The sequence below is a fragment of the Citrus clementina genome, unplaced genomic scaffold (assembly GCF_000493195.1).
Source record: "Citrus clementina cultivar Clemenules unplaced genomic scaffold, Citrus_clementina_v1.0 scaffold_3, whole genome shotgun sequence".
Lineage (NCBI taxonomy): Eukaryota > Viridiplantae > Streptophyta > Magnoliopsida > Sapindales > Rutaceae > Citrus > Citrus x clementina.
In genome coordinates, this window is record NW_006262339.1 from 25,801,549 (window position 1) to 25,857,728 (window position 56,180).

Genomic DNA, 56,180 nt, shown 5'->3' on the forward strand with positions numbered 1-56,180 from the left:
GTTAGCTCCTTACTCTCTCTATCATTTACATTTTCACTCCAATATAATGACAAATTGCAGTTAGCTTGTTACTCTAACCTCTAAAAATTACCCTCCAAAGTTCAAAGCCATTTTACATCTAAAATTTTATATTCGTAAAGTATCCTCATATAATGAATACTTTATAGGTTCAAATAGTCTTATCCATTAATTATTAGTTTTCACCCATTAAAGTTATTTCATCATGTACAAAATATAATTCTCTAAAATAATAAAATCTAAAAAGATCTATTTTATGGGTCTAGCTATGGTGCAACTGTGGTACCATACCACAGTTGCTTTCAGCCATTGGATCCAACTATGGTAATAACTGTGACTGGATTCAATGGCTGGGTGCAACTGTGGTATGGTACCACAATTGCACCATAGTTTTGTCCCTATTTTATAATGGTGTTTGCGAAGTGAGAAAATGAATGAAAGTGGGGGAAATGAGAGCGAAAGGAGAGAGAGAAAAATAGGAGAAAAATAGAAAAAAAAAAGAGTAACGATTAACAATTTAAATTAATGGTAGTGAGTTATTTATTTTTAATCATGACAATAAAACTAGCGGTGATTGTACGATTTTTTTTTTTTACTTATAATGATTAGAACCAAAAGACGAAATACATTTTTGGAGCTGATTGTGATGGTGATTAATCTTTTTCTACTTTAATTTTAAATAAGGGTATAATTAAATTTTTATATGATCAAAGTGGTCAATGGTTAAATAAATAAAAAAACTAACGGATGAGGATGTACTAATCACTTTTCAAAATATTGAGAGCAGAGTAGCACATGTTAATTTATTTAGCGTGCAGTCAAAATTTTCCTATGTTAAATAGTGATTATTAAATAATATATAGATCTATTATATATTAACTTATTAATATATTTTAATGTAAATTTTAAAATAAATTATTAAAAAGGTCAAACTAGGCAATGGGCTTAAGTGTAAAAATTTAAAATGATCTAGAGCTATGTGTCAAAATGTTGAAACTTTATCATTTTTTAATATGCAAACAAATAATAGGGATTATAGAGTTAATAACCTATTAAATCCATGGTTAACATTAAACTATTTTTATGTTAAATATGATGGTTCATAATAGTTGATAAGAAAAGGACGGAAACTAGGGATATGCCGTCACAGGGACACCATATATAGCCGGACCCAAAAGTATGAACATATATTATTCTCTTTGAAGAATTAAATTTGGAAATTTCATATTGCACTGTTTCTTCAATATTATTGCCAGGCTAACATGTTCACATCAACAACTGTATAATATCAATTCTTTCATTCTCTTTTTTTTTAAAAATATTAATCAACAATTGTTCCCAAAATTGATAGCAATCATAGGAGTGGCCAATCCAATAAACAGACAGTATATAGCAATTCCTTCAGATCTTCCAACACACACAGACACAATTTATATTCGATCTTGATGGTTTGTGAATGCCACGTTCCCTCTTTTGGGGCTTCCTTGTTTCAAGCCGTCTTTTATTCAATTTTACTTTTATTTTTCAAATGTAGCATGTGATTGGTTGAGTTCTGGCCATAACAAAGATATATATTAATTAAATTTTCGAAACGATTTTCTTATATATTTATATGCAACACCATTAAGTCCCATGGACTTGTTCAGTTGTTTTCAAGCAAATTATTTTAACTAGCCACCTAGAAGGTCAGGGTACGAAATGTCACAATCATATATAAACCGACTTTTATGGTATCAGGCGTTCACTTGTACACATATCTTCTTTCAAGTCTCCTTGGTTCATTAAAAAATAAGAACGAATGTTTAACTTGTCGAGCTACAATCTTCAGAATATCATTTCAATGAATTCTCATATCTACCGTCAGTCAATCAAGTAAAAGATCCATTGGCCAATTTAAATTTTCATTGTCCTGATTTTACTTAGTTGTTGAGAAACCTCTCCATCAGTTTACATGACCTTTGATTCAAGGATAAGTGGGATTTTCCTAACTAAAAATATATTCTCCCTCTTTTTTTTCAGCATTACTCTCTACTGTGCTCATTTTTTCTTTTACTAATAAATCTGGCTTATGGAAGGCCTTATCATTTTAAGGAAAAAGATATGGCAAATATAGCTGAGTATATATGGCATGATATATATAGTAAGAGGTAGCACATATAAATTGGGACTCATATTGAGATTGAAATGTTAGGATCCTTATCATTACTCTATGTATTAATGTTTTTCTTATTAGTTCAAATTTTAGATCAAGAGAGAATTCTTAGTCTAAATTCATTATGCATTATTATTTTATTTTAAAAAGAGTGACTGTTCTCCCACAATTTTCATAATATGCGGTTAAGTTCTCATATCAAAACTCTAACGAAAAGAAACGACTAATTTATGACCGGAATGAATTTTTCATTTGAAAGTTTTGACATCAAAAGATTAATTACAAAATAACATTGCAAGGAGTATTTGGTAAAATTAAACTAAAAAAATGAAGCTAGAACTAGAATAAGTTATTCTGCTTTGATAAAATAAAAATATTGAAAAGCGAAGAAGCAATAAGCTCATACCAATTTTGAGCCAAAATTTGCGGTGATACGATCAATAAAAGTTACGGGTAGGCAAGCTAATTCCTTAAATAGCTAGTAATTAATCTAATTTAATTCCCTTTGTTAACAATCATGCATTAACCTTTTTCCATTAGGCAGTTGAAGAAATCTCCATGTGATGACTGAATTTGTGCTGAATAAAACAGTCAAATTTGGGATGGGTAATGTTTTTTAACAAGAAGCAATAGACAGCAATGAATCATTTGACTTTGTCTTGATGCCTGAGTTTTATCCTTTCGGTGCATAATTTGGCATGAACAGAGACGTAAGACAAGCTCGCTTGATAAACTAGTAAAATGCCTTGACTGTTTGCCTAATATGAATCATTGAAACAAGTGATCAATTAGAAGATTACTGTGCATTCTTTTAAAAAATTAATAAAGAAATTCCCAAAAAAGAATGAGTTGGCTTTCACTCAATCGTCTATATGCCTAGAAACTACAGCTAGGTAGTAGTTTTTTTTTTCCCAAAAGAAATAACAAATACTATTTTTTTAGTATAATAATCTCTAATAATGATCAATATTATTGTCTATTCTTTAGCCTAATGGTAATTTAGTCTCTTCCTCATTCATGTGACCATGTCCCAGACCTCTTGTTTTTAAGACAAGAGATTCTATCAACTCAATCAGATAAGACCGATTTATATTATGATTCTGATTATAATTACTATTATTACTACTGCTTGATGAAGCTTGGTGAGTGATGAAACTTTCTTTGAATGAAAAAGAGATAAACCACATCAACTTGGAGGGAATATAATAAATCTCACCTCCTCAAATCTGCAAAAAGTTAGAACAGAAAAAAAGAGAAATAACGTAATAATAATTAATTTTTTGAATTGATTTTTTTTTTCCAAATTCAACTATCTATCCATACGATTATATATAACAAAATGTCCAACATCTACAACATCTTTCATGGAAAATATTTTTTCTTCATCACATGGGTTCTGAAATTTTTATTAGAACAAGTGGTTGATGTTGATGGAATTGCACTGGATCCAGTTTCTGTAGAAGATGTGGAGTTCAAATTTGAATAATATTATGTGTCAAATTTAATATCTACAGGAAAGAAATGTCAACAAATATCACATGCTATTTAAATAAAAATTGCCTGAAACATTGAAGCCATGTAACAAGGAAAATCTCCATTCATGATTTTAACGTTCGCACACCTGAACATCATCTGTATTTTGAAGAAATGAGCAACTTAATTTGCTAGATAGATACCTATATATAGAGTAGGCGAATAAAAAATTTGAGTCAAACAATAGTTCAGTCACACAGTAACTGAAATTAGCTTATGATATCTCTGGCAATATTGCATCTTTAACTGTAGACATTTCCCTAATGTTTATCACATAACTTCAGTTCTCATTTTTTTTAATTATCAGTTATGTTTTTTTACACTAAAACTAAAATAAATAAATAAAACATAATTTTGAATTTTTATTATTGTTAACTTATTGTCAGTTTAATATGATGTATTTGTCAAAAAATATGAATAAATTTGTATGTTAAAATTCACATTTATCTTTTGACGGAAAAGTTCGAACATAAAAATAACAAAGTTATGAATGCAATTAACAAAAATAAAAGGCGCATAATGAAAAAAATTAGGAACCTAGTAAAAGGTCATTCTCCCTATAAAAAATCGTATGTGCCAATGGTCAGTCTTTAATTTAAAACCATTAGCTATGCGCATTCACACGGTATTGGGTTTATAAATTAAATTAATTAAGAATTATATTAAGCTAAAAGAATTTCGTCACATAACCTACGAATAATGCTAAACGGATTGAAGAAAATCATTGAACGTGCTAAATTGCTGCGGGCCCCTACTTTATTAATTACAAGTTGACATTGAAATTAAATTAATTTTCTACATTATCACGCAAATGATCATATTCATGAACTTGGCAAGATTCCAGTAAAAGTCACTTTTAAGAAAAATCATCTGTTCACACAACAATTAATTTCTTGAACACTATTGGATTGCTTTAGTGATAATATATTTATTAACTAGCTAGATACAATTTGTTATTACTACTATAATAATAAATCTTAGACCTTGGTTAACTATAGGCAGAAAAAATTATATAAGTACAGAGATTCCATTTTGTAAATTTTAGTAGACAAGCAAAATTTTGTAAATTTTAGTAGATAAGAGTTTCAGTGCGCATATTAATCAGTATTACTATACCTCAAATACTAAGATTGTATACTCACTGACATGGCAGCTGATGTGGCACTATCACATTAGTTGTCATGTCAGCCGTTTTTTAAATATTTTAATTTTAAAGAAAAATTAAAAATTAAAAACCTAATCAAACGTTAATGGCTCACCCCTTCTTTTTTGTCTGACAATTTTTTTTCTTTTCTTTTCTTCTGCTGCAACAACCAAGGAGCAAAGGAAAAATTAAAAAAAAAAAGCATGAAAGATGAACGTTTAATTAGATTGTTAATTGATAATTTATTTTAATATTAAAAAAAAGCGGGTGACGCGGCAGCTAATACGATAGTGCTGTGTCAACTGCCACGTCAGTGAGTATCTAAATTTAGTATCAGAAATAAGTACAGCATTAATCTATTTTGTAGGCAGAGGTCCATTATGTATAACAAGTATGGAAGTGATAGGAGCAAATGGTTATTACTTATTAGAGTTAATATTCTAACAGGCAGAGGTCCGTTATGTATAATAAGTATGAAAGGATAGAAGCCAATGGTTATTAGATGTAATATTCTATGGAAGATGCTGCGCTAATTAATTTGGACCACAAAGATAAATGTCTTAGCATTTATTGCGCTAGGAAAAAAAAAATAACAAAAAGAAGAAAAACGATCGATAATAACATGGGGTTATGTTTTAATAAAATAAAATTAAAAAACTCAACTGAGTATTCGCATGGATTACTCTATTTGATTAACTTTCTGGCCAAGTCCCCAGATCACGCCCTGGTGAAATGAAAGCAAGCAAACACGACCTAGAAAAATAATAACAAAAAATAAAAAAAATAAAAATTCAGGAAAGCCAGTTCTTAATTAAAACCAACCATATTCATCAAACAAGAGCCGCCGATTTCTTCTCCTTATTCTGCTCCACATGTCACGTTTGAGCCCACGTTGCGGAAAATGCTCTCCAACTTCATCATAGTTAGGTCCTTCATCACCTATAACATGTTAGGAAAAGGCTTATACAACCTCCCAGAGGAAAAGTCTTATACAATCTCCCAGGCTTGCCTTTGGTAGTGATGTGGAATTTTACGCTCTTCACTCTCTTAAGACCCTTTGTGCTCATTATTGTCAGTGAATCCGCACATTAGGTTGCAAGCGGGATCCAATGTACCATCAATATTTGCATGAGCATTTATTGGCTTATGCTACAACCTATTAAAGTTTATTGTTTCTACATTGTGGTCTCCGTCAAACTAAAGTACAGTTTAACCACTGCCCTCACGAACTTGCTTTTGAGATTCATGAGAGTGACCCTCATCCAAAATGCATCTACTCGTTAAAGAAACCCACAAAACTTATTAACACTCCTATGCTTGCCTTCACTTGTGATGTGGGATGAGATAAGCACACTCTTTTTACTAAATAGTGTATAAACTATGTATTGTTATAGTTGTAGTTGGATGATTGTCACATGGTAGCACATTGTTTATTCATTCATTATATTGAATTTTGTATTTTATAAAAAACAGAATACCTATTACCCAGCAATAAGTTACACATTGGATGTCATACATTTTAATAGAAATATAAATTATATACGCCATTTAAATAAGTATAATATCAATCATCTGAAAATTAAATTACAAAATGAATGGAAAGAACAACAAATTAGGAGGATGTGGTTAATTAGCATCATGTAGGACGAGCAAAGTCATAGTAGGGATATAAGTTTAAACTAATTGTTCAAGAAGACCCAAAGACAATTGATATGGTTTTGCCTAATTTATAGTAGAGACAAGAAAGTTATTCTTAAAGAAGATATGACAGCCAAGATAAAGTTAATTGGTGAGAACATTGAGCGAGGTTTGTCAAAAGACTTAACAGGCTTGGAAACTTTTCATGAATAATATGTCAATATTTTTTAAATTGAAATCTTTCCCTTTTTTTGTGAGATCTCTTGTTATTGAGTTTTAAAGAATGTTCGCTAGAATAAAATTTAGTATCGGTTCGACATTGCGTCAAAACAAATTAAAAGAAAAGGTTGAGAAAATAAGAGGAGGCGTTATTAAAAATAAGAGGAGGCGTTATTAATGTGAAAAAAGGGGGGAAAAAAGGCCAAACGAAGAGCGCAAACTCGAGCTAATTTACAATAAAGAAAAAACTTTTACGCTGTATGTGGTGGCTTGGTTTGGCTTTCCTTGTGGGTGAAGCCTTTCGCTTGATTTTCAATTTAATTTTAACAATTACTATCCTTTATGTGTAAGTAAATATAAGTAATATCTCCCCTACGCAAGAACCATGTACATGCATCTGTCCTTTATATCACTTTGAGTCCGCATTAAATATTAATAGGCTATATAGATAACAATTAATGGCCAAGGTTACCTAAAAAGTAAGTTAAATTATGACACATGAAAAATAAATGAAAACAATTTGACCAAGTGAATTTGATTTATGTAATAACAAAATTACTAAGGACAATTAATTGATTATGACATCATTGTCACACATGTAGCTCATAACACGTAAACTGTTGTATATTCGAATCAATTAATTTTCATAGAGAAACCAAAGATCAATCATAAATGGGAAGAACTATAATTTGTTGAATTTGGGAAGGAAAAAAAAGTTCCAAACAAGTAACGCCCATATAAAGCAACACGGGTATAATATATAGAAAGTAAATATTCTGTTTAATTAACGTTGGCGGACACAATGCAATGTCCAAAAACATTAATTACAAGTCATCCAAGAATCAAGCAAGGGTATTTCCGTAAACTAAACTTGGAAAAAAAATTAAAAAGCAAAAACTGCTCACAAAGTTCGGCGCAGCTTGCTTCTGAATTCTTCTGATGCATGCAGATCAAATCCAAATTCTTTTTTTAAAATCCTATAAATACCCTTCCATCTCAACCGTTTCACCACCACTCCCACTTCTTTCAACTTCTCAAATTTCTTGCTCAGAACAAAAAATGGATAACAAAATGTGTTACTTTCATTTCCTTATTTCAATTCTCTTGCTTTCCATTTTCAACACTTCGTCTTTAGCAGCCCCACCGAGCTACAATGTTGTAAGCTTCGGAGCCAAACCCGACGGCAGAACGGACTCAACAAAAGCATTTCTATCAGCATGGGCTAATGCCTGCGGCTCACCAAGAGCAGCCACCATTTACGTGCCGCCAGGAAGATTCTTTCTCCGAAACGTTGCGTTTCAAGGTCCATGCAAGAACAATCGTATTACTATCCGCATTGATGGTACCCTTGTTGCTCCATCTGATTATCGCGTGATTGGAAATGCCGGAAACTGGCTTTTCTTCCAGCATGTTGACGGAGTTACCCTCAACAGTGGCATTCTTGACGGCCAAGGGACTGCCTTGTGGGCTTGCAAAAACTCTGGGAAAAATTGTCCCAGCGGTGCCACGGTATGATGAAATGACCAATTTGTCCTTCAATCTAGCAATTAATGCTTGTGCTTAAAAGGGCGACTTGGATAGTCTTTTCACTGATTTTTAATCAATTTTTTACAAATATGCCTTTTCTGCAGTCGATGGGGTTTTCAAATTGCAACAACATTGCAATCAATGGACTAACTTCACTGAATAGCCAAATGTACCACGTTGTTTTTAATGGCTGCAACAATGTGAAATTGAAAGGCGTCAAGGTCTTGGCCTCAGGAAACAGCCCCAACACTGACGGCATCCATGTCCAATTATCAAGTGGTGTTACAATCTTGAACACTAGAATCTCTACAGGCGATGATTGCGTCTCTATTGGCCCTGGAACCTCTAATTTGTGGATAGAAAATGTTGCATGTGGCCCTGGCCATGGAATCAGGTAACATAAAATAAAATAAAGTTCCTTATTATCATTTCAATTTTGCAATTATTTTTTAACATATATTTTTTTATTCACAACTTTTTTGATGTTATTATGCAGCATCGGGAGTTTGGGGAAGGACCTAAATGAGGCTGGAGTCCAAAATGTTACAGTTAAAACTGTGACATTTACAGGCACTCAAAATGGACTGAGAATTAAATCTTGGGGAAGACCAAGCAACGGATTTGCAAGGAACATTCTTTTCCAAAATGCAATCATGAAGAATGTTCAAAACCCCATCATAATTGATCAAAATTACTGCCCTGATAACATAGGATGCCCCGGTCAGGTACGACATCGAAAGGGTATCAAAGGAAAATTCATTAATATATCGGTGCCATAACAATTCTTAAAATTTTGTTTTATTCCTTATGTAACAGGTTTCAGGGGTTAAAATTAGCGATGTAACGTATCAAGATGTTCATGGAACGTCAGCAACGGAAGTAGCAGTGAATTTTGATTGTAGTTCAAAGTACCCATGCTCAAGGATAAGATTGGAAGATGTAAAGCTTACTTATAAGAATCAACCTGCTGCAGCCTCTTGCAGCCATGCTGATGGATCTGCTTCTGGTTTAGTTCAGCCTAAAGGTTGCTTGTAGTAGTAAAAAGTCGTTTTCAGTTTGATTGTATAACAAATATTGATTAGTAGCTAGGTTGGTTTATTGCTCGAGCCTGTGGCGTTGCTCCTTCATTGGGATAGTTTGGAGCCTGGCCTTGCGATAAATATTATTGTAAAAAATTTCAATCACCATTTTGGGTGGTGTTGCTACAATCTGTAGCGACAAATGTGATTAATTTCTTGTGTTTCATTGTTTCAAAAAGTAAAATTGTTTTGGGGAGTGAAATAAGAAGTTCGGGATTCGAACCCAACTCATATAGAAAAATATATGTAATTTTCATGCTACATTTATAATCCTGTAGGTGTAAATTTGAACATCATAGATCTTTTGTGAAGTGAGTATTTTTAAGAGGAGAAATTTTAGAATATATCAAAAGTATCATGTCAACCATATATTAAGTAAATAATAATATAACATGTGTACATTAATTAGTTGTATTACCTTTTATTGTAAAATAAATTTTATCATATACCTTTAAAGTTATATTCTCTGATCAGTGCATAACCCGGCCCGCGCCCACAAGCGATTGACTATAAGGTTGGTATTCAAACAAAAATCTAATAGCAAAATATATATTATTACAGTACTATTACCTATTTAATTTGAATATTAGATATATGGGTGTGACTATTTAGCACGACGCTATATGTAATCCTATTAACGCTCAGAGGCCAACATATGAGGAGAAGGTGTACTGATCAACTGCATGTTCGGTCATTGGAAACTCAAATGACCAAAACACACTTCAAGATTAAAATCTCTTCTCTTTTTGGCTAGTTTTCGCTCATTTGAAATTTGGTTGGTGATATTTCCAACCCACAAATTCTTTTAATTCACCCCACGTTTAGAGAATAATTACAAAAAATTCTCATTATTTTTAAAAATTTCAAATAAAGAATAATTCAAAAGAATTAATCAATTAAATCTATCTTAATTTATTTTGTTATGACTTAGATTTTTTTATTATATTTGACTAATAAGATTGCTTAACCTAATTTTAAATTGATTATGTTACCCTTAAAAGGTAAAAATACCAATAATTTAATTTAACTTCAACAATTTTTTAATTTTATACAAAATTCATTGTTTTTAAATAGTTAATTCTACTTTATTAGTGTGATTATTAATTTTTAATTAAACTAACATAATGTCTTTATGAGAAAATACTCATTAAATTATTAGGCTGTCAAATTTATGTCATTTACATCTAAAATATTGAAAATTATTATATTTAATTTAAGAAGTTAGATTATATTATCAGTCATAAAATTAAGTATCTAAAGTATTCGATACAAGAACACATATTATTTCGGGCAAGTGGGTCATTTTATGTCATGAAGCAAAATAATTAAATAGAACTTATATTAAAGCTATTTTAATAAAAAAAAATAAGTAAGAAAAAAATGTAAGAATGATTTAATTATTACATAATTTTTTTGTTGATTTGTATTTATGAGAAAAAATATATATTTATTGTAAATAGTTTTTAGAAGTTGGGTGGGTTTACACAAATAATGGGGTGGAAATATCCCCAACTTTGAAATCTGCAAAACACACTTCAGTGAAATCAATCCAATTTTATGTGAAATTTATGTTTAAGCCCCCTTAGGACTTTAGGTCTATAGTATTTATATTTTATTGTCTAGAAGTCTTTCAATTCTTAATTTAACCCTATCGAACCATAATCATCGTTCTGACCTTAGCGCTCAAGTTAGTATTTGCTCAGAGACAAATAAAGAGAAAGTAGAAGACACTTCAACACTCAACAATACTTTATCAAAATCTCCTCTCTTTTGGCTACGAAAAATATAGAGAATATAGAACTAAAGCACCAAGGCATCCTGAAAGTACATATGTAGTTAATTTGGAAATCGGCAAGCATCCCGGCTAAGGACTTTGATAGCTGCAACAGGCGTAAGATGTTGCATTATAGAACATTGCGACCCCCAATTTGCAAGCAATCTTTAATGTTGTTTTTTCCTTTTTTTTTTTTTTTTGTGTTTTTCCCCCTCCCCTGAAATTTTGAGTGGGGTCCCCAAGGGAAAAATTAATTTCAGGAAAGATAAGGGGTTGAATTGAAAATTTACGAAATATTTATTTTTTGGGCCCTATATTTTAAACTTTTATGTTATAGTACATATAGATGTAGATTGTTTCATTATAGTACTCCTAAATGGCCCTCTAAATTATACTGATTTTAACGTTATTGTCCACTCAAGTTCTATTTGGTATTATAGCCCCTACCGAACTAAAATAGTGGTTCGGTATTTCCGTTAACGCATATGGGTGAAACTAAAATTCATGTAAACTAAAATTCGGTATTTCCGTTTAGCCAATGATTTTGAAGTTGGATTAAAGGATGCTATAGTCGGTAGAATTTTTTTGATGTGATAGCTCGGTGTCCTCAAAGACTTGATCTAGTGATGTTTCAACAATTTTCTTTAACTAATCTTCTAAATTTGAATCCTTTAGAAGATAAAAGAATTCAAAAGTCAATTTAAACTTTATTCACCCCCTTAAAAAAAAAAAAGTTAGGCTCCAAGCCTATATTGATTATTGGCTATAACATCAACTCAATAAATAAAAATAACGTGCGATATTTACAAAAATAAAAACAAACATTCTTCAAAACAGAAAACAAGGCAACCTTTATTCATAGATGTAGCTTTCACACGCCAAAGCACCGCTCAGTGCTCGGCGCAGCTTGTCCTTGTTAAGTGTGCTTGTCTTGTTAGTGTGGAGTAAATGCATGGGCTGAACGATAATATTTATGATGTCTCTTCATTTAATGGCTAATTCAAGCCAATTGTTTTTTATGGTTAAAGAAATCAATGTCTGGTGGAATTGCAGAAATAAATATTGTATGCAAAAAAACATGTGAGCAACATTGCACGAACCCTCTCCCATTTGCAATAATCAAAGGTGAGCACGCAACCATTGGAATTAAAATTAAACAAAAGGAATAAATTAAATTGCAACCAGGATCCCAAAAGATAACAGCTGCTATATAAACGTGTTGTCTCCAAAAAGAATTTTTTTTTCCCTTATCGTAAAATGACAAAATTTTCTAAGGTAATAATGTGACCACATATGCCATATGTCTCCAATCATTGCTTGTAATGTATATATTGTATTAGTGAATTTATTATTTATCATTAGTGTGATAATTATCTTATGCCACATATCAATGAATGATATGATAAATGCTGAATCATTTGTGATATAAATTTTGTATCTCAGAAAATTAAAAACGAGAAAAATGCATGGACTTAATTAGATGGGTTTTGAGCCTGAACGTTCAGCTTACACAACTTTCTGTTATTTATTTAATTGGCAGTCTGGAATCATGAGATACTATGACCTTAATTTGGGAGATTGTCACTTTCTCTATGTTGAAATCATATTTTAATTTTCTCTTATTTTCATAATACCTCAATATCCCTATGTATGTATGTGTGTGTGTGTATATATATAATTGGTTCAATAAGATAAAACCCACTGGGCTTAGTGCTAGTCTTGGAATCTGCTTAAGAGAATAATTTTTAAAAGAGTAGGACTATTGGTACCCCTCTAAATATCTCTTAACACCCGTTTTCTTAATTAAGTTCATTACAATATTTTAAAAAAATTATAAAAATTTTTTAACACCTCCGTCAATAACAAAAATACCCTTAAGTAAAATTTATTGTGTAAACCCCATTATTTAATTTTTATTATTAAAACTCATTTCAACAACCAGATTTCTTCCATTAAAAAAAAGTTTTCTTTCTTTCTATTGTAGCCATTGGTGGTAAGTTCCTCACCTGAAAATTAAAAAAAAACAACCTTTTTAATTTCTAAAATAAAAAATTATTTAACTTTTGAGTAGAATTTAATTAGAAATTGTCCTATTATGTAATTTTGATAATGGTTAAAATTGTAAAATAATTAAAGGGGTTTTAAGAGATATTTAGAGGGGTGTCAATAGTCCCACTCTTTTCAAAATCCCGCAATTTTTATAAGAATGAATTTATTGGCACCCCTTCATTATTCTTGTAAAGCCCTACTTTAAATAAAATTACATTTAAAAAAAATAAAATTAAACATACTTAAAAAAATTTCCAATAAATTACTTGCATTCATTATCAATCCCTTTTTTTTTACTTATTACTTCTATCTAACTGAAATCAATTGTAAAGATTTATAATAATTTATTATTTTTTTCATATTTCTTACTCATCAAGAATTTTATATATAAGGTTGCTTTCAAATTATAATTTAATATATGTGTAATTTAACTTAATGATTGATATTCAAATATTCATCACCTAGAATTTAGTTTATTTGAAGGGTAACAATAACATTGTAAAAGAAAAAAAAGTAGAATACTATTTTGAGTTTTAATTATAAAAAATTACATTAAGAAATAGAAAGTGTATTGACACGACTCAAAAGTGTATTACTCTCAAGTATAAGAATGTCTAGTTATAATATAACCCGGTGAGACCGGGGTCGAACCACAGAGAGTTTTACATCTAGTAAAACTAAGAAAATTAATTGTGGGGAAAAGAAATTATTTGAAATCAATTTAAAAATAAGCCAAGGTTTAGGATCTACTCTCTGTATTCAAACTATAATTTTAATATTATCTCATTTATATTTTGCCTCACTTTTACCAATTAATTATTATATCATTTAATTCTATGTGTATGGATAAATATAGAATAAAATACCTAATGTGCCACACTACATTAATGTGTCGACATTATGTCAAAATACCATAAAATCCAGTGAAATTTATAAATTAACATGATATAAAAATAATTAGAAAAGAATTAAATAAACTTAAAAACTCATTTGAGAAAATAATATTAATTAATAGTTTGAAACATTAAGCTTCACCCTTCACCTTAGCTTAATAAAATTAGCTACTCATATTGAAACAAAACACAACACTCTTTTTATTTGATAAACTTTTTGAAATATATTACAAAGAAAATTGATACAAACGGAAACAAGAAAAGAAAAGAAACAAAAAAAGAAAGAAACTCTTCAGCTAAACTCTCTCTCGGCTTTTAAAAAATCAGCTCAAGCTTCTCTCTCGCGTCCCCCTTTCTGGCTTGCATCCCCTTGCCTTTTATAGGCAAGGGAATCGTCTTCTTTTCTTTTATTTTATTAATATTAATATTTTATTTTATTTTTATATTATATATATATTGAATTGTGTGATGGTCAGGAGGCGTGACCATCACCAACATACTTTTGTTCTTTTATTATATTATATTTATTTTTTATTTTATTTATTTTATTTATTATTACATCTCTTCAATTATGTTCCAGTAGTTCTTCTTTGTTCCCGCTTTCAATTCTAATTTCATCTTTATTCCTGAAAAATATTTATAAGATAAAAATTAACAAATTACGAATTAATTTAACATAAAATATATTTAGAGAGTATTAAAATAATTTAGAAATAATGAATGCATTAATCGACACAATAAATAAAAAACTAATAAGTTTATCCTTATTAAATGTACACTTTTTAGTGTCAATCATGTATTTAAAAGAACAAAGGACATTTTGGAATTAAATAAAAATGATTGGATAAAGAGATTTTATGAGGAGATTAGAGGAATGGCAATAGTCCAACTTTTTTTATAATTATAGTTTTATCACTAAAAGATAAATATGAATTTAGACTATTTAGTTAAACTAAAGGGTGAGATTATTTAAACCCACTAAAGTACTCATCAAATCCAGGTTTTTAACAAACCTATCATCAATGTTTAAGAACTTATGTTTTATTTAATAAACTCATCTTAATACCTATTATACTATTATTAAACAAAATTATTATTTTTTCATGGCTTCTGTTTGGGGGTAATACTTCTACAAGGCCAACCATGATGAGCAGATGTCTGGTAGCAGGATTCTACGGACAGGAGTATTCCGCAGAAGTCTGGTAGTAAGTGACTAGGATCAGGAATACTCTGCTCGTTCACGAATGCACCCTCCACGGGGCCATAGCAGGACCTGGCCTCTTGCTGGGGGCATAAGGCCATTCATGCTAGAGGTTGAGGGGGAGAGAACCGGCCAATGACGGTTGGCAAGACGTGAATCGCTGCCCGAGAATCAAGGCACGGAGTCCACTCAGCCACAACTACGATAATAACACACCCACTTCCGAGTGTTGAGAGAGGTGATGGACGTGGATTGCAAGAAGGGCCGGATTCAAATGAAGGCTATAAAAAGGTAACCAACGAAGGAAAAATGGTTAGACTTTTTGAGATTAAGAATTAAGAAAAGAGTTTTCGATTGAGAGATCAAAAGAGAGCCATAATATTAGTGGCCATGTTTCCCTGAAAGGCAAAGCCTACGTTTCTGACTTGAGCGTCGGAGGGTTTACGCCGGGAAAACACCCGGTGAGTTCTGACCTGTCTTTGTGTACGCAGGAGTTTACGGAGAAGAGGTCTTACGAGGGGAGATCCTGGTCGTGGATGAGTTAGTTGAGGAGAGATCCTGGTCGTGGACGAGCAGAAAACTAGAATCTCGCATCAACATTTTGGCGCCGTCTGTGGGGAGATGAGCAAAAAGCTTCTGTTAATAGAGAGAAGAAGAGGAAAAGAAGTGAGGGAACAATTGATGTAGGAGGAGGCAGTGCACAAGGAGGTGACTTGAGGCTTAACGAGTCCGTGACGTTGAGAGAGATAGCCAACGAAGCACGAGAAAAAGCAATGTATGAGCGGATGAAACAGATGGAGACCCTGACAACCATCCTACACGAGCTGAGAAGTGAACGAAGGGGAGTTTAAGAGGAGGGGGTGAGAAGTGGCGAGTGACACTAGGGCAAGACAATATGGTGAGAGGTCGGACCATCAGAAGATTTGGTGGTGAGGAGGGTAACTCATCTCTACGGGGAGAAAGCTATAAAGGAGAAGATCAATCCCCGGGAAAGAAGATCTTTGATAACGATGACAGGGTGGCGAATGCAGAGGAAAGAGAACTCCGACAACACCTGCATGATGTTGAGCAGGAGCGAGATCAAGTTGCAGCACGTGACCCTGGTCGTGCCGTACAGTTGGAAGAAGAAGTGCGCAGATTAGCGCAGATAATAGATGACATGCAAGGACGGAGCAGAGCACATGGTTGGAGGATAATGCTAGACGGTGAATCCTTGCTCTCTGCAGAAATCATGAGGGCAGTCATTCCGAGGAATTTTCGCCTCCCAGACGTCAGATACTGGAGGCGAACCGATCCGTTGGTGCATATAGAGCGCTTTAACGACATAACTAGGGTGCAAGGATTATCCTAAGCTCAAAGATGCAGGGTGTTCCCGTTGTCTCTAGAGGGACGAGCACGTGAGTGGTACCAGAAACTTCCTCGAGAGAGCATTAAATCCTTCGAGCAAATGTGCCAGAAATTTACAGAGCAGTTTTATGGGGCAATGGTGCCTGAAGATGATATGATAGAGCTGATGAGCATGAAGCAGGGAGATGAGGAAACCCTTCGGGAATTCATCAAAAGGTTCCATTGTGCTGTCCTCGATTTGGGAGCTTTCAACTATCCTCAAGCATTAAGGGGATTGAAAGAAGGGGTGAAGATGGGACGACTGTGGTACAATTTAAGGAATCCTGCTATTCAAACATATTCAGCTGCTTACGAGCAGGCCAAGAGGGACATAGAGATTGAGGAGGAAAAGACAACACGAATTAAGATAGATCAGCTGGAAGGGTTGAGGAGGAAAGATAAGAGAGCTCTACCAAGAAATGGGCCGATTAAGAGAAAAGACTATCATGCCTCAGGCAGTGGTGCAGAGGGCTAGGTTACCTCTTACCAGCCTCATCAGAGGCCACCTTAATATCAGCGCAGCAGTGCGCAACTTGCTCGTTCACCAGCCAGAGATTCATGGAGAAGGCCTGACCCGACATATGGTCATCATCATCCACACCCACATGGTGGTAGGGGAAGCAGACCAGAAGCACCGTTACCCCCTCCAGTTCAGAACGGCACCAACAGGGAAAGGACGATACACATGATCGACCAAAGCCAAGATTATGGGCGGTATATTTCTTTAAAGATGCCACTGGACGAGGTGTATGAGACCATAAAGGAACGGGGATTACTGTACCTCCCTACCCCAATAACAAAGCTACCCAGCAGGAGAGAAGGACGCTATTGCAAGTTCCATGGCACCCACGGTTATACCACAATTGAATACAGAGATCTCAAGACTCAAGTTGAAGATTTGGTGAGAAATCGATACCTGGACGAGTTTGTGGATTGGACATTCCCGATGGTGGCCTCGCCATGTGAAGGGGAGTAGAGTGATAGGAACAGGAGCCACGAGCAGCCTATGGTAAGAGTAATTGATGGGGGCCTAACATTGGCCGGAGATTCCAACAGATCGAGAAAGAACTACGCTAGGTATGCCATGACTAGCAAAGAAGTGTTCTTCAACACCCTAGCAGCCAAGCGAGCAAGAATCAGATAAGTTCCGATCATGTGGACAGATGAGGACGAAGAAGGGATCCTATATCCACATGAGGATGCCTTAGTTATTAAGGCTACCGCTGCTAGCAAGAAGTTTGACTGGATTCTGGTAGATACGTAAAGCTCGATCGATGTTTTGTTCAAGTCAACTCTGGAGGAGATGGAAATAGCAGACTTGAGGTTAGAGCATACTAATACCTCTTTGAAGGGATTTGGAGGAGGAAAGCTAGTTCCTTTAGGTATGGTCGAACTGCCCATCATAATTGGTAGCTCCCCGACAGAAAAGACTATGATCCTGGATTTTGTAGTTGTCGATGAAGAAGGTCCTTACCAGATGATTCTAGGCCGCCCCTTTCTAAGGATGAGTAAAGCGATACTTTCCAACCATTATCTAGCTCTCAAGTATTGGGTGAATGGAGTGGTCGGGGTGGTACGAGGAGACCAGAGAATTGCCCGAAGCTGTTACTCCACAGCAGCAAGGGAAGCAATGCAAATTACGTCACTTAATACTCGAGTGGAAGCCAAGAATGGCAGACAGGAGCCTGTGGAGGAGCTGGAAATAGTAAGCTTAGAATAAGGTGATTCAGGAAAAACAATCCGAATTGGGTCGAGGCTTAAAGAAGAGCAGAAGCGGGAGCTGGTGCATTGCATGCGAGCTCACGCAGATGTCTTTGCTTGGACACATGAAGACATGCTGGGAATCGACCATGAGGTCGCTTGCCATAGGTTGGCAATAAGGAAGGGTGCCTGGACGGTAAGGCAAAAAAGAATGTACTTCAACCAGGAGAGATATGAGGCTATAAATGGCGAGGTGGAAAAGCTCTTGAAGGCAGGGTTCATTCGAAAGGTTAATTACCCTGAGTGGATATTGAGTGTGGTGCTAGTGAAGAAGGCTAACGGTAAATAGAGGATGTGTGTAGATTTGACAGACCACAATAAGGCGTGCCCGAAAGATAGCTTTCCCCTACCCAAGATCGACCAGCTGGTTGACTCAACAGCCGGGCATGGCCTGTTTAGCTTCATGGATGCATTTTTGGGATATAACCAAATCCCAATGTTCGAGCAGAATGAGGAGAGCACGTCATTTATCACTAACCAGGGTTTGTTCTGTTATAGGGTAATGTCGTTCGGTCTTAAAAATACAGGTGCCACATACTAGAGGTTGGTGAACAAAATCTTTAAGTCATTGATTGGGAGGACAATGGAGGTGTATGTGGACAACATGATAACCAAATCAAAAAACCTGAAGGAACATGTCGAGCACCTCGAGGAGACATTTGGACTTTTGAGGAAGTACAAGATGAAGCTTAACCCGGAGAAGTGTGCCTTTGGGGTCGAGTCGAGCATATTCCTCGGGTTCATGATGAGTCATCGGGGAATCGAGGTGAATCTCGAGAAGATCTAGGAAATCATGCAGATGAGATCTCTTTGTAACCTGAAAGAGATACAGAGCCTTACGGGAAGGTTGGCGGCATTGAGTCGGTTCATATCCAAGGCAACAGATAAGTGCCAGGCATTTTTTCAAGTGATAAGGAGGGGAAAAAAAACAGAATAGACCCCTGAATGCGAAGAAGCCTTCCAGAATTTGAAGCAATATTTGCAACAAGCACCTTTGTTGTCCACACTGCGGGAGGGGGACATGCTGTTCCTATATATGGCGGTATCAGATCATGCCACGAGTTCTGTTCTATTGAGAGAAGAAGAAGGGGTTCAATATCCGATATATTACACAAGAAAGGCCCTGCTCGATGCCGAGACTAGATATCCACCGTTAGAGAAATGGGCACTTGCTCTTGTGGTTGCTGCTCGAAAGTTGAGACCATACTTTCAAGCATTCCCTGTCTCGGTAATAACAAACCAACCGTTACAACAAACTCTCAACAAGCCGGATGCTTCTGGTCGGCTAGTGAAATGGGCCATAGAGTTGAGTGAGTTCGACATAAGTTATAAACCCCGAGCAGCAATAAAGGCCCAGGCAATGACCGATTTCGTGGCAGAATTCGTAGAGCGCGAAGTAGGTTTCGACCAGCTGGATGCTGCTACAGCCAACAACGAAGATCGGGTATGGCAAGTGTCCGTGGATGGATCCTCAGGGGAGCAGAGGTCTGTAGCAGGGATTGTTTTAGAATGCCAGAAGGGGAGGAGATCTCTTATACTGTAAGGTTGAAATTCACAGCCACAAATAACCAGGCAGAATACGAAGCTCTAATAGCGGGCTTGGAATTGGCTAAGGCAGTGAAAGTGGATAGGGTGAAAATCCGAACTGATTCCCAACTAGTTGCAAATCATGTCAGTGAAAGGTTTCAGCCGAGAGATGGGAAAATAGAATAGTACTTGAAGAAAGTCAAGCAGATGATTGGGAAGTTTGAGGCGGTTGAGGTGATACAAATCCCAAGGGAGGAGAATAGTCGAGCAGATATTCTGGCCAGGATGGCAGTGGCAGCAGATCCGAAAATGCCTAAGTCAGTCCATTTGGAGGTGAAGTTTAGCCCTAACATCGAGCAAAATTTGGAGGTGCGGTGGATAGAATAGAAATGCTCGTGGATGGATCCGATAATCTCGTACATCAGAGATGGGGTATTACCACCAGATAAGTTACGAGCTCGGAAGATCAGAGCCCAGGCGTCGAGGTACATAATGATTGATGGGGTATTATATCGGCGGGGATATACCCTACCGTTCCTTCGGTGTTTGGATGAGGGCGACGCATATTACGTACTGAGAGAAGTACATGAAGGAATTTACGGAAACCATTATGGCGCGAGGTCCCTTGCCCACAAGGCTCTAAGGCAGGGATATTTCTGGCCGACGATGAACCAGGATGCGCAGGAGAAAACCAGGAGTTGCGTGAGTTGCCAGAGTTTTGTAAATTTCTCTACCTAACCACCAGAGAAGCTCACTTCCATGGCCTCGCCATGGCCATTTGGTCAATAAGGAATTGATTTGATTGGGCCGTTGCCAAAGGGACGAGGGGCTGCAACACATGCAATAACAGCGATGGACTATTTCACGAAGTGGATAGAGGTGGAAGCCCTCAGCAGGATCACAGAGAAAAAGACGATTGACTTCCTATGGAAAAACCTGGTCTGTCGGTACGGGATCCCTTACGCCCTGATAGCAGACAATGGCAGGCAGTTTGACAACCATAATTTCAGGGACTTCTGCCAGAACCTCGGGATAGAGTTGAAGTATTGTTCGCCTGCTCACCCTCAGTCTAACGGACAAGTAGAAGTAGCCAACAAGATAATCAAGAGGCTTTTGAAAACCAGGCTTAGAGCAAAAAATGGTGCATGTGTTGATGAGCTACCAGGTGTATTATGGGCGTACAAGACAACCCACAAAACAGCAACCTGCAAAACTCCGTTCGCCTTGGCCTTCAGATATGAAGCTGTTGTACCGGTCGAGATAGGGACGACCACGCACCAGATAGATCACTTCAATGAGTAGGAAAACAACGACCAAATGTGCTTGAATCTGGATTTGCTAACCGAGAAAAGGGAGCAAGCATCGAAGCGATCAGTCGTCTACCAACAGAGGGTTGCTCGGTATTACAACCAGAAGGTGTGTATACGACAGTTCAAGGTCGGCGATTGGGTACTAAGGCGGGTGAATCAGAACACGAAAGACTCGACACAAGGAGTACTTGGACCAAACTGAGAGGGCCATATAGGGTCAAGCAGGTAGCTGGACCCGGAGCCTATAAGCTTGTTCGGCGGATGGCCACGAGGTGAAATGCCCCTGGAACGCAGTACACCTCAGGAAATATTTCTAGTAAGACTCGTTCATGCTTTAAAATTATTTCTATTCGCTCTTGTTGTTATTCGTTTTATGTTAAATCAACCTCGTGTAAGTCGAATTCAGTAATTAATGAAACGATGAGGAATTTCAGTCAGTTCTAATGTTACAAACATTTCCAAGGCATGCAAAGACTCACCAAGTCTCAAAGTCTGTTTTATGGCGAGACCAGAAGCCAAGCGTGCCAGGCTCTGCTCGACCAAGCGAAGGCGAGCAAACCCTCAAGTGTTACAAAAATTTCTAAGGCATGCAAAGGCTCACTAAGTCTCAAAGCCTATTTTATGGCGAGACCAGAAGCCAAATATGCTAGGCTCTGCTCGACCAAGCAAAGACGAGCATACCTTCAAATGTTATAAAAATTTCTAAGGCATGCAAAGGCTCACCAAGTCTCAAAGCCTGTTTTACGGCGAGACCAGAAGCCAAGCGTGCCAGGCACTGCTCAACCAAGCGAAGAGGAGCAGACCCTCAACTGTTACAAAAATTTCTAAGGCATGCAAATGCTCACCAAGTCTCAAAGCCTGTTTTATGGTGAGACCAGAAGCCAAGTGTGCCAGGCTTTGCTTCGACCAAGCAAAGACAAGCAGACCCTCAAACGTTATAAAAATTTTCAAGGCATGCAAAGGCTCACCAAATCTCAAAGCCTGTTTTATGGCGAGACCAGAAGCCAAGCTTGCCAGGCTCTGCTCGACCAAGCAAAGGCGAGCAGACCCTCAAACGTTATAAAAATTTTCAAGGCATGCAAAAGCTCACCAAGTCTTAAAGCCTGTTTTACGGCGAGACCAGAAGCCAAGCGTGCCAGGCTTTGCTCAACCAAGCGAATGCGAGCAGACCCTCAAGTGTTACAAAAATTTATAAGGCATGGAAAGGCTCACCAAGTCTCAAAGCCTGTTTTATGGCGAGACCAGAAGCCAAGCGTGTCAGGCTCTGCTCGACCAAGCAAAGACGAGCAGACCCTCAAACGTTATAAAAATTTTCAAGGCATGCAAAGGCTCACCAAGTCTCAAAGCCCGTTTTATGGCGAGACCAGAAGCCAAGCGTGCCAGGTTCTGCTCGACCAAGCAAAGGCGAGCAGACCCTCAAACGTTATAAAAATTTCCAAGGTATGAAAAGGCTCATTAAATCTCAAAGCCTGTTTTATGGCGAGACCAGAAGCCAAAGCATACCAACACCTACTCGACCATAATATAAGCGAACAAAAAATAAACTAATCTGCCAAGAGCTCGAAGCGAAGAAAGCAAATAAGAGCATTCTTATTAATCTGCCAACAAATTATGAAAGCTACTAGTTTTAACATACAATATTCCAAGAAAGAAACCTACGACACAAGATACTTTCAAGAGGACGGTGGGTCAGTAAGCTGGGCCGTCTCTATTGGCTGGTTCACCTCAGGAGTAGGGGGGGTCTCACCAGTTGCACCCGGGGGGGTACTTGCCTCGGTAACATCAACATGGACTGCACGAGGAGGAGAGTTTCCCTCCTCAGTTGCATTTGGCTCCAACTCTTCGACATCCTCTTTTGCTGCCTCCTCATCCATATATTGAGCAATACCAGCAGCAAGCTCGTCCATCTTCAGATTAGGATGCTGCTTTGCTAGGACAACCATGATGCAGCGATAAGAATGCCGATGCCCCTGGTCATATTGGTTGTCAGCTTCCTTCTCTAGGTTCTCAACGTGAACCTGGTGGGAATCTTTGAGAGATTCGAGTTGAACCTCGTAAGTAGCCTTTTGTCTCTGCAGATCCTCCTTGACTTTAGTCAGCTCCTCCTCGAGAGTGATTGCCTTTGCCTGCGCGAGAGACTCCCGCTCTATCAACTTCAGATTCTCAAGGTTGAGATCTCCGGCTTTCTTCTCGGCAGCATCAGCTTTATTTTTGGCCAATTGAACCTCCTCTTTCATCCTTCGGTCATAGCGGCTGACCTTCGCCTTATAGTAAGTGGCCATGCAGTTGAGATGAAAAGCATTATACTGCATAGCCCCCACCAGCTCGCCCAGAGTGCTGCTGTCAAAGTCTTCTAGGTCCTTTTTGCTAACGAACCTAGAAAACTCACTGATATAGGGGAACAGATGTTAACATATATGTTTCCATAATATTGATTTTGATGATAACAAACAAGTTTAAGAATGATTAATCTTTTAAGCTCAAATTATTTAATATTCTTTTTAAATAAATCATTATTTTCACATTATAAATGTTTTATATTTAATGGAAAAATGATTTTATGAAATTGATTGTTTTTATTCTTTTTAAACAAATCATTATTTTCACATTATAAATGTTTCATATTTAATGGAAAAATGATTTTATGAAATTGGTTGTTTTTCAAAGTTTATGGTTTAATTGAAAGAATTTTGAAAACTTTGAAATAAACAAGTATTGCTTGAAATTTTGGAGAAGGACTTATTTGAAAAGTTTCATAGCATTTTGGGCTATACCATAATTTCAGAAAATTTTGAGATTAACAAAGCATTATTTAGAAATTCTGAAATTGGACTTATTTGCCAACTTTCATAACGTTTTGGGCCGTAATATAGTTTTATAAAGTTTTGGGGTCAAACTGTAAATTTGGAAAATAATTTCACTGTAGCAATCATTGTAGCAAACACTGTAGCAAACGGCTAACCGTTTATTTAAAAACGGCTAACCGATAATTTCCAGAAAGCATGTTCTGCAAAGTATTGTTAAAATGATGATTCTGGAAACTAACGGTGAACCGTTTACTGAAAACGGTTAACCGATTATTTCCAGATTGTTAACCTTGAACCGTTTAGTAAGAACGGTTAAACCAAATTTGTTTTGCAGGTCTCTGGAAATTAACGGCGAAAGGGTAAGCCTAAACGGCTAACCGTTTATTTGAAAATTGGCCCAACGGTAACTTTGACCGGCTTAAACGGTTAACTGTTAATGGTTAACGGCGAACCGTTTTTGACCAGACAGTCTGTAACGGCTAGTTTTTCAGCTCCAACTATAAATAAGCTCAATCCAATTCAAACAAGATGAATTCCAACGATCATCATTGAGCAAAATATAGAGAATACAACTTTCACTGAGCTTTAAATCTTTGTATTCATCTCATTCATTCACACATTGAGCTTTCACTTGTGATCAAACACATTGTGTGAGAGAGATTCATTTGTAATCTTTTTTGTAAAATCAAGTTAAAAGATTGTAAGTGTTGGGATACACTTGGGTTAAGAGATTGGGGATAATCTCTTGTTGTAAAGGTCCATTGACACCTTGGAAGTCAATTGTAAGCGTTTGAAGCCTTGGGAGGCTAGCTTAGTGAAATCCTCAAGCCCGGTGTGCTTGGAGGCGTGGACGTAGGCGGGGATTGCCGAACCACGTAAAAATCCTTGAGTTTGCTTTCTCTTCCCTTACTCATTTATTATTGTGCTTTTATTGAATTTATTGTTTTCGAATTTATTAAGGCATTAAATTAAATTGTTGTGTGGTTTGCCTAGGATAATTTTAAAATCCCAATTCACCCCCCCTCTTGGGTTGCCTAGTTAGTATTTCAATTGGTATCAGAGCGAGGTGCTCTTGTGTAGACTTAACCGTCTAGAGTTAAAGATCAATAGCAACCGAAATTAGTTCAACTTTCATGAAATATGGGAAATAGTTTGTGATGATTCATTCATTCCTAGGAAGAATGTTTTAAGTGAATTGGATAAGAAAAATATGTCTTTAAATTCCAAGGCTATGAATGCTTTATTTTGTGCCTTAGATAAAAAGGAATTTCATAGAGTTTCAAATTGTTCTAATGCTTATGAAATTTGGAGAAAACTTGAAATTGTGTATGAGGAGACTACGAACGAGGAGGAATTTCATGAAGTGTCGAATTTGGCACTTATGGCAATTGGAGATGAATCGGATGATGAACTTGATGAGGTAAATCATCTTCCTACTTATGATGAATTACATGATGCGTTTAAAGAATTGTATAATGAGTGGATGAAAATTGGTAAAAAGAATGCATGTTTTAAAAAGAAAATGGTAAAGCTCACAAATGAAAATGAATCTCTAAGTGCAAAGATTACATATCTAGAATTAGAGAATAAAACATTGCATGATGAAGTTACATTATCAAATGAGAAATTTAGCACTTCACAAAAGCATCTAGAATCACATGTAGATAACTTGAAAAATGAAAATGATGCTTTACAAAAATGCAATGATTCATTAAATGAAAAGATTAAAGGACTAGAGTTAGATAATAAAATGTTGCATGATAGAATTGCATCATTCACATGTAAACAAAGTACTTTGTATGAGCATGAGAAATCACATGTTGATGAATTAATAAATGAAAATGAAACACTTAAGAAAAGGAGCAATGAGTTGAATGAGATTGTTTTGAAATTCACAAATGGGCAAAAGATGTTGGATAACATGCTTAATTCACAAAAATGTGTGTTTGATAAAGGAGGACTTGGGTATAAGCCTTACTTGAAACAAAAATATTATAAGAATTATTTTGTTAAGGCTACCTCCACAAATGATCAAATTGTATGTCATTATTGCAATCAAAATGGTCATATGAAGAATAGATGTCCAATTAAAAGAAATGTGTATTATGGAGTCAAATGTATTTGGGTTCCAAAAGGAACTAAATCTAACATTCAAGGACCCAAGAGTATTTGGGTACCAAAGGGTACAACTTGAATTTGTTTTTTGTAGGTACCATAAACAAGGAATGGTGGAGAGTTCCTTGATGAAGCTTGTGGAGATAATCACTTGATCATAATCTAAACCAAAAATAATGAGGCAAGATGATTTAATTGTTTTGGTAACTATTATTGCCTTATTGATTATAAGTGATGGCATTTTAATCTTAGTAAATATTTAACACTTCATTTGGTATCATAACATTAAGTGCATTAACATGATGTGGATAAGTTTATCTTGGCTATTTACTATATTGAGTGAATCATGATAAATGAATTTGCGAAAGTATGCTTGTATGTTTACATGATGGAATTATCATTGTGTTTAACATTGAGTGCTTTATCATGATGCATGGTTATATATATAAGATGATAGCTTGTCAACTCATCATGATAGCTTTGTTTGATTTTGATGATTATGTAATGCCTACGCTTGATAAATGATATGCTTGAATTATTAATCTTCGAATACTTACATATTTCATGATTGTGTGATGTATATGCATGATAGATGAGTTATATGTTATTTCTTGCATTAGAAGTGATCATGGTGGATAATTAGAAAATCATGCATTTGAGATTTGTTTTTTGTAATGATTTTGCCATTGAGTATAAATTTTCATCACCTATAACTCCACATCAAAATGGAGTTGTAGAGAGAAAAGATAGGTCTATTCAAAAAATGGTTAAGACCACATTGATTAGACATCATCTCAATAATACTCTCTATGAGCTTTGGAAATATAGAAAACCCAACATTAGTTATTGCAAAGTTTTTGGATGCAAATGTTATATTTTGAACACAAAAGATAATCTTGGCAAATTTGATCCAAAATTTGATGTTGGTATTTTTCTTGGCTATTCAAACACAAGCAAAACTTATGGAGTGTATAACAAAAGAACTTTGATTGTGGAAGAATTTATACATATTATATTTGATGAGTCTAATTCTTCCTCTATGGAGAAAGTTGTTGTTGATGATAATGTAGATGAAAAGCTACAAGAAGATTATCAAATGATAGCCAAAAGAACACGCCACTTGAAAATCAAGAGGAGCAACACGAAGAAATAAATGCGGAGTAAAATGAAGGTACTTTCTCATACATTCTCAAAGAGTGGATGTATGTTTCTTCTCACCTTAAGAACTTAATTTTGAAAGATCCATCACAAGGTGTAACTACTATATCATCACTTAAAAATATATGTGAGCATTTGTAATAACGGATTTGATCACTTGTTCTTTAACTCATAATTATGGCTTTTCTTAATAGTTATGTTGATTTTGATGATCTATATATTGGCATATGTTGATTTTGATGATTTATATATTGCCATTACGTACTTATGTTTTTACTTAAGTTTTGATGATAAAGAATGTGCATTGATGATTACATTGTATTTGATGAAGCTTTAATCTTATGCAATCTATGATTAATGAATGAATGCATTTTTTGTACTTTATCGATGTATTGTTGAATATGTCTTACTTATTTTAAATGATATCGAAAAAGGGAGAAATACATATACTTCGAGAATTTTAAGTCTATGAGATTTTTTTTGTTATATTGAATGTCACATTAGATATTTGATGAGTTTAGTTGTCTTTATTTATAAAATGTGATTGATAATTATGGAGCTTGAATATTTGATAATATGCATTCCAATTTGGTAAAGAAATCAAAACCTCTTTGCGAAGAAGAATTTTCATAAATTCGGCATAAACTTGGAATGATTAGATTTCTTGATGATTTTGGTAATTGATGATTATATGTGCGTTGCTTGATGAATTGAAGGAGTTGTTGGTTGGTTATTATTGTTTAAGCTTATATGGAAGTGTTTTTAACTATGTTGTGTAGTTGAGAATTTGTTCATTTTTAAGGGGGAGACAAATATAATATGTTTTTGGATAAAATCATTTCGGTTAAATTTTTAAATTGGCCATATATTTAGGGGGAGCATATAATATGATTTTGAATAATATGCATTTTGAACTTTTTGGTTGTCCAAAGGGGGAGACAAAGGATATATCATTTCTATGTTGTCAAAAGGAGGAGAATAATATGCATTTTGAGTAATTGTTTTGGTAATTGATATTTGATTATGATAATGATTTTGATGATTTTTAAGATATGATGATGATTTGATTACAATGTTTTATATGATATTTTGGAAGTAATATTACTAATCTTGTATTTGAGGTAATGCTTGTTGTTAGGGGGAGATTCTTTCAAAATTTCTACTCAAACAACATGGGTAACAAATTTGCTACTTTTATTCTTTTCCTTTACGTTTTTTTTATGATGAAAGGAGAGAAGAATACATGTTTTCAAATTTATAAAAATTTGCTACTTTTTTCTTTGCCAATTAAGTTTTTCTTTTTGATGATGAGGGGGAGAAAAATCCATGTATTTAAATATGTTAATTTAGCTAATTGGCAAATTGTAAAAGAAGATTATATTTAGGAGCAATTTGTGGAATCATTCTTTAAATACATGAAATGTTTGTCATCATCAAAAAGGGGGAGATTGTTAACATATATGTTTCCATAATATTGATTTTGATGATAACAAACAAGTTTAAGAATGATTAATCTTTTAAGCTCAAATTATTTAATATTCTTTTTAAATAAATCATTATTTTCACATTATAAATGTTTTATATTTAATGGAAAAATGATTTTATGAAATTGATTGTTTTTATTCTTTTTAAACAAATCATTATTTTCACATTATAAATGTTTCATATTTAATGGAAAAATGATTTTATGAAATTGGTTGTTTTTCAAAGTTTATGGTTTAATTGAAAGAATTTTGAAAACTTTGAAATAAACAAGTATTGCTTGAAATTTTGGAGAAGGACTTATTTGAAAAGTTTCATAGCATTTTGGGCTATACCATAATTTCAGAAAATTTTGAGATTAACAAAGCATTATTTAGAAATTCTGAAATTGGACTTATTTGCCAACTTTCATAACGTTTTGGGCCGTAATATAGTTTTATAAAGTTTTAGGGTCAAACTGTAAATTTGGAAAATAATTTCACTGTAGCAATCACTGTAGCAAACACTGTAGCAAACGGCTAACCGATAATTTCCAGAAAGCATGTTCTGCAAAGTATTGTTAAAATGATGATTCTGGAAACTAACGGTGAACCGTTTACTGAAAACGGTTAACCGATTATTTCCAGATTGCTAACCTTGAACCGTTTAGTAAGAACGGTTAAACCAAATTTGTTTTGCAGGTCTCTGGAAATTAACGGCGAAAGGGTAAGCCTAAACGGCTAACCGTTTATTTGAAAATTGGCCCAACGGTAACTTTGACCGGCTTAAACGGTTAACTGTTAATGGTTAACGGCGAACCGTTTTTGAGCAGACAGTCTGTAACGGCTAGTTTTTCAGCTCCAACTATAAATAAGCTCAATCCAATTCAAACAAGATGAATTCCAACGATCATCATTGAGCAAAATATAGAGAATACAACTTTCACTGAGCTTTAAATCTTTGTATTCATCTCATTCATTCACACATTGAGCTTTCACTTGTGATCAAACACATTGTGTGAGAGAGATTCATTTGTAATCTTTTTTGTAAAATCAAGTTAAAAGATTGTAAGTGTTGGGATACACTTGGGTTAAGAGATTGGGGATAATCTCTTGTTGTAAAGGTCCATTGACACCTTAGAAGTCAATTGTAAGCGTTTGAAGCCTTGGGAGGCTAGCTTAGTGAAATCCTCAAGCCCGGTGTGCTTGGAGGCGTGGACGTAGGCGGGGATTGCCGAACCACGTAAAAATCCTTGAGTTTGCTTTCTCTTCCCTTACTCATTTATTATTGTGCTTTTATTGAATTTATTGTTTTCGAATTTATTAAGGCATTAGATTAAATTATTGTGTGGTTTGCCTAGGATAATTTTAAAATCCCAATTCACCCCCCTCTTGGGTTGCCTAGTTAGTATTTCACCAGATGCTCTGGTCGATTGTCGGGCAAACGAGGTTTCGACCCTGCTGGTAGAGAAGGAGAATTGGGATCAGTGGTTGTCCTACTACTTTCGCCGGCTTTGGTAGGAGGAGGTGGTAGAGTCCTCAAGGGGGGGACCTGCTCCGCGATGTTCACTCGTTTCGCAGAGCGAGCGTCCTTATTCTGGTCGTGCTTAGCAGTATGAGCTCGAGGACGCTTCTGATTCAAAGCCCCGATCACAACATCCTCCATCTTAAGATCAGTGTGCACCAGACGAGACTTGAAGAAGTTGTAAGTAGATAGCAACTCTCGGCCCGAGCAGGAATTGGCTAAGACAGCCTCGACCTCCTTGAGCGGTTCAGGCTTGAGCTTGTAGTGGACACCCTAAGAACCTGCAGTTTGAACAAAAATTGGGTTAGAGATAAATAAAAAATAAGAACAACTATGGATACAAGACATCTAAAACGAGCAGGCAACTTGGGACCACGAAACGGAAGGGGACCCGATAGTTCTTCCCGTCAATCTGTGCAATTTGACCCCAGGGTTCCCCAGCAAAAAAGAAAATTTTCTTCCAATTCCCACCACCACCCGTTGGAAGACTAGTTATGGGTTTCCTGATCTTGGTACTCGACATGAAGTAATACCAGTCGGCGTCTTTGGGACTGCTCTTTAACTGGTACAAGTGCTTTACCTCATCAATGGTGGGCTCGCTCTAGCAGCATTTGTCCCACAGAATGAACAGACCGGAAAGTACCCTCTACCCGTTGGGGTTAAGTTGACCAGGAGCTAAGTTTAACCCACTAAGCATTCGGGCAAAATAGGGTTGTAGGGGGCACCTCATCCCAAACTTAAAACTCTCCAGAAAAAGAGTAACGTATCCCCTGGGAGACCGACTGGGAGCATCATTTTTTCCTAGGATCCTAAGGGGTATATCATCAGGAATATCATACCTAGTCCGGAGGTCAACAAGGTCGTCTACTGTGGTCGTGCACGTGATGAAGTCAATAACATAATGCTCCGATAAAGCCCTACCTCCTACTTTGCTCTTCCTATCTGGTCGTGATGTTCCTGGTGAGGACATTTCACTAGAATTTTCTCCTGGGTCCTCACTCAAGGTATCCTTCGAACCAGAAGATCCCTCGCAGCCGCTATTGCTAGTTGAGGAGGTTATTTGGGGAGACATCCTCCTAGCACTAGTCCTAACACTAGATCTAATCGGCTCTAAGGGGATACCAGGGTCAAAGGCAGAATCAGCGAGTAGACTAGGCAAGAAGTCTAACTCGTCGTCATCAATCTCAATTACTTTTTCTTTGGCTTTGGATATTTCCTAAACTATGACCAGAACAATATCACCAAACACTACCCAAGCAAAACAGAGAGAAAAGAAATTTTCTACAACTAGCCAAAACCGAAGAAATAGAAATAATACCTGCAGTTGTGGCCCAGCGGAATAGAGACAAGGAAAGTAGCTTTTACGCCGAGGGAGAGAAATTATTCAGTCACCGGAGAGGTAGAAGAGGGCTAAGAGATGAGTTTCTCTTTTGGGGATTTTGGGTTCCCTAATGAGGAACGAACTCTTGGGCTGTCAGCATTTAATGGCACGAGTTCCAAGGGTTTCATAACCATTGATTTGAAATTCAAATGGAGGGATAGATCTCTGCCACATTATCTTGCCCGCAATTAAATGTGACACGACTCCTCAAAGCCTTCTGCTACCCTACGCAAGCCAGAATTGGTGAGTTTCTACTACTGGTCCACTACATTACCCAACACCAGAAACTAGGGGACCGGTGTTTGGGGGTAATACTTCTACAAGGCCAACCATGATGAGCAGATGTCTGGTAGCAGGATTCTACGGACAGGAGTATTTCGCAGAAGTCTGGTAACAGGTGACCAGGATCAGGAATATTCTGCTCGTTCACGAATGCACCCTCCACGGGGCCATAGCGAGACCCGGCCTCCTGCTGGGAGCATAAGGCCATTCCTACTAGAGGTTGAGGGGGAGAGACCCGGTCAATGACGGTTGGCAAGACGTGTATTGCTGCCCGAGAATCAAGGCACGGAGTCCACTCAGCCACAACTAAAATAATGACGCACCCACTTCTGAGTGTTGAGAGAGGTGATGGACGTAGATTGCAAGAAGGGCCGAATTCAAAGGAAGGCTATAAAAAGGTAACCAATGAAGGAAAAAAGGGTTAGACTTTTTGAGATTAAGGCTTAAGAAAAGAGTTTTCGATTGAGAGATCAAAAGAGAGCCATAATATTAGTGGTCGTGTTTCTCAGAAAGGCAAAGCCTATGTTTCTGACTTGAACGTCAGAGGGTTTACGCCGGGAAAACACCCAGCGAGCTCTGACCTGTCTTTGTGTACGCAAGAGTTTGCAGAGAAGAGGTCTTACGAGGAGAGATCCTGGTCGTGGACGAGTTAGTTGAGGAGAGATCCTGATCGTGGACGAGCAGAAAACCAGAATCTCGCATCAACAACTTCTTCATCCTTTCTCCATTTCGACGATTATTTATGGATCTCTCTCCACCAAAGATTATGATTTCATTTGCATATTCATTCTTTCCATCCATTGTTTCTTATTCCAATTACCTTTGTGATCAAGCCAAATACAAAATCTTCCCCACCAATTTATTGGTACTATATACTGACGCATGAATATAGATATGTTGGTTAAAAAAACCTGCACGAGTAATAAGAAATTGGGTTGCGAAGAACTTATTACCTATATCCAACTTCCTTCCATCTTTATTGCAGTACCGTACAAGGAAAAAAAAATTCAAATTGTAGCATTGTCATCTTTAAACTTAGAAGAAAGGCCATATCAAGCAAGCAAACAACTTCCTCTTGCACTTTCTTTCTTTTATTGACAAAGGATATCCCTTTAGTTGTTAGTCTTTGTGATTCCAGTTAATTGAATACCATTGAGCATGATTCAATCAATACCCATTGAACAAAGCAACAGAGCAAGATGGGAAGAGTAATTTAATTAATTTTTTTTTAATTTAACCATTTTGTCTTGTCTATGATTGTAATTTACTTATGAGACATTTCATTAGAAGGTGGGTTTAGTGATTATTTTGGTGGGTTCAAAACTAAAGTGTCTTTACATATACATGTAATATCCATAAATCTTAATAAATGATATAATTAATTTTTTTGATAAACTCAAAACAATTTTGAAACAATGGAAAATTAAATTACCTAACTATAAGAAATTTATGGACATTCTAAACCATGCACTCCTAGATATTTCTTTTCATTATGCATTGATTAGAAATTCTCAACTATGGTCACTTAAATATGGATTTTGTACAGATTATTATTACACCATATGACATAGTAATTAACTGAACATAAACACTTTAACGCCATATGGTATAATTGTAAATTCATATGAAATCCACATTTAGACATCTGCATTTGAGAAGCTCTAATACATTGATAGAATTTCTTTATATACTAAGAATTGTGGTGATAAGTAAACTTCATAAATCCCTGACAACTAATATCCTTACGGCATGTCTTGGAGACTATCATTGGATGAGACCAGTTTTTCTCCATTAGGAGAGAGAAAAATCCTCTTGGTCGAAGGAGTAATTTTTCTGATAAAGTGTTAAGTATATCTCATTTATATTCTTGCATCTCTCAGAGTATAAAATACGGAAGGGAATTTATTTTTATAGTTACTGTAAATAGATGGCCTCCCTCTCTTTGTAATTGACACACGTGGATTCATCATTGAAACAATCGGAACTGAGGCGAGAACGGAGTGCGCATAGAAGCGTGGCTTCCATTTTTGGCTTGTCCAATATCATTTTGCTCCCTTCAATTTCTAATCATTTGTATTATTTTCAGGCATAGTTTGGATAATTTCCAATTAAATCCATAAGAAAAATCCACTTAGGGGGAGAGAGATTTCCAAGAAAATGGTGAAAGATTAATGGTCTGTGCACGCTCTTGTTTTAAATTAATCAGTCGGTTCCATCATTAACTTTTTCTCCTAGGAATGCAAATTCTTTTAACAAGTGGGCAGAGTTAATAATAACGCTCTCATGAAAATTTATACATGTGTACAACAATGTATGTAGAATATATATGCTCGATATATTATAAAATGCCTGTCAAACCAATTAAGAATCCTCAATTTTATTTTATATGTAAATGTAATGCTGCTTTTCTCGCTACCATTGTTATATATATATAAAGGTTCATTAAAGCGTTATTATTTACTCCGCCGACTTAGAAGACTTTTATTGATTTGTATCCCAAAGAGAAAAATGTCACTATGTAGCCGACCGATTTATAATCAATTTAAAATATGATCGTGCACAGACCATTAATTTTCCACCATTTTCTTAGAAATTACTTTCTTTCTTTGGGATTTCCATAAACTACTAATATGACTTGAATTTTTTCCACTATTTGTTTTTTTCATGAACTACATTATTCCTCAAAGTAGTAATTATCTTCGAAATGACGAAAGAAAATGGAGAGGAAAAATGGCCGGTAAAGGTGGGTTTTGTATATTAATATTTTCACCAGTTTTCTCACATGCATACTAAACTCCCGAGTTCTTGTAATCTGTCTATATATATATCATGTCCTAGTTTGGAATGTGCATAACAAAATAACATAAACACATCAAAACAATGGGATCTTCAGCTCTGAATAGGCTGACCCTATTTCTTTTGTTAAGTTTTTCACATAACGTTGTTTCTGATTCTACTAAAGAAGCGTATGCTCTTCTTAAATGGAAAACAAGCCTTCAAAAACATAACCGTTCGCTGTTGTCGTCATGGACATTTTATCCTGTTAATAATGCCACCAATGTTTCCTTCTACTCAAAAATTAAAATAAGCCCTTGTGCTTGGTTTGGAATTCGGTGCAATCCTGCCGAAAGAGTCATCAGTATTAACCTCAGCACTGTAGGTTTAAAAGGTACGCTTTACCAATTCTCATTCTCATCATTTCCTCATCTTGCGTATCTGAACTTAAGCTACAATGTATTCTTTGGTACCATTCCCCCTCAAATCGGTAACCTCTCCAAGCTTGAGTATCTTGATTTATCATTTAATCAATTGTCTGGGGTAATACCACCAGAAATCGGCTTTCTAACTCATCTAAAGCTCCTTTACATTTTTGTGAATCAGTTGCATGGCTCCATTCCACGAGAAGTAGGTCAGTTAAGGTCTCTTAGTGAGCTTGCCCTTTGTTGTAACAGGTTGCATGGCCAAATCCCCTTTTCTTTGGGTAACTTAAGCAACTTGGCTAGGTTGTATCTTAATAATAATTCATTTTTTGGCTCTATTCCTTCAACCATAGGAAATTTGAAGTCCCTTTCCACTTTAGATTTGAGCAAAAATAAACTCAATGGTTCAATTCCTTTTTCTTTTGGTAACTTAACCAACTTGGCTATAATGTATCTTTATAGAAACTCACTTTCTGCATCCATTCCTCCGGTTATTGGAAACTTGAAGTTTCTCTATCACCTGGACTTGTCTGAAAATCAACTTAGTGGTTCAATCCCTCCTACTTTGGGAAACTTGAGCAACTTGGCTGTATTGCACCTTTATGGAAATTCACTTTCTGGTTCTATTCCCTCAATTATAGGAAACTTGAAGTCTCTTTCTTATTTGCACTTATCCAGCAATCAGTTGAGCGGTTCAATCCCTATTTCTTTGGGTAACTTGAGCAACTTAGTTGTGTTGCACCTTTTTGAAAATTCACTTTTCGGTTCTATTCCTCCAATTCTTGGAAACTTGAAGATGCTTTTACATCTAGGGTTATCCACAAATCATCTGAGTGGTGTTATTCCTCTTTCAATTGGCAATCTCAACAATTTAATCGGTTTATACCTTTATGATAATGAACTCTCTGGTCAGATCCCAAAAAATTTGAGGAATTTCACTAGTCTAGTTAGAGTAAATCTTAAACGAAACCATCTCATTGGAAATATATCTGAAGTCTTTGGCGTATACCCAAACCTAACTTTCTTAGATCTCAGCCATAACAATTTTTATGGTGAAATCTCATCTGATTGGGGGAAATGTCATCAATTAGGCACATTAAATTTTTCAATGAATAACATTTCTGGGATTATACCAGTTGAGATTGCAAACTTACACCAACTACATAAACTTGATTTTTCTTTAAATCATATAGTTGGAGAAATTCCAATAGAAATTGGAAAATTAAGTTCTCTAAACTATCTTGTTTTGAATGGGAATCAACTTTATGGAAATCTACCTCGAGCACTTGGCTCATTAACAGAACTTGAGTATCTCGACTTGTCTACAAATAAGTTGGGCAACTCTATCCCGGAAACCCTTGGAAACTTGTTGAAATTGCATTACTTGAATTTGAGCAACAATCAATTTCGAAAAGGTTTTCCAGTTGAATTGGAGAAGTTGATTCAACTTTCAGAATTAGATTTGAGTCACAACATTCTTGAAGGAAAGATTCCGTGTGAAATTTGCAATATGGAAAGCTTGGAGAAGCTTAATCTCTCACACAACAACTTCTCCGGTTTAATTCCAAGTTGCTTTGAAGGAATGCATGGCTTGTCGTGTATTGACGTATCATATAACGAGTTACGAGGTCCAATTCCTAACAGCAGAATATTTCAATATGATCCTATGGAAGCGTTACAAGGGAACAAAGGACTGTGTGGTGATATCAAAGGGTTTCAATCTTGCAAGGCCACCTTTACACCACACAAACAGATCTCTAAAAGAAAATGGTTTAAAATAGTGTTTCCTCTTTTAGGAGCACTTTCTCTTTCAGTTCTGGCAATAGGAATGTTCTTTATCTTGAGAAGAAGGGAGGGGCCTTCAAGTGAAAATAGAGTAAATTGTGTGACTAATCAAGGACTGCTTTCAATATTAACTTTTGAAGGCAAAATTTTGTATGAAGAAATCGTTAGAGCGACGAATGGTTTTGATGTTGAGTACTGCATTGGCATAGGTGGACAGGGAAGTGTTTACAAAGCTAAGCTAACATCTGGGGAGATTTTAGCTGTTAAGAAATTTCACTCACTATGGCCCTGTGAGATGGTACCGCAACCGGAATTCGTAAATGAAATCAAGACATTGACAGAGTTACGACATCGAAGTATTGTGAAATTTTACGGCTTTTGTTCACATCCTCGAAACTCATTTTTAGTTTATGAATATCTTGAAAGGGGTAGCTTGGCAACAATTTTGAGCAATGATGGAGCAATTGAAGAATTCAACTGGACTGTGAGAATGAATGTGATAAGAAGTGTAGCTAACGCCTTGTCGTACATGCATCATGATTGCTTCCCGCCAATTGTCCATCGAGACATATCAAGTAAGAATGTGCTGCTTTGTTTAGATTATGAAGCTCGTGTTTCAGATTTCGGAATCGCAAAATTTCTCAAGCCAGATTCGTCCAATTGTACTGAATTAGTGGGAACATTCGGATATATTGCTCCAGGTATGCATTCTTAAATTAATTATTTAATCAATTTTTACATTTATAAGCGTCATATCTAAATGATCATTTTCATCGTTCATTTTGCAGAGCTTGTTTACACAATGAAGGTTACAGAAAAATGTGACGTGTACAGCTTTGGAGTACTCGCGTTGGAAGTGATAAAGGGAGATCATCCAAGAGATTTTATTTCCTCAATTTCGTCTTCATCTTCCAATAGGAACATATCACTCAATGAAATTTTGGATCCTCGGCTTCCAACACCACCGCAAAATGTTCAAGACGAGCTGATATCAATCGTGGAGGTTGCATTTTTATGCTTAAATGAGAGTCCAGAATCAAGACCACCCATGCACACAGTGTGTCAACTATTATGAAAATAAATCCCCAAGTCAAATTTTTCTTTTTCATTTTTTTATTTTTCGTTTTTGTTGCATTAATTATGATAACCTTTTAAACTTGTGATGATAGTAAAATATTTTACAATTTAAATAAGTATATGATTTGCATTTCAGGCATTATTTGGGCTTTACTCGTAATCTCAATCCTAAACTCATTTAACTTTCCTTGTATCTAGAGATCTTTTTGGAAAAAAAAAAAAAATTACTCTTCAAAATCTGTGCACCATTTGTAAATGAAGGAGGAATTAAGGAAAGACCAACGATAAAAATAAAGAAGAAGAAGAAAAAAAGAGTGAAAATGACAAAGTACACATGCGCATACGTAGAAGCTCAAAAGTTGACTTTTATTTTAAACACATAAAATTAAATACATATGAACTGCATAATTTGTGGTGCTTGCATTGCAAAAAATTAAAACGAGATCGATTTCAATTTAGATACAAGGAAAGGCCAATTGATCATGGGGCTGAGATGAGGGGTAACATAAGCTGAGATGATGGTTAGATTTTATAAAAAATAACTTTTTGATCATTTGATGGTGCTCAAATTAAGGGGTACGATACTCACAAACGGAATCTTATTTTAGTTATGCATATTTTGTCGAAAAAAAAAACTGAAATTGGAAAATAAAAGCTACCATAAAGTGAAATATTCCTTAATATTATGATTTTCCTACGTGGGAAAAAGATATTAGCATCACTTCCATTTCACCACATTGTAAGTAGAAAATACCGAACAAGTTTTGGTTTTCTCAGATGTAGAGCTGATTGTAAGAGCAGCCTCCAAGCAAGCCCAATGGGCCTAGTTTTAAGCCCAATAGGACATTTTTGTTGTGGCTTCTCTGTAATTTCAGCTGAGTTCTATTTCTATTCCTAGCCTATGCCATTGTTCCTGCAAGAAAGCACTCAATCCTAATTCTACTCCTTGGCCATTTTTGTTGTGGCTTCCTATCATGATATGTCATTTCAGCTCAATTCTATTGCATATATTTTTTAATACTCTAATCCAGTATAGTACGAACTTTATAATGATGATCGGCTTCCGATGCCCTTTTTTTTTTTTTTTTCGTTTTCTGTTTTTACTTCTTTGGTTATACTCTAATTTTAACGCAAGAACACAAATATTTTTCACAACTTCAAGCACCTACTTGGCAGTACAAATCCCGATCCGTCAACGTCAATACACGTCCTCCAAGTTTAGAATTGGAATTGAGCTGATTGAATCTTGTAAGTGGGCAACACATCCTCCATGTTTATCCCAGAGAAAACTTTCATTATGTAGCCGACCGACTAATAATTAATTTATAGAATGATCGTTCACAGACCATTAATTTTCCACCTTATTTTTTTTCCAAAACTACTTTTTCTTTTAGGGATTTGCATAAACTAATATGACTTTAAATTTGTTTTTCAACATTTTTTATATAAACTTAGTCTTCCAAATAGTGATTTTCTTCGAAACGACGAAAGAAAATGGAACAGGAAAAATGGTAAAGGTGCAATTTATATATCAATTTTTTTTCACCGGTTTTCTCACATGCACATATTAAGGTCTTCAGTTCTTGTGATTAAACTCAAAATGTATCTATTTTACGGGCAGGCTGACACTTCGGCCCGTCTTAGATATTGTTTTTGTCACATAGGTCCCCAATAATTTTTTAATTACCAATCTGATGTATGTTCAATGTTGAGTGTAACAGAAAAAATATTTTGTTGAATGATAAATATGGCATTTTCACATAAAAATTAATTATATAAAACCTTTGTATGTTAAAGTTAGTTAATTTGTTTGTCAACATGTCACATTTACACTTTAATAGTAAGTTTTTTTTGTTAGAGTCGTAAAATCGAGGATGAAATATGATATTAAAATTTATCAAAGACCTTAGTGGCAAAAAATCATTTTCTAAAAATGACAAAAATTTCATTCTCCATTTATTAGGCTAAAATAGAAAAAATCAAAACTAAATAAAGGAAAAAATCCAATATATAGTTTTATTTTGGGAGATTGTAGTTTTCGCCACCGAAATCAATATATACTACTTACCTATCTACTATTTTCATAATATCCAAAAACCATCTTAACACAAAAAAACTAAGGGAAAATAGGGGTACGTAGGTCATTTGATTGATATTTTATCTTGAAAATATAAAATAATAGTTATTCTAAGAAAAAAATTAAAAATAATAAAATGCACAAGAAATGTATTTTATTATTAATTTTGCATTCATGCAGAAACCTATATATATATTTCTTATTTTTTCTTTTATTCCAATTTCAACTTACATGATTTATTTAATTTATAATCGATATGAATAAAAAATATTTAAAAATAAGGATAATATTGTAAAATTATGATTCCAGGAGGTTTACTGAGTATTATGTAAACAATAAGGAATAAGTGGTAAATATTAATGATCGTAGGGGGAAATTGGCAATCTACCTATTATTGATCTTCTATTACCATAACTATGTTTGTCATGTCTAATTAAAGAAGATAATATAACTATATTTGTTATATCTAATTGTATTTTATGCTTATATTAAGAAGAACCATAAGTAGCGAAGACAAAGATCCAAAAATATTTTATCCATATTTCTTATCCACAACTTCATCATTCTTTATATAGCATAATTGTTACACATGCTTGCTTATTTAAAGTGAGAGCCGTCATTTTTTCTTTTCTTGCATAGAAAATAAAATTCAAACACAAATTAAGAATTAAACAAGTATATAGAATCATGACTTGCTTCAAGAAAACTATGTTGTTACTAGCTCTTCTTGTTTCATACACGTACGTGAACAGTGCCTTCTCATTCAACGCTCCAACTCATGTAAAAATCTCCAATAAGTTAGGAAATGGCTTGGATCTTACCCTTCATTGCAAGTCCAGGGATGATGACCTTGGTGTACATTTGCTCCATCAAGATGAGAGTTTTTCATTTCAATTTCATCCTAACATTTTTCGATCAACTCTTTTCTGGTGTAGTTTCAGATGGAGTGGGCAGACTAAATCGTTCGACATATTTGATGGAGGCAGGGATTGTCTACTCACCGATTTAAAATGGAGTGCATCACCAACTCAAATTTGTGACGAGAATAAAAAAGTTTGCTATGATTATAATAAATTACGAGTGACAACCTGACATTAATGTCTATCAATTAACCCCTTATTAGTTTTAAAATACCATATAATTCTCAAAACATCATAATTTTACATTCTTTCTCTTATTTTTAAATACACTTTTATTCATATTTCTTATAAATTAGATGAAAAATAAATTAAATTAAAAATTTTAAATACTAAGAAAAAGAAAAAAAAATTCTTATTATTTTTTTTTATTCTAATTTTTTAATTGTTTGTAAACTAGAATGATATTGAATAAAAAATAAAAGAAATTTAATTTAATCTTAAATAGATATTTGCTTTTCATATAGATTGCAACTAATACATTTTTAAAAATATTTTTCTTATAATAAATTCATATTTTATATTTCCAACAAATATTAAAAAAAATCAAGTAAATGCATTCACATTGCTTCTATTTGTTGTCTCTTCTGTTTCAATGGGATGGATTCGACTTCTCGTATTTTTACAAATTGTGCAACTGCTAAATCTATTTTGGGCTTGGTGGTTTAATTGCTTCAAAGTTAGTGTTCACGTTCCTGACAATCTTGGTGACTTATGGAATCTGCTGATTGCCAAGCTCTTTTCAGTTCAAGTTCATAACTTTGGGTGCTTGGTGGTTTGGGTATCTTACATGATCTTTGAAAAGCTCGTAATGGTGTGGCTCTGGCCCCCCGCTTTATCTTGCTGGATTAAAGCCAATACTGATGGTTTGTCAAGGGGTAATCCTGGCATCTCTGTTGCTGCGGGTAGTTTTTAAGCCGGCTTTGCCAATCCTTTGGGTATTGGCTCTAGTTATTTTGCTTGGCTTCAAGCTATTCTTCATGCTATCGAGTTTCCTTTTGAATTTCTTTAGAAAATTATGAGTAAAATTGAACATCCGTCGGGGTTCAATGCACATCTTCGAGAGCCTTTTGATTAAATTAACTAGACTGGAGTCAGCCCAGCAAAAATATATGGACATTTCTAAACTACTCTTTTATATTTCTTTTCATCATGCGTTCTCAGTATTCTTTTGATACTTGGAATGAGGGCGATAATCAATTTCCGTACATCCAACGAGAAATTCTAGAATTTCTCCCAACAAAGAGCAATAAAATATTGTTTTGCTAAGAAACAATACTGTATTATGGAGGGTCAAATTTAAGTCTACATTCTATTAGATGCGAACTGAACTTCTACGTGTTACATATTTTAGCTTATAATTAAAAAAATGTTAGATCCCAATTATATGTTAATTATAAGACTTGACTCAGTCAAATTAAGTTGACGAAATCATATTAGTTGACGGATCCCAGGGTAATTTCGAAGAAAATGGTGAAATATTAATGGTCTGTGCACGCTCCTGTTATAGAATAATTTAATCCGTCGGCTCTATAATTAACTTTTTCTTTTAATTAAGTGGCAAAGTTAATAATAACGCTTTGACTATCAAACTCTAAATGTTGCAACAAAGCACACATTTTAATATGGCCATCAAACCAATTAAGGATCCTCAATTTAAATTTATATATAAATGGAATGACTGCTTTTTCTCTTTTATTGTTATATACGTAAAGGTCCATTAAAACTGCATTACTTCAAAGACTTTTGTATCTAAGAGAAAAAGTTTATTCTGTAGCCGGCAAAAGAGGATGGAGCAGGAATGATCTAAAAGGTGGATTTGAATATTAAAATTTTCAACACTTTCTCACCAACAACCAGAAAAATTCTTTTTACAAATTAGCAACCCTTAGAATTGGAGAGACTCTGAACCTGTGTACATGTATATATATGTTACAATATAATAACATAAACATGAAACAATGAGATCCTCAACTGTCAATTTACTGATCCTATTTCTTTTTTTTTTTTAAATTTCACTAAAAGTTGTTTTTGATTCTATTAAAGAGGCGTAAGCTCTTCATAAATGGATAATAAGCCTTCAAAACCGGAACCGCTCTTGTTGTCCTTATGGAACCTTTATCCTATTAATGCCACCAATGTTTCTACCCACTTAGAAAACAAAATAAGTCCGTGTGCTTAGTTTGGAATTCATTGCAATTCTGCCAAAAGAGCATCAGTATTAACCTGAACACTATAGGCTTAAAGGTACGTTTCACGAATACTCATTCTCATCAATTCCTCATTTTGCATATCTTAATCAAAGCTTCAATCTATTATTTGGCATCGTACCGCCTCAAATTGGCAACCCCTCCAATCTCGAGTTCCTTGGGAAATAATCGGTTGTCTGGGGTAATACCACCAGAAATCGGCCTTCTAACTCATCTAAAACACCTTCACATTGACATGAATAAGTTACACGGCTCAGTTCCAAGATAAGTAGGTCAGTTAAGCTCTCTTAAACGGCTAGCCTTGTGTTGTAACAGCTTGTCTGGTTGGATCCCTTCTCTTTGGGTAACTCAAACAACTTGGCTGTATTGAATCTTAATAATTAGTCACTTTTTGGCTCTATTCCTTCATCTTTAGGAAAACCTGAAGTTTCTTTCCACAGTAGACTTAAGTAAAAATAAATTCAGTAGTTCAATGCCAAATTCCTTGAGTAACTTAAACAACTTGGAAAAACTCACTTTCTTCTTCTATTCCTCCGCATATTGGAAACTTGAAGTCTCTCTTTCATCTAGATTTGTCTGAAAATCAACTTACAGGTTCGATCCCTCATTCTTTGGGTAACTTGAGCAACTTGGCTATATTGTGTCTTAGTTATAATTCACTTTTTCCTTCTATTCTTCTAATTTAGGAAAAGTCAAACCTCTATTGAGTTTGGGATTTGCCCTGAATTATCTTAGTGGTGTTATTGCTCCTTCAATTGGCAATCTGAGCAATTTAAAAGGTTTATACCTATACTCCAACAGGCTTTCTCATTCTATTCGTGCAAAAATAGGAAATCTCATGCAATTAACTGAGCTAGAGATGGACAACAATAAGCTTTTTGGTCAAATTCCTAAAAGCCTAAGAAATTTCACAAGCCTAAATAGAGTACATCTTGAACAAAATCATCTCAATGGAAACACATTTGAGCATATACCCGAACCTAACTTTCATAGATCTTAGCCAAAACAATTTTTATGGCGAAACCTCATCCAATTGGGGCAAATGTTAACAATTAGGCACTTTAAATTTTTCAATGAATAACATCACTCAGAGCATACCTCTTGAGATTGGAAAGTTATACCTATTAGAAACTGACTTAGCGTTTGTCTTCTAAGAAAATACTCAGAGAGAAGAAACAAAGAGAAAAGGAAAATTCTAGATTCATTTAGAATAACAAAAAATTACAAAGGTTCGATTGAGCTCAGCTCAATATATAGTCACCATACCGTTGTAACAACTATTACTAATAACTAATTGATCTAGAATAGCCAATTACAAGATGCCAGGTGGCTATTTAGTTACAACAAATTCATAAAGCTAAAACTATTGACATATCAACAACATATCAGCACGTCAGCTCTTTTCCTTAATACACATCAGCTAAGCAAAGCAATATCCTTAACATCCCCCCTCATGCTCAGCCTGGTAAAACAAGGTTGAGCTTGTTGCTTAAGTAATAAAAGGAGTGATGAGATAGAGCTTTCATGAGAAGATCTGCAGGTTGCTCAAAGCTGGAAATGTATTGAACTTGAAGACTATTAGCAGCAACTTTTTCCCTAATAAAATGAACATCCAATTCGATATGTTTTGCTCTTGATTGGAATTTTGGATTACAAGCTAAGGCTGCTACACTTTGGTTATCACACCAAAGAGTGGGAACAGAGGAAGGAGTCAGAGCAAGTTCATGGAGTACAAACCTTATCCATAGAACTTCTGATGCTGCCATTGCTAGTGCTCTATATTCAAATTCAGTACTAGATCTAGAGACAACAACTTGCTTTTTTTAGCACTATGATACCAAGTTAGGCCCAAGGAAAACACAATAACTAGCCACTGATTTTCTGTCATCTCTATCTCTTGCCCAATCAGCATCACTAGAACAATCAATCTGTAATGTTCCATGATTATAGAACTGAAGACCAAGGAGAATGGCTCCTTTCATATATCTGAGAATTCTCTTACTAGCCTGCCAATGGTTTACAATCGGGGCTGATAGAAATTGACTAAGTTTATTAACCGAGAAAGTAATCTCTGGTCTGGTTAAGGTAACATATTGGAGGGCTCCAACAGTGCTTCTATACAAAGTACCATCAGAAAAGAGTTCACTATCTGCTTTAGTAAGGGGAATTCCAGATGCCATTGGTGTTGAGCAGGGTGTGCTATCTTGCATATTGACCTTACCAAGTAGATCAACAATATATTTAGACTGAGATATATGAAGACCTAAAGTATTCCTAGTAACTTGAATACCCAAGAAATAATTCAGTTCTCCAAGATCTTTTAGAGTAAAAGTTGATTGCAGATCTGTATTAACTTGTTGAACAAGCTGAGGACTTGAGCCTGTGAGAATGATATCATCTAAATAGACTAGAACTAGCAACAGCTGATCTTCAACTCTCTTGAAGAATAGAGATGTATCTGATCTAGAGTTTGTGAAACTCCATTTACTTGTAAGCACTTGTCTCAGTCTATCAAACCAAGCTCTAGGAGCTTGTTTGAGACCATATAAAACTTTATGCAATCTGTAGACATGATTAGGCTTGGAACTATTTACAAAACCTTCAGGTTGCTCCATATACACTTTTTCATTCAAATAACCATTAAGGAAAGTATTATTAATATCAATTTGTCTCAGTACCCAATTATTTATTACTGCCAAACTTAAAATCACTCTAATGGCGGAAGATTTAACAACTGAACTGAATGTCTCTATATAATCCAAACCTTGAGTTTGATGGTATCCCTTGGCAACAAGCCTAGCTTTGTACTTTAGCACACTGCCATAAGGGTTATACTTAATTCGAAACACTCATTTACTTCCTATGACTCTAACAGGATGACTAGGTTTAAAAAGAACCCAAGTTTGGTTATCCATCTAGGCTTTGTATTCTTCTGTCATGGCCTTATGCCATTTGGGGTCTAACATAGCTTCTGAGACAGTAGAAGGTTCAGTTGGTTTAGCTAAGCAATTTGCAATGTAAAGCTTTGGTTTAAAAATACCTGCCTTTGATATTATGATCATGTGATGACCAGGGGCAGGTTGTTGAGGTGGAGACATATTGTGAACATGTGAGGAAGTTGGTTCTGTAGACTGAGATGTAGCAGATGAAGGATTTTTCAAAAATAGATTGGAAATAACAGGAGAAGATTATGAGAGTAAAGGAGCAACTGCTGGTGGAGATTGAAAAGAGGATGTATCAAGTTGAACAATATGAGAGACAATAGATTGTGATGAAGGAGAGGAAGAAAGATGACTGGAGGAACAAGAAGATGGACATGAACTGTGAACTGAGGAGAAATCAACTCTAGGTTCATAAGGAAAACATGACTCATTAAAGATGACATGATTACTGATATAAATTCTTCTTGAGGAATGAAGACACAAGTATCCCTTATGATTTGAACTATAACCAAGAAATATACACCTACTAGCTCTAAACTCGAGTTTATGATGATTATATGGTCTCAAGTAAGGAAAGCAAACACATCCAAAGACCTTTATGACAGAGTAATTTGGTTTTTTATGAAATAAAAGTTCAAAGGGTGATTTGTTGTTCAGTGTGGGAGTTGGAAGTCTATTGATGAGATAGGTAGCAGTTTGGAAACCATTCCCCCAAAATTTTAACGGCAAGTGTGCTTGAGCTAAAAGAGTAAGCCCTGTCTCAACTATATGTTTATGTTTCCTCTCAACTTTTTTATTTTGATGATGAATATAAGGGCAAGGGTGTTTAAACTGTATTCCCTGTTGAGTAAGATAAAGAACAAAAGATTTAAACTCTCCCCCCCCCCCCAATCTGTTTGTAGGCATTTTATTTTGGTATTTAGACTTGTAAGGAGTGTGATTTTGTAGTGAGGGGAAATATCTAGGTGAACCTAGTATAATCATCTAAGATGGAGAGGTAATATTGATAGCCTTGTGATGATAACAATGGAGCTGGTCCACATAAATCATCATGTAACAATTCCAGAGGCTGTGTAGTAGTAGTTTCTATGGAAGGAAAATGTTGTATATGACATTTACCAAATTAACAGGCATTGCAAAAGTCAGGCTTTATATTTTTATTCATATCAAAATCAGAATTGAGATGTTTGATTATGTGTTTAAGAGCATGAATAATGGGATGACCCATTCTTTTGTGTAACAAATTGCAATCAACAGACTTAGAATAAGAAGCAGACGGGGCTGTTGAGCCTTCATTATTGAAAGGAACAATGTTTTCACCTGACAACCTTACATCAGTATGCATAGCATCAAACACACCTAAATGAATGATCATAGACTCATGATGATGTTTGACACTAGATACAGATTCAAAAGTGACAGACAAAGCATTAGATCTGGTATTACTAGGAACTGCAGCATTAGAAACTGTAGTAAGACCTTCAACTTGATATAAACCTCCTTTAGCAATCCCCTTGAGTAGAACTGTTCTTGAGTTCTTGGCCTTAACAAAACAACAAGTTGAATGAAATTCAATGAGAATGTCATTATTAGTGAGAAGTTTAGACACACTTAAAAGATTCTTAATTATGGCAGGAACATGAAGAATATTATTGAGGTGAATAGGAATTGTGGATAGAGTACTTAACAAGGCAGAACCAATATGTTGTATATCTAACCCCAGTCCATTTCCAATATAGAGTTTATTTGTGCCACCAAAAACATAATAAGATTGGAAAATACCTGCATCTTTGGTTACATGGTTTGTTGCTCCTGAGTCAATGTACCATGCTGAGTCTGCAACAACTCCATAATCTGCTATAGGACCAGAAGGAGCATAGAAACTAGGCACAGGACCAGTGTTAGACTGATTATTAATTCCACCAGGAAAGCCATTAAAATGACCTAGTGACCCTAGATGGAAAGGATAGCCTTGTGGTGTAATGAAACCAACATTCTGATATTTAACATTGCCTTGAAACAATTGTGCATTAGGTCTAGGATAACCTTGAGTAGAAAAACCTCTACCATAGCTGTTCTAAGGACAAACAGTACTAAAGTTTTTGTAATTAAAGCCACCTCTAGCCCTAAAGCCACCTCTAGCCCTAAAGCCACCTCTTCCTTGCCTAGGAATGAAGTTTTGATTAAACCTATTCCTGCACTTATAAGCTCCATGACCAGGAATGAAGCAAATCTGACAGATGACTTCCTTATCAGTCCATGCTCCATTCTTACTATTATCAAATCCACCAATATTTCCTCCATTAAAGCCTTTTTTTATTGTAGTTTTTTCCTTTTTGAGCAAAATTTGCAGACATATCATGTAATATCTCACTTTGCATTTTTCCTTTAGTCATCTCGATTCTAGATTCATGACTAAGCATTAATGAGTAAACTTCTTCAACAGTAACATTATCTTTCTCCAACCTAGCAAGTATGTTTGTTATAAGAGAATCATAGTTTTCATCCAATCCGGTGAGTAAATGCATGATAAAGTCAGTTGAAGCTAAAGGATTACCACCAATGGCTAGACTGTCTGCAATTTTCTTCATCTTGTTAAAACAGTCACTGACAGAAAGAGCTCCTTTCTTTGTGGTTTGGATTTGCATTTTCAGAGGCATATAGCGAGCCTTAGACTGAGACATGAACATTTCAGCAAGTTTCTCCTAGAGTTCAAGTGAGGAATCACAATCCACCACCATGATTAGTTCATTATCCACCATAGATGACAACATCCAGCTCTGTAGAAGCTTATCAGTTTTCTTCCAGTCTACAAAATTTGGAGTCTCACGACGATTTGACCTGCGAGCTTCAATACTACTCGATTCACCTTCAGTTTCAGTAAGAAAACGATTTGGACACTGAGAATCACCATTGATGAAGCCTTCTAAACCATTGGCAATAATTGAAGCTCTGACTTGTGCTCTCCACACAAGATAATTTATTATGTCGAGCTTAACTGGTTGAACAAAAGAAAAGGAAATTGAGGACGAAGCTGAGTTGTTTGAATTGGTCATATTTGTTTGCTTTGATACCACACTAGAAACTTAGTGCTTGGCTTCTAAGAAAATACTCAGAGAGAAGAAACAGAGAGAAAAGGAAAATTCTAGATTCATTTAGAATAACAGAAAATTACAAAGCTTCGATTGAGCTCAGCTCAATATATAGTCACCGTACCGTTGTAACAACTATTACTAATAACTAATTGATCTAGAATAGCCAATTACAAGATGCCAGGTGGCTATTTAGTTACAACAAATTCAAACAGCTAAAACTATTGAAATATCAGCAACATATCAGCTGGAGCTAGATACACGTCAGCTCTTTTCCTTAATATACGTCAGCTAAGCAACGCAATATCCTTAACAATACCAACTACATAAACTAGATTTTTCATTGAATCACATAGTTGGAGAGATTCCACTTGAACTTGGAAATTTAAAGTCCTTAAACTATCTTGTTTTGAATAGTAATAAACTTTATGGGAGCTTACCTCCAGTACACTCGGCTCACTCAGTGATCTAGAGTATCTTGACTTGTCCACAAATAAGTTGAGCCATTCTATCCCAGAAACTCTTGGAAACTTGTTGGAATTGCACAACTTGAGCAACAATCAGTTTTGAAAAGAATTTCCAGTTGAATGGGAGAAGTTAGTTCAACTTTCATAGCTAGATTTGAGTCATAAGTTTCTGAGAGGAGAGATACCGCCACAAATCTGCAATATGGAAAGCTTAAAGAAGCTTTAATCTCTCGCCTAATAACCTTTCTGGTTCGGTTTAAGTTGATTTGAAGGAATGCATGGTTGTCATGCATTGACATATCATACAATGAGTTACGAGGTCCAATTCCTAACAGCACATGAATCCATTATAATCCTGCGGAGACATTACAAGGGAACAAAGGATTGTGCGGTGACGTCCACGGTTTTCAACTTTGTAAAGACTTTGTAACTCACAAATATGTCTTCAAAATGAAATGGTTTTTAAATAAGTTTCCGCTTTTTGGAATGCTTGCTCTTTTATTCTTCGTGGTTAGAATGATTTCTGGAAGAATGAAGAGGGCTTCAAGAGGAAACAAAGAAAGTTCTGTAGGCGATCAAGGAGTGCTTTCGATATTAAAGTTCAAGACAAGCTGATATCAATCGTGGAGGTTGTTTATTTATGCATAGATGAGAGTCCAGAATCAAGACCCACAATGCACACAGTGTGTCAACTATTATGAAATGATCCGCAAAGTCAAATTTTTCTTGTTTCTTTTGTACTTTTCGTTTTTGTTGAATTACATATGACATTTGAAATTTATGATGATCGTAAAAAATTTTACAGTTTAATTCAGTGCATCATTTACACATTTAGAGCATTATTTGACTTTACCCCTAATCTCAGCCCTGAAGTCATTTGGCTTTTCCGTACCTTACTTTTAGTTATGCATATTTTGTCTGATGACAAAAAACTGAAATAAAAAAAACAGAACAACTCGTAAAGTAAAATATTCCTTAACATTATGAATTTCTACGTTCGAAAAGAGACAGCAATACTTTCAACCCATTGTAAGAGCTGCATCTAAGCAAAGCCCAATCGGCGAAGTTTTACAGAACCGAACAACCTTACTGCTATATAAGTATATCGGTTTCCTAGGCCATTTTTTCAATGGCTTCCTACGGCATATTGTATAATTTCAGCTCAATTCTATTACATATATATATATTTTTATTTGAATACTATAATTCTGTGTACTACTAACTATATGATCGGGATCGGCTTCCTATGCCTTTTCTTTTTTCCTCAACTAAACTATTTTTCACAACTTCAAGTCTTCAAGCAACTATTTGGCAGAACAACTCCAGAGGCCGATCCATCAGCGTTGGTACAGGAAGCTTCAGCTGGTTGATTATTGTAACTGAGCTTCACATCCTCCAAGCTAATTCCAGTGCATGGATTCCTTGAACTGCAATCGAGCTTTACTCCAACTTCCGTTGCCGATGTTCCATGAATATCTTGATATATCACATCACTGATTTTAACCCCCGAAGCCTATTGAACAAGAAAAAAAAAAACATTTATTGAGTTGAATATTAATCGCATCAATATTTACGTAATCACATCTACAGACATGTGATAAGTGAGTATCGTACCTGTCCAGGACAATTCTCGTTGTCAGGGCAGTAATTTTGATCAATTATGATTGGATTATCGACATTGTTCATAAGAGCATGTTGGAAAAGAATGTTCCTGGCAAATCCACTGCTTGTTCTCCCCCAGGACTTAATCCTCACTCCATTTTGAGTGCCTGTAAATGTCACAGATGTTACTGTCACATTTTGCACTCCAGCCTCTTGTTGCTCTTTGCCTAAGCTGCCAATGCTGCAACACAATCACAATATTCAATTTAATTAGCACTAAATATTTTTACGTACCACCAAAAATAAAGAGAAAAACAAATTATCATGTTTTTTAATTTTACCTGATCCCATGGCCTGGGCCACAAGCAACATTTTCAATCCATAAGTTGGTGGCGCCAGGTCCAACTGATACACAATCATCACCAGTCCCAATTTTGCTGTCCAAAATTGTGACACCACTTGATGCTTGAACATGAATGCCATCGGTGTTTGGGCTGTCACCGGCGGCCGAAACTTTGACCCCCTGTACTTTCACATCGTTGCATCCATTGATGACAATATGAAACATCTGGCTATCTACGGATGCTAATCCGTTAATCACAACGTTGTCTGAGTTGCTAAAGCGAAGTGTCTGCTCATGTATATACAAAAGAAGGAACATTAATTATTATAACTAAAGCAGGAAGCCAATCAATATGAAAAACAAAAAGCCACTAAATTTACGACTATACAGATATATATAGGATATTTCAACTTAATTACCGTAGCGCCACTGGGGCAATTACTATTGTCCGACTTTTTACAAGCCCACAAGCCAGCACCTTGGCCATCAAGAACGCCACCATTAATAGAAACCCCACTAACATGCTCAAATAAAATCCAGTTTTCGGCATTTCCGATAACATGATAATCAGCTGGAGCCACCAGAGTCCCGTCAATACGTATGGTAATATCATTGTTCTTGCATTGGCCTTGAAACACAACATTGCTTAGTAAGTACCTCCCCGGTGGCACGTAAATGGTTGCGGCCTCGGCCGAGCCACAGGCTTGAGCCCATGCAGCAAGAAAGGATTTTACTGAGTCAGTCTGGCCATCGGGTCTGGCTCCGAAGCTCAGCACATTGTAACTCAAAGGAATTGCTAAAGATGAACTAAAGAAGAGAATCAAAAGAAATGGTAAAAAATTAATAGGCAAAGACATTGATGTTGACATTGTTTCAAAGCTTAAATTTACTGATAGAAATGAGAGAAATAGATTTGAGACGTTGAGGAGTTGGGAGGAAGTTGAGAAGGTTTAAATGGGTATTTATAGGATTTGAATGGACTGTAGAAATGGCAATAGCACTAACAGTGAATGCAATCTGCGCCGAATTTTGGGAGTGATTTTGGCCTTAACAAATGCGATCTTAGTTTACCAAAATACCCTTTAACTTAAATTTGGACGACGTTTGATGACGGACGCGACAAATACATACATAAGACGAGGACACGTCCACATATGGTTTTGTAAGATGAGAGATTTCAAAGGTAGTTAATAAATTAACAGAAAAGATGAGAGATTTCAAAGGTAGTTAATAAATTAACAGAAAGATGGGAGATTTCAAAGGTAGTTAATAAATTAACAGAAAAAGGTGCTTCTCCATTTTCTGCTTTTCTGGTGGTGTGTAAAATTATGCCCGTATGTTTGCTTTGAGCACAAGGTCGTTGCCTCCTCAATTCCCGTGGAGCGATATGTTTATTTCTCTGAACTATTTCTCCTTGTTGCTTGAAATTACAGCAAAATAAAGCTATTTAGAAACTATTCAACTAAATTTTTAGGATAACTTATAAATAATATTATATCAATTAATATTGAGTAGACACAAGATAATTTTGTCAAATGCGACAACTATTAAAAGGCATGTAAACTCCATGCAGATTGTTCATTTGTTGGTTAATTTATTTTTCCATTTTTCCCTTTTGGCTTTCAAGTCAATTATAAGGATAAGCACAATATATATTCCCTGATTTAAGTGTAACTTATTTTTTTATTTTAATAAGATTGCTCTTGTTATTTCAAGGTATTCCAAAATTTATTTAATTAATTAAAAAGAATTTCGAATACGCTAAATCAGCTGCAAATGAAAGCTATCTACCCGAAAATAAGGTTTGCCTTGTTTTACGACTTCCTTGTTCTAGGAAATTATTGTGTTTCATGTGACATTATTTAGGCCAATAATAAATATTATTCAAAGTTCAACTCTAGTTTTATAAAGAAGATGAATCCAGAGGCACAATTCCATCAAAATCAACTATTGATTTTAAGGGAAACAATGAAGAAACCCATGTGAAAAAAGAAAATTTCAATAAAAGTTGATAAAATGTGTTTGAATAATGGTTGTGTAACAAGCTACATCGCTGTTGGACATTTTGTTATACTAAAATGGAAAATATCATAATGTTTCAAAGAAAACAAATTGCAAAGAGTTCATTATTCACAGTATGTCTCTCTACCTAGATGTAATTATTTTTTAATTACATATTTATACTTTTTTCCCATTTTTTCAGATTATTCAAGTGGGAAGCAGTGTGACCCCATCGTGGGCATTTTTGTTAATGATATAATTTTCTTTTTATTTCTTATAACTAGCCGCAATTTTCCTAGTTTCGGAATGGATGTTTGACTTGTTTCATCACTCGGATTAAGCAAACAATCAAGCCGCATTACTAGGTTATCAAGAAAGCACAGTTACCAGTCAGGTCCCTCTTCATGCCAAATTCAGCACGGCCGAAAGGATCTCACGTCAAAGACAAAATTTAGCAGAGGTTAATTAATCGATTACAAGTTCACCACATGGGGATTTCTTCTTCAACTACCCAACTGAATAACGATTGACTGTTGACCAAGGAATTATCTATACGTTACTAGTTGATTGAGGAATTTACTTTCACACAGTACCCTTTCATGTTTTAGCTAGCCCACCGGTAACTTCTATTAATGGTATCACCACAAATTTTGTTGTATAACTAATTAAACATGTATGTGAGCTAGACTGCCAAATTGTTTATTTATTTTTTAAAAACGATTGTCCGCCCACCCTCCAAAAAAAAGAAGCAAAATACAATAAAAGAAGATTAGATAATCGGAGGCGTAGTGAACCCCAAAAGATGGTTAGCATAGAACTCACTAATTAATAAAGTAATAAATGGGATAAAAAATGATCGACTAATAGGCTATATATCTCTGTGTGTGTGTTTATCTAGTCTATAATTTTAAAGTGCGGGAAAGTCCGAAAAAGTTTTAAAACCATACAGTTTTAAAACTTTCCCGTACTTTCCACACTTTAAAACCCTGGATTAGAATATATATATATATATATATATATATATATACACATACATATAGACATTTATTAAAAATGTTATAATCCGGAATTTTAAAGTGCAGGAAAGTTCATAAAAGCTTTAAAACCGCATGGTTTTAAAGTTTTCCCAAACTTTTCCGTACTTTAAAATTCTAGACCAGAAAACTACTCTATATATAGAACCTCCAAATAGGAATACTCTATATAGGAATAACCTCATAGTAATAAAAAATTGTGATCCCAACTTGGGACCAGTTATAATAGGAATAAACTCCACATTGTAATAAGTTAATTTTTTGTATGTCCCGTCTTAATAAACTTACTTCCACATAGTAATAATATTTCAAAAATATATGCCATGTTACATTAAATAATTAAGATGGAACAAAATATCTTTCTAAAGTTACTTGTGACAATGATTTGTTCTTTAAAGTTGCAAACACATCTTTTAACTTGCAGGTATGTATTAATTGGTCAGCATAGGCACTTAATAATTGGTCAACAAAATAATTAATTTATTAATGTCTATACATTGAATTTGACTCACTTATTAATTTATTAATACATGACATAATTTACCTTATATCACTTGCATTAGGGATAATTAAGCAAAGACAATAATTTTGTACTATACCTCTATTAAGTTATAACCTCTTTATAAGAATAAATTTTTCCAGTCCCAATAATATGACTATATAGAGGTTTTACTATATATATATATATATATATATGCCACCTTGTAGTATCGTATGCCATGTTTTATATATAAACTTTTTCTTAAAATAATTAGAAAGGGAATGAGAAATCTCACTCATTAAATTAAATGCTAATCAATAAGCACCATCATTACTTGAACTCGACTAATCAGAGGTGCAAGCATTTAAAGTCAGTCAAGCTACCCCAAAAGGGAGCTTTACATTTTTTTTTTCACATAATAATCAAAGATGTCACGGTAATGGTCCTTTCGAAATATCTAATTTAATTTTGATAAATTTAATTGGTTGAATTTGTTCAGTGTTGAAAATTTGTTTAATTTTTTAATACACAAAATAATATCCTTTCGAAAATTTAATTAAGGTATATATAGGTAATCTTCAGAGTTCAACAAATCACATCTATTTTTAAATTAAAAAAGAGAGAGAAAGAGAAAAAAAATAAACTGAAAAAAGGATAAGATGTTGAAGGGGGAGATAGTAGATGTATTTTGAAGTATTGAGAATGTTGAGAATATGTTTCGAAGTGTTTGTGTTGAGAATACATTTAGTAGATGTATTTTGAATTATTGAGAATGTTCAGAATATGTTTTATGTGTTTGTGTCGAGAATACATGGATGTAGACGCACACACGCAAGGGGAGTTTTAAAATTTGAAATCAAATTAATGAATATGATTTGAAGTGTTTGTGTTGAGAATACATTTTGGATACAACGCACACACACAAGGGGAGTTTTAAATTTTGAAATTTGTTAATCCATTTGATTTCTAACACATGCATACATTCAGGGAAGTTCTTATAAAAGTTCAAAATA

The 56,180-nt window shown here is 35.0% G+C and overlaps 5 protein-coding genes across 5 annotated transcripts; 3 read left to right on the forward strand and 2 right to left on the reverse strand.

Annotated features, from left to right (window-relative positions):
- Window positions 1-7,733: 7,733 nt before the first annotated feature.
- Window positions 7,734-9,386, forward strand: LOC112100251 (polygalacturonase-like). Its single transcript, XM_024189133.1, has 4 exons — window positions 7,734-8,213; window positions 8,336-8,625; window positions 8,728-8,956; window positions 9,048-9,386. Exons 1-4 carry the CDS (start codon window positions 7,764-7,766, stop codon window positions 9,264-9,266), a joined length of 1,188 nt encoding a protein of 395 aa, XP_024044901.1. The 5' UTR covers window positions 7,734-7,763; the 3' UTR covers window positions 9,267-9,386.
- A 7,288-nt stretch (window positions 9,387-16,674) lies between these two features.
- On the forward strand, window positions 16,675-17,589 carry LOC112099775. The gene is made up of 2 exons (XM_024187246.1): window positions 16,675-17,074; window positions 17,162-17,589. The coding sequence occupies exons 1-2, from the start codon at window positions 16,675-16,677 to the stop codon at window positions 17,587-17,589; spliced, it is 828 nt and encodes a 275-aa protein (XP_024043014.1).
- A 12,567-nt stretch (window positions 17,590-30,156) lies between these two features.
- LOC112099776 lies at window positions 30,157-32,147 on the reverse strand. Its single transcript, XM_024187247.1, has 4 exons — window positions 31,932-32,147; window positions 31,040-31,492; window positions 30,668-30,877; window positions 30,157-30,549 (listed from the first exon to the last, which is right to left on the reverse strand). Exons 1-4 carry the CDS (start codon window positions 32,145-32,147, stop codon window positions 30,157-30,159), a joined length of 1,272 nt encoding a protein of 423 aa, XP_024043015.1.
- A 2,672-nt stretch (window positions 32,148-34,819) lies between these two features.
- Window positions 34,820-37,999, forward strand: LOC18046639 (MDIS1-interacting receptor like kinase 2). Its single transcript, XM_024187248.1, has 2 exons — window positions 34,820-37,625; window positions 37,713-37,999. Exons 1-2 carry the CDS (start codon window positions 34,820-34,822, stop codon window positions 37,997-37,999), a joined length of 3,093 nt encoding a protein of 1,030 aa, XP_024043016.1.
- Window positions 38,000-50,994: 12,995 nt separating this feature from the next.
- Window positions 50,995-52,564, reverse strand: LOC112100246 (polygalacturonase-like). The gene is made up of 4 exons (XM_024189123.1): window positions 52,071-52,564; window positions 51,650-51,939; window positions 51,321-51,549; window positions 50,995-51,219 (listed from the first exon to the last, which is right to left on the reverse strand). The coding sequence occupies exons 1-4, from the start codon at window positions 52,518-52,520 to the stop codon at window positions 50,995-50,997; spliced, it is 1,194 nt and encodes a 397-aa protein (XP_024044891.1). The 5' UTR covers window positions 52,521-52,564.
- Window positions 52,565-56,180: the final 3,616 nt, after the last annotated feature.

Coding starts and splice junctions, on each gene's coding strand:
- LOC112100251 (XM_024189133.1), top strand. CDS start 7,764: ATGGATAACAAAATGTGTTACTTTCATTTCCTTATTTCAATTCTCTTG. Junction 8,214..8,335: donor ATTGTCCCAGCGGTGCCACG/GTATGATGAAAT, acceptor CCTTTTCTGCAG/TCGATGGGGTTTTCAAATTG. Junction 8,626..8,727: donor GGCCCTGGCCATGGAATCAG/GTAACATAAAAT, acceptor GTTATTATGCAG/CATCGGGAGTTTGGGGAAGG.
- LOC112099775 (XM_024187246.1), top strand. CDS start 16,675: ATGTGCCAGAAATTTACAGAGCAGTTTTATGGGGCAATGGTGCCTGAA. Junction 17,075..17,161: donor CTATCATGCCTCAGGCAGTG/GTGCAGAGGGCT, acceptor CTCGTTCACCAG/CCAGAGATTCATGGAGAAGG.
- LOC112099776 (XM_024187247.1), bottom strand. CDS start 32,147: ATGGCCTTATGCTCCCAGCAGGAGGCCGGGTCTCGCTATGGCCCCGTG. Junction 31,493..31,931: donor CCCCTAGTTTCTGGTGTTGG/GTAATGTAGTGG, acceptor GTCATAGTTTAG/GAAATATCCAAAGCCAAAGA. Junction 30,550..30,667: donor TTGACGGGAAGAACTATCGG/GTCCCCTTCCGT, acceptor GCAGGTTCTTAG/GGTGTCCACTACAAGCTCAA.
- LOC18046639 (XM_024187248.1), top strand. CDS start 34,820: ATGGGATCTTCAGCTCTGAATAGGCTGACCCTATTTCTTTTGTTAAGT. Junction 37,626..37,712: donor ATTCGGATATATTGCTCCAG/GTATGCATTCTT, acceptor TTCATTTTGCAG/AGCTTGTTTACACAATGAAG.
- LOC112100246 (XM_024189123.1), bottom strand. CDS start 52,520: ATGTCAACATCAATGTCTTTGCCTATTAATTTTTTACCATTTCTTTTG. Junction 51,940..52,070: donor ATTGCCCCAGTGGCGCTACG/GTAATTAAGTTG, acceptor ATACATGAGCAG/ACACTTCGCTTTAGCAACTC. Junction 51,550..51,649: donor GGCCCAGGCCATGGGATCAG/GTAAAATTAAAA, acceptor ATTGTGTTGCAG/CATTGGCAGCTTAGGCAAAG.